Source organism: Thermobia domestica, chromosome 5 (assembly GCF_964235325.1).
Source record: "Thermobia domestica chromosome 5, izTheDome1.hap1.1, whole genome shotgun sequence".
Lineage (NCBI taxonomy): Eukaryota > Metazoa > Arthropoda > Insecta > Zygentoma > Lepismatidae > Thermobia > Thermobia domestica.
Genome location: NC_137458.1, coordinates 304,418,578 through 304,490,666, shown reverse-complemented (window position 1 = coordinate 304,490,666; position 72,089 = coordinate 304,418,578). Strand labels below are relative to the sequence as shown.

Below are 72,089 nucleotides of genomic sequence, written 5' to 3'. Positions count from 1 at the left end.
AGGTGGCGATTGGAGCAGCAACAGCTGGAGCAGCAACAACTGGGGCAGCGACAGCTGGAGCAGCGGCGTAGGTGGCAACAGCTGGGGCGCCAAGGTAGCCAGCAGAAGCGGCGGCGATCAAGACGGCGAAAACGATCTAAAATAGAACCAGTATATATATGTGAGACCATTGCTGAATAAGATTATATTATTGAATTTTACAAAATAATAAATGTAAAATAAACCAAATCTTATTTTAATGTCGCATTGTTATGGCTTGTAGGTTGGAGGAAACCAATGAGTAATCATAGCAAATAGTTGTGGATGAATTCATGGTATAAGCAAATCAGAGGAAATGTGGTAAAGTGCTCCCCTCTGGCGCGATATGTCATTGGTTTGACCCTACGCCTTGTGAGATTGTGATGGATATGATCGTCTCCATGAGTTTTCTCGATGTTTTCCCGTCTCCTTCCACATCCTGATTACTTTATAATACTCTCTTTTATTAATCATCCGTCTCTTTAAACATACGGGAGGGTATTAACGTGGAACATGGAATCATAGATTCGGATTTTTTCTTGTTTTGCTTTGTTGCTTCTATTGATAATTTATTTGGCCAAAAATAAGTGAACAATGTACAGGACCCAATAATTCACAAAAACTTTATCTTGTAATTTATTTAGCCAAAAATAAATTTAAAAAGTATAGGACCCAATGATTCATAAAAACTTTATCTTGTATCTATTAAACCCGAAAGAGCTCAAGTTACGCTGGTCCTTATTCAACCAAAGCGTGTCTGTGAAGCAACCTATGCATTGAATCTTTGAACACTAATTAATTATATTTGATTAGAAAAAATAATTAAATGTATAAAATAGAACCATTATTCTCCCACTTACAGAGAAAATAAGACATTAGCGCGAATCAGATTGCATGAAAAGCATCACTTACAATAAATCCTCTTTTTGGTACCACCAATATGTAAAAAAAAAAAATAAATAAATAAATAAATAAATAAAATAAAATAAATAAAAAATAGAAATCCATTACAAATTTTAACACATGCAAATACAGAATTTCTTTAAAATAAACATAATTATTTTAAAGATAAAAGAATACTGTTTCCAAAGAGAGCAATGATGAGAAGTCAATGAGATCGGGCCTCTGGAATTGCTCGATTTAGTAGGATATGTTCGTTTCTTTCTTGTTAGAACAGAAAATTACGCTCTTCAGAAATTACGAAAATTATATAAGGAAACATAAGCAGAAAAACTATGGACATAGTAAATAATATGACGTTACAATATAAGGTGGTGTCTTATAAGACCCTTGGATTTTACAAGGATTGAGTTAGGAAACCTAAGGAGAGCAGTGCTTACTCCCAGTGTTTCTTTCAGGGGAAAAAAAAAATGTTGTATAGTCTTCGGAAGGACACATATTTTCAGACGGTACTATTCTATTTATTATTATATTATAGATGTATTATTTTGGTTTCTCCGGGAGAAGGTGGCACTCTCCAAGGGCGCCGATTTCTTTCTAAATTTAAGGGGGGGCATTGAGATGCAGGATATATATATATATCAGGATTTTAAGATAAATTGCACTCAAATTATGCCAAATATTGTATATTCATAAATAAATAGGGAGCCCAATGACTCCCCAGGATCGGCGCCCTTGGCACTCTCAGAGGTCCGGAGGGGCAGTGCGTCCAAAAAACATGTCCGGAAAAAAGACTGCTCACTGCGAGTGGAGATTTAAACCAAATTTGTCACAAGACATAATACAAAATTATATCAAATACAACTATAATTTTTAAAATGGCTGCAAAACTCATAGTGCATGAGTAGAAATTGTTTCAGATAGTTGAGGGACTACGTTTTGATTGTCGACCTACATATGAAATACAGTTTTTATTTCCTTCTATAGTTTTAACTAATGCGTGAATGTGAACATTGTACGATTATCGTAGGAGCCTTTAGCACAATGAAACCTGCTTTAAAATAGGCAACCTTCAGTTCTGAATAAAATATAGCAATCAATTTAGAGAGCCATGAAACTATAATTGCGTTGTGCGTATCTTCTTATTTCCACATGGTCATGGCCAACATAAATTTGGCGTCAAGTCGCCAATTCTGATTTGTCATACTGTATATAGATTAAGACTTGTATATTCCCCCATGAGAGGCTTTCGAGAATTTGAATTTAAATTCAGCCATGAAGTCTTTATAGATAATGCTGGAATAATCAAAGAGGTCTCTCACAGCATTAAACAACGACTACTAACCTGAGCTTTATAACTTGATATGTTATAACAACACACCAAAAACCACTGATTAGACTAATTTCTTTTAGTTTATTGAGTTATTATCATATGAATTAACTGACCATAAAAGTGTCTGTTGAATCTCGATGAAAAATTTCTCGTAAGTAATACCTGAAAGAATTATGTTATTACAATGCTTTGATTTTATTCCTTACTTTAATAATAGTTTAAAATTTACTTTTTTCTTATGTATATAAATATGATCATGTAAACATAAGCTAGAAATGGTGTACTCAGTCATGCTAACCAGTTGGAAAAATTCCATCTTGTGGAATGTTTTTACATTATTGTTTGCAAAAGATGTAAAGGAAATTTTCGTCCCATGTATGTTGCCAATTTCGACAAAAATTTCCTTTACATCTTTTGGAAAAAAATAATGTAAAAATATTCCATAAGATGGAAATTTATAGGCTATATAATCCAAGGCAATAAAATTCTATAGGGGCGGAAAATAGATATAGTGAGTGGTCAGAGAATGTGAAATTATTGTTAATTCTCAAAATTTAATCTAGATCATGCTATTGAAGAGGTGTTTTGTGGAGTGTCATAGTCAAAAATTAACCGAGAAGGAACGAAATTTATGCCCTGCTAAAATAAACCAATGAACAAATAGCTAAATGAGAAACATAAACATCAAACGGGAAACAAAGAAAGAAATTAAGGTATGAAATGAGAAACTATCAACTTGAAAAAATTTCCATACAAATTGTGTGGAAAAAGAAGTTTCTCTACTATCGTTAGACTCAACATAAGGTGATGGCCCAAAGGTGTGACGGACACACTGCATTTCTGACAACAAACAATACTTGTTTTCGATTAAAGAACACGTGTTCACAAGCTATATTGTATTCGTGACAGATTGAATAGTTCCATTTTACATTTATTATTATTATTATTATTATTATTATTATTATTATTATTATTATTATTATTATTATTATTATTATTATTATTATTATTATGCTTGATTTTTGTCACATACAAGAACTCAATTCTCGAACAGTAGCGAACACTTGTTTCATTTACCTTGTAGCTAGTTATTACAGTTTTGTTATGAAAATTAGTCTTGTCTTTGTCACAAATAAATTCCTTAACATCGAAGGCGGAAACAAGTTTTGTTTAAATTCTTTAACAGATGTAGAAGAAGAATCAAGAAATAAAGATAAAAGAGCTAGTTAGTTGCACTGGAATTGCAAACCGATATATTGAAGTTCGATATTGAATTTTATGGAAAGGATTACCATCTTTTCTCTGCAGGTGTGTTTGCTTTATCTTTCACTAACATAATAGATTATCATTTAAAGAAGAAACAGACACAACGAGAATATATTTGTAATATTTAGGCCTTTCTGAGTGCGAGTGCTGTTTCCCTTTCCTTCTTTGTTTATCATGGAGTAGCATACTTAGAATCGTGGTTTTAAGCTTTGTTCTTTCTGGAGAAAAGGATTAGCGGCAAATGATGTCATTGCACGGAGCGGAAAATTGTCTATGGTTGGTCCTGCACCCATCCATTTGTATCCAGAGAATTAGTCAGATAAAGCTACTTATGAGGTAGAATTGTAACTACGAATTAAAATAATTTGACCCTATTTGCGGATATAATCTATCCGTATACTTACAAGCTTGTACATGTTGAATGAAAGAGCTGTTGTTACTTCTGGACGAAATACAACTGATAAATTGTACTGGTTCGTAGTTGGCTTATATATACTAGCTGTTGTAAATACTGGAGTGGACTTCGTGAAATAAGGTTTTTGATAGCGGTCAAGGTATGACCTTCGTCTGTCGTTTGATTGGGCGTTGCAGTGCGTTTAGAGAGGAAAAAAAGCTATCAAGTAACAGAACAGAATCCTTTAGAAATATACACAGTTCAACTTCAACCGAACAAGGATCATTCGAGGTTGTAATGTGGAGAAAAGTTAATTATTTTTCAACTATACATTCACCAATCTTTCTACATTAAAGATGCTTGTAGATTCTAGATTTCTGCTGGTGCTGTACAAGGGAGATCACAATCAGTTGGGAAGAAAAGTATACACTTGATTATAAGTTACGTCAATTTACGTATCTCAGCAAACAACACATGTTATCCTTGATTAAATCACATGTACTTGAATAGAAATTAACGTAAATGTAAGAAAACGTAAATGCATCAACCTAGTGTTTCTTACAAGAAGCTAAATGACAGCTTAGGAACTATTATTATGAAATGGTTTTAGGGCTTCGAGTTTGAATCCAGTGGTCAGCAAGGGGGCCCATAAGGGTGGCAAGATGGGGCCCTCGCCCCCCAGAGGAAATTGTACTTCAGAATATCGAAAATCCAATAGAATTTTTACATTAGTTACAGCAAAATTTGAAACTATTTTTGAAACGTCGCTTATACTTGCCTCCCCTTGGAAACCACAACATGGTCTGGTCAGCAATCCTGACTGAGACCTCTCCAGGAATTTTTGTTTTACCAGGGCGAATGAGGGAACGGTGGCTCAGTGCTGGAGGTACCTGGTTCGATCCCCTGCTACGTAAGCTTGTGGTGGACAACATCTTGAACATAGGTTTTCTCGGGGGTCGTTTCTCCCACTTTCTCATTCTATCAATTTTTCCATTATCTTTCTCTTTCTTTACTCATCTTTTCTTTTCGTCTAAACGAAATACTACTGGAACGTTAAACTCAAAGATTACCAGCACGAACGATATTTTTAAGTATGGCCTTAGTCAACTTTCTTTTCTTTTCTTTCTTTCTTTTTTCTTATTTTGTGTGAATGTGTTTTCTTAAATGTTAATGGATTCAAATGCAACTTAGCCCCGCATGCTTTATCTAAAAACGGCTAAATAAATAGAAAAAGCATTTATAAGGAAATCAAAAGAAACTATTTCTTTAGTATTTTAGTACAATTTTTAGCACATTTAATTAAACTGCAATGACTAACTGTATGGCTTATGGAACCTGGAGGTTCAATGCCGCGTTCCAGGGGCGTCATTTAGGAGGGCAGGGACGGGCATTTGCCTGAGTTTGGCCTAAGGCCTGAGTTTGAGATGTAGGCCTATATAGATTTTATCAATATAATAGTAGTAAGTCCATGAAAAACGCGAAATTTTACTTATACCAAGGGGTCTTGCCGCCCCCAAACCAAATCTGAAATGATGCTACTGCCGCGTTCACAAAACTTACCCATTGACTTCTGTCCTTAGCCAACTGGATCCAGTTTCTACTTTGTATTCTTATTTCTACGAGATCCATCTTTAATATTATCCTCCCATCTGCGCCTAGGTCTTCCTAATAGTCGTTTTCCGAATGGATTTCCGGTTAAAACTGTGAAAGTGTTTCTACCTAGGTACTTTCTTCCATTCTTGCTACATGGTCTCCCCACTTGAGTATCCTATAGGCTTAATGATTTTAACAATGTTTGGTAAACAGTATAAATCATGCAGTTCCTCTTATGAAGTTTCCGTCATTCCCCATTCTCGTTCCTTTTGGGTTCGAATATTCGTCTCAGAATCTTGTTCTCGAATACTTTCAGTCTACGTTCTTCAGAGAAAGCGATCATGTTTCGCAACCATACAGAACAACAGGTATGATTATCGTTTTATATATTTTAAGCTTCAAATTCCTCGACAGAATTCGCGAGAACAAAAGATTTTTAACTTAATAAAAACACAATTCCCTGCTTTCATTGCAATAATAATAATAATAATAATAATAATAATAATAATAATAATAATAATAATAATAATAATAATAATAATAATAATAATAATAATAATAATTCAATGTAAATCACCAAAGAACATTCACGATTGTAAACAACGAGAAACTTTTTTAACGAAGCCAGTGCTCCGAGGATAGGTTATATTCTTTACTCTTCACTTTTACTGAAACCGGAAATTTTATCAATTCATTAACATTTCCGATTTCAATATGATTTCCATAGAACGAAAAACTGTGTGGGAGAGAGTGAAATAATTTTTGCGAGTTCAGCATCTCAGGAATATTTTACATCTATAGACATCTATTGGTCTATTGAAGCCGGAAGTGGCAAGAATCTACGATATCCGGTTTCAACCATGATCACTATATAATAAAACAATCAGCACTATCATGTGTTCACCACGTGAAGGATGATTGGTTGGATTTTGGAGTTTAGAGTCTCATTCGACAGCGAGGCCATATGAGATATGGACCTATAGCTTAACGTAGGATGTGAGCACCAAAAATATGTATGCTAACCATATAGCCATAAAGGATTTGAGTTTGTATGTCGTCATATTTTCTCAGTTAACATTGAATCCGTAAGTGGTATTAGATTTATACCACTTCTGGTTTTGATAAGGATATTAATGTGAAAATGGAAACATATTCCTTAGACGCAAAATTGATATACAGTTTCATAAAAATGGAGTAAGTGCAGGCAGGGCCGTGCTGTGGAAAATCAGCACCCGGGGCGAGAGTATACGACGGCGCCCCCATACGTATGTTTTTCCTATGTTTTTTTCTTTTTTCTCCCGAATTTTTCGCCTTCTTACTTCGGCGCCCGGGGCCGTTGCCCCGCTCGCCCCCCTACCCCACGGCACGGCCCTGAGTGCAGGTCTATCTCTGATAGTTAATTGCTAGTTTTCAAGTTTACCAACATTTTATCGACGTAAATAAAGAAGTTTTGATCTTCACTTTCGTAAGATTTAGAACAATATTTTCAATCGTTGCAAACTATTTTCACCGGAAGTAAAGATGTAAATAGCCTGAGCGACTCCGTAGTCACTCTTTCCACCATCCATTCTAACGTCATGTAAATTCATACACACGTTACCCTTCACTTTCAACAAAGCTTACTGTTGAGATATGCTGCAACGTAAATATATAATCTTCAGTACACCACGTGATGGAGTTTGGTTAGAATACTGAAATAAACTGAAAGTAAGCAACCAGTCATACTTTTAAATACACGTGGGTTGCATACTACCAAGGAGGCATCCATATATAATAACCTCTTATACACAGGGACGATCAAATCTTCGAATCAACTGAATAGATCGTTCCCATCAACGAATTTGATCCCTTAGTTTTGAGCCTGTATATCCTGGCCAAAATTGATGGAGATCCATCAAGTAGTTCTTGAGACCTTTTTCTCCTGGACAGACATACAGGTTAAATGTATAAAGGAACTGTGGTTTTCCACTTCATATATATTTGTCTGTCACTTCTGGTTTTAATAGAATCATTATAGTGAAGAGGAAACATATTCCGAGACGATAAAGGTAACCAAGAAAGTTCTGTCGCTTTTTCACCCACCACCTTCGAACATCGATATATCACCTAAGACGTACTTAGAAGATCAAAAATAGTTTTCTCGCTACCTGTTACCGTTTTCAGTCTATGAGGAATAACGTTAAAACGGAAGTGGTTGATTTCAGACACTTTCTGTTCTAGTAGAGAGAAAAAAATGAAATCAGTAAGTTTTACATCTCACGGTTATGCCGGTTAGGCTAAAGGGGATGGTGATAATGAGAGATGAGAGAAAATTGTGGAATGAAGAAAGTGGGAGAACCCGAAGAAAACCCACGAGCACGGCGTTTGTCCACCACAAAGTCCGCACGGCGCGAGCTCGGATCGAACCAGGGACCCGAAGCACCGAAGGTGAACGCTCTACCAGTGAGCCACCGCGCTCCCTCTAGTAGAGAGATTAGATTGGAGATTAAATAATTCTTGAGACGCTTAACTGACTACAGAAAATGGTTTTTCGCTATCTATAAAGGCTTTTGTTTTAGGCCATCAAGATTAAAATCGGGTGAAGATTGATTTTGGCCACTTTTGGTTTGAATATTGGGTATGGTATTTCTTAGAATGCAAAATTGATTTCAAGAAACCTCTTCTCCCTATCTTTTATTGTTTTTACTGTATGTAGATCAAAATTGAAACCGGATGCTGTAGTGAATTTCTATCACTTCCGGTTTCAGTAGAGAATGAGAATGGAAATGAAATGTATTCTTGAGACGCTAAATTAATTGCGGAAATCGATTTTCACTATGTATTATTGTCTTTGTTCTATGCCGGAAGTACGTTAAAACCGGAAGTAATTGTTTTGTACGAAGGCAAGTCAAGAAAGACTTGGACTGATTTTTTTCCCGGCAGTTCTGTTAACGCTGGAGCTTCATAGTTTGGCATACAAGTAGGGTGGGTCTTGCTGTGCATATATATAAAATGTTGTTAAGGAATCATTGCATGTTTGGTAACCACGACTTTTTATTGCAGGTGATGTTCTGCGCCGCCTCTAGAAGTCGCCTGTAGAAGAAATGGAGTCATTACGAGATGAACAATTTGCAGCTATACGGTTCTGCTATCGCCTGGGGAAAAGTGCAACAGAAACTCTTGGAATGTTGAGAGCAGCCTACAAAGATGACGCTCTGCCACGAAGTACCGTGTTCTTGTGGTTCAAAGAGTTTAAAGAGGGCCGAATGATAATCACGAAAGCTGGTGGACCAGGTGTATCAGCGTCAGCTGTTAATGAGGTGAACATTAACACGGCAGCAGTCATTGTTAGAGAAGATCGCCGCATCAGTATCGACGATCTGGCAGCCGCACTACGCATATCTCATGGCAGTGTGTGCCGAGTGTGTGCGCGATGGATTCCGCGACTCCTGACACCAGAGCAGAAGGCCGTTCGAGTGGAGACTTGCAGGGAGCTGTTGCAAAGGTTTGAGGATGGTGGAGACGCCTACCGCACCGTGCGACTTTTTTCTATTCCTTGCTCTAAAATCCAGACTGCGTGGACGCCGCTTCTCCGATAATTCCGAGGTTCTGAAGGCATCGGAGGCGGTTTTGAAGGACCTCTCAAAGAATGGCCTGCGACACGTGTTTGAGGACTGGAAGACTCGAATGAAAAAGTGCATTCAAATGGGCGGGGACCACTTTGAAAAGGATCATGTGCCTGTTGCTGAGTAATAATAAATTGCCTAGAAAAAAAATCAGTCCAAGTCTTTCTTGACTAGCCCTCGTACTACTTCCGGTGGATATATTACATGCATCAACGAACTCAAGTCCTGACTGTTAACCCTCTACATTTTTGTCTCGCGGACAGTTGGACACACGGACAAACAGAGAATGTAAAACTGTTATAGGGTCAGCCAGAACCCATTCTATGAGTTTAAGCAAATCATTTTATATTCCCTTCATGTTCATTTCCCAACATAACTGTTCTTTGAGGAGTTGAATAATGCCACCAAGTAAAGCTGCTTTACTGTATGAATATATCTCGTAGTCAGAGCGATTCAGGTTTGGCGGGGCCCTAAGCTATTGAAGGTAATGGGGCTTTTCAAGTATCCAGATGAACGTATGCACCTGTGTACAGAAATTCAGAAACTAGGACATTTTATGAAGCAGGCTAGCATAAGGGACCCCAATTACTTACATTATAAGAGCCTAACACCATATGCGTGGGTTTTCTCGGGGTTCTCCCGTTTCCTCCCACTTTCTTCATTCCACCATTTTATTCATCACTCATCATCACCGTCTCCTTAGGCTAACCGGCATAATCGTGGGACGTAAAACTCAAAGATTTCATTTTCATTTTCATAGTAGCCTACACAACACGAAGCATTGTTGCTATATTTAGATTTTATTTTATTTATTGTTTTTTCTTACATTTTGAAAACATATATCCAGCCTTTTCATTTAATTTTTGGGGGCCTTTTTTCTTACATTTTGGTAACATATCCAGCTTTTTCCTTTAATTTTTGGGACCCCCAAGAGAGTGGGGTCCTAAGCTATAGCTTGTTTAGCTTATACGTAAATCCAGCACTATTTCTTAAAAAAGATTTTTCTGGGTTTTAGAATCAGACCTTCAATTCAAAAGCTTTATTTTCGTATTGTGAAAAATTTGGCAGGGAACACGCAGAGAAGTGACAATTTCGTGAATATGGGGAACATGGATATTAATTTTATATGAATACTCTTTTTTTTTTCGATTACGAAAAACGTATATTATTCATCACAGCTGCGAAAGAAATAACAACAAATTGTAATAGTTAATTTTTGCTTCTCATGTAAAATAATAGAAAACACACATCTTTATCGTTTTCTGTGTTCATTTTCTTATATTTTACTACCAGCACACAACATTGTTAGGGTCATCAAGTCTAGGAGGCTTAGTTGGGCCGGCCATGTAGCTAGGATGGAAGAAAGTAGAAACGCTTTCAAAGTTTTGACTGGAAGACCAATCGAGGAACGACCATTAGGAAGACCTAGGCGCAGATGGGAGGACAATATTAAGATAGATCTCACAGAAATAGGAATACAAAGTACAAACTGGATCTAGTTAGCTACGTCCGGGATCCATATGCCATAGAGTTAGTTAGTTACTACTAGCACACAGCGACACAACACATAATTGTGATCCATTCAAGAACTAATTCGTTGATTACCTGTGTTTGTAAATTAATTTACAATTTCTCATGGGTCCTGTAGAATTTTCCAACTTAAATCTCTCTCGCTGGATATTATGGCTACGTTGGACGTCTACATTGTGGACTTCAAAGGCTGAAATCAATTTTTCACAAGAAAGAGGAAAGAAGTAAATCACTGATTAATATTTAAAAAAAAAAGAGGCATGCCAAACTCAGTAAAGAAGGAACACCAGGAAATCCAGGCACTAGATAGATACTTATTGTTTCTTTGCCAACCCTGACATCTTTTGCTAAAACCAGCTTTCGGATGTCTGAAGACATGTTCTTCACAGTAGCAATTTTCAGAACAGAGGTCAGGTGAATGTAGGCTAATCTGCATCGTACATAAGACTTTTGTCTCTTTTCAGAAGTGAGAAAGTTTGTGCTCGAAAACTCACGAATATGCTAGAGGATATGCCGCCTTTTGAGCATTAAAAAAAATCATTATAATTTTTTAAAATAAGTAAACTTTATACTTTTTTTTTTTTTCAGGTTTAACTCAGTGTTCATAGTTTGAGGAAAACTTCCCAAATTCAGGGAAATTTCGTAGGTAAATTTAGCAAAAAAGGTAAAAGGGATGTTTTTTTCGATAAAATGTGGAAAGCCAGGGAAATTCTCACGCTGACTGATTGACTAATATAAACGCTTATGTTTTTCTTTGTTCTTCAGGATTCAGGAATGAACCAATACAACAGCAATTGTGTGTGTGTGTGTGTGTCCAATGTAGCATAATTTGCATCTATTGTGCAGGTAAAAAGTAAAGGTAAAAACTAAAAGAAAATAGAAGCAAAGAAATGTTGTTAATACTTCCTTTAACATAGTCAATTAATCTTATAACTTCTGTTGTATGAATTGGACACTCACATTCAATTAGTGAAAAGTTGGTAAGGAAAGGGAAAATTTTGCGTCAGTTGAGGGAAATTTGATAGGAAGAGGGAAAAATTTTGTATCAATTGAGGGAAATTTGATAAGAAAAGGGAATATTTTGCGTCAGTTGAGGGAAATTTGATAGGAAGAGGGGAAATTTTGCGTCAGCTGAGGGAAATTTGATAAGAAAAGGGAAAATTTCGCGTCAGTTCAGGGAAATTTGATAAGAAAAGGGAAAATTTTGTGTCAGTTGAGGGAAATTTTTTAACGAAACCTATGAACACTGGTTAAGAGCCACAGAAAAGTGATACAGGCCCCGCATGGAGCCTACGAGTTTGATATCCCTGATTTGAACGTTAATTAGAGGAAAATAGATTAGTCTAACACTAACATGTGAAATGTTAAGTGAGGAGTATTTATAAAAGTAGTGCTAAAACCAATTAAACGATTTTTCATCGGTCGAAAAGTCATTATTACCTGCTTCATTCAACAGCATTTTGGACACATTATCCAATGTAACCAGGGCGTCATTTCAAATTTCGGGGGGCACGGTGGCTCAGTGGTAGAGCGTTCACCTCTGGTGCTTGGGGTTCGATCCCAGCCCCAGCCAAGTGAACTTTGTGGTGGACAAACACCGTGCTCGTGGGTTTTCTCGGGGTACTCCCGTTTCCTCCCACTTTCTTCATTCCGCCATTTCACTCATTTCTCATTATCACCGTCTCCTTTAGCCTAACCGGCATAACCGTGGGACGTAAAACTTAAAGATTTCATTTCATTTCATTTCATTTCAAATTTACCCAGAGGAAGAGGGAGAGCAAGATTGTCCGTTGATATAAGAAAATGAACTGAAATATTTTAGTTTAACGTCTCTCGATTCTGCCCTTTAGACTAAGGGTGAGATGATTAAAGCAAATGAATGATGATGGAAGAATTGGTGGAATAAGAAAGTGGGAGGAAACGGGAGTACCCCGAGAAAATCCACGGACACGATGTTGTCCACCACAAACTTACTTGGTCTGGGAGTTTAAAAAGCATTTGTTTCTCATACTTAGGGTAGGGCAATTGCCCCTTTTTCTCTCCTCAAATGATGCCCCTTGGCACAATACTTTAATGGTTTACGTATTTTTTTATTATTGTTTTTAAGTTATTTAATAAATTAAAATGAAGAGAAAATGTGCAGAGCGTAGAGAGAACCTTTAAAACTCAAGAGTTGAGTTACCAGAAGAAAGTCACTAAGAGGCCCCATCACAGCGAAATTAAATACAGCTAATTTTACAGTAATTATGTAATATCATCAAATAGGTAAAAGATAATTGGAAAGTGGAACAAGAACTCCTTAGACAATATTATTTTACATGAGATACCGTTATCACGACTCACTTATCTGCTCTCGACTTATCAGCAATTTAAAAAATCGGCATTTATTTTCGCGTTTCTAAATGGTTGCAAACGGAAAGCTACTAGGTGACTCATGACAACGTTACTTCATGCAAAATAGTATTGTCTAGGGAGATCTTGTTCCACTTCTTGATTATCTTTTTATCTATTTGAAGATATCACATAATTACTGTAAAATTAGCTGTATTTTAATTTCACCGTGATATGGCCTCTTAAAAGTGCTTCTCTAGATCAAAGACCATGACCTTCTTAAATGATTTTATGTTTCATAGGGATTTAATTCTCCCTCTCTCAAAAAAATAAAAAAAAAAGTTGGGCGGGCCTTGGAAGATTTCTCCTTTCTCTAACTGCTGATTTAAATACACAATGGTATGAGATTTAACATGGTCATATGATGGACAAACTGGACTCAACCTCCGCTAAGGTTCTTTACAGCAAATAATGATTAAAAGCATTTATATTTCCCTTCTTGAATATTGTCATTGAGCAGACAATGAACTTGACTACTACCGGTTAACCATCAGAATTACAGAGGCTAAAAAAACAACACTCACTTTTTCAGTTGTTATTAATTTCCTTCACAGTTTGAGTTAACACTCGACATACATGTTTCTATTAAGTGCTAATTGTAATGAAAGTTGTAGGAACCAACCGAGGACTGACATTTGACTTCTGTCTTCGGAAGGCAATATTCTTCTCCCAATTAAAAATCTTTCAATTAAATCAGGACAAGGAAATACTATGAACAACAGATTTTAGGGTTAATACAAACAGTATGCTTTCTTTCATGTAAAAAAGGATTTGATCCGTGCGTTGTGCTTGGTTTCAAGGCAAAGGTCGATTCCTTCTCTTGTTATAGTTGAAAATCGATATTCAGGTTCTCAGATCAAGGATAGTTACATACTGTAAATACACTTGTTTACAGCTTTTCACAGTGTTATTACCTATTTAATAGCACAGCCAGTGAATTCATTCTCTGGACCTTAAATCAGTGGTTCCCAACCTTTTTTGTTTGACGACACACTACTGAACGTTCAGGACCATTGTGATACACTTGTTGGATATTATTATTATTATTATTATTATTATTATTATTATTATTATTATTATTATTATTATTATTATTAATAATAATAATAATAATAATAATAATAATAACACCGCTTTGCATGCATTCTGAGGTTCGAATAACATTTTGTGTACTGGATTTTTGTACTGATTTCAAATATGTAACCAGTTTTTTCTATCACGTCGGTTTTTTGAGAATTCGACATCAAAGTTAGTGGAAAAACTACTTATGTCTATGGGAGAAACTATTAGAAAACATGAATATATCTAGCAATTAATAGAAGATTGACATTAATTTTATTATGGACAAGTCCTAACGTGTCTTGTTGTCTTTATAGTCAGATAAGATTAAGGGAAAATTAAACTATTCGCAGCAGTAATGTATTATTTTGTGTAAAGTGAGTTACTGCAGTAGCAACTGTCCCATGTTCCTCTTTAATAGGACATCGCCTGATAAATCATTTGACACTGAAGAAAAGCCGGATGATTCACATTCAGAAAGTCATGATTTTTATACCAAGTTACAATGATAAACCACAACTATTTAACCAGCAAGAACTAAACGATTTGACCTGTGATTTGTATATATCGCAAAAAAAAGTGCTGAACTCTCAAGTTTTTGGAGTGGGAGACCCGGGTTCGATTCCCGGCGGGAGCTCATGTGGTTCGGATTCCACGTTATTCAGTAGGTACACGTCTCATATAGCTTCGCTGCTGAACGGGACGCTAAACTAAAATCAACTCAACTCAACTCAACAACTTTCTAGCTCAACACTCAATGCGAGAAACTTACTTTTACCCGGAATTACTTTATCCTGGCATAGGCAAAGAGAACATGAGATCATGCATCAATGGTTTACTGCTGTGACATACCAGAAATTATAGAATGGTTTGGTGTGACTTACAATGCTTCTGATTGGAGACTTTTTATTGATTCATCAAAATCAAGTTTAAAAGGCACCTTACTTCACAATGGCAATATCCTTCAGTCTATTTCTGTTTCACATTCTATTCATATGAAAAAGACATGAAGATGCTAAGTGTTTGCTAGATTGTGTGAACTACAAAGCACACCAATGACTTCTGTGCGTCGATTTTAAAGTCATAGGCCTCCTGCTGGGACTTGAAGCAGGCTACACCAAACTTCCTTATTATATCTGCGAATGGGACAGTCGTGCAAAGAGTAAACATTGGGTTAGGAGAGAATGGCCACCCCTAAAATCTCTGTCACCTGCCGTGATGAATGTTTAACATAAACCACTCGTATAATGTTCAAAAATTGTGCTCCCTCTCCTCATGTAAAGTTAGGCATCATGACACAGTTAGCCCGTGCTGTAAATAAGGACGGTAAATGTTTTAAGTACATATTCAAGGTATTTAGTACTATGAGCATCGAAAAACTCAAGTTGGTATATTTACTGGTCCCCAGATAAGAAAACTTCTCAACGACCCACTTTTTGAGAATACTATAACCCAAATGAAGAAGAAGGCCAAGAATGTTTTGAAGAACTTCCTGGGTAATACAAGAAGATCTTATTACGAACATATTATAGAAGAGCTCTTGCAAAATCTTAGAAATCGTGGGTGTAATATGAGTGTCCAACTCCACTTTTTAGATGCACATTTAGAAAATTTCCCACATAATCTTGGTGTCTGCAGTGAAGAACATGGTGAACGCTTTCACCAGGACTTAAAGGATATTGAGAAGAGGTATCAAGGTGGTTGGATCATTAATATGATGGCCGACTAATGCTGGTTGCTAAAAAGGGAGAATACAGGAGATGTAGCTCCTGGAAAATGGCAAAACGAAGGAAATTGTTTCATAAGTAGTAGGCTTTTGTATGATTAATTGTACAGTCAAAAACAATATTAAATATAGCTTAGAGCCATAATTTCTTATACCTCCAACCTATACATAATATTGTTTCTGACTGTACATATTTAAGTACACTTTGTATTTGTGTGTATTTAGTTACTTTTGTCATTTTGAAACCGCTGTATGTACATGAAAATATATATTATGTATTCTATATTATAATATAGATTTTACGTATTGATATAAACATACCTAGTCATTTCCAGGAAAACTTGGCGTGATGGGGGGAAATTGTTGTTATATTCGTAATCAACGCCCCAGAATTATAAGAAAACGCCACTCAAACCAAAATCATCGGAACTTTTTTTTAAAAAAAATGCAAAGCATTGTAATTAATGGAGTCAATGCCTTAGTACTTTAACGAGTAACGGTGTCTTACGTTCGTCCGTTACTCTAAACGATAATTCTTCAACAAAAGATAATTTTTGAACACTTTTTTCAATGATAACTAGAACCATTATCTCGACTAGTTAATGGAGTCAATCTTAACAAGTCAATCTTAATATCTTAACCAGTAAGATATTAAGGATTATTTCGTCTAGTTAATGTAATCAATCCTTTAATATCTTAACGAGTAACGGTGTCTTACGTTCATCCGTTACTCTAAACGATAACTCTTCAGCAAAATAAAATTTTTGAACACTCTTTTTCCAATAGATAACTAGAACCATTATCTCGGTTAGTTAATGGACTCAATCCTTTACTATCTTAACCAGTAACGTTTATTTCGTCTAGTTAATGGAATCAATTCTTTAATATCTTAACGAGTAACGGTGTCTTACGTTCTCCCGTTACTCTAAATGACAACTAGTACAAGAAAGAGAATTTTAGAACACTCTTTTTCCAATAGATATCTAGAACGATTTTCTCGACTAGTTAATAGAATCATTCCTTTAATATATTAACCAGTAACCATTATTTCTTCTAGTTAATAGAATTATTCCTTTAATATCTTAACGAGTAACGGTGTCTTACGTTCATCCGTTACTTCAAACGATAACTCTTGAACAAAAGAGAATTTTCAAACACTCTTTCTTCAATAGGTAACTAGAACTATTATCTCGGCTAGTTAATGAAGTCAATCCTTTAATATCCTAACCAGTAACGATTATATCGTCTAGTTAATGGAATCAATCCTTTAATATCTTAACGAGTAACGGTGTCTTACGTTCGTCCGTTACTCAAAACGATAACTGGTAAACAAACAGAATTTTTGAACACTCTTTTTCAAATAAGTAACTAGATATATTATCTCGACTAGTGAATGGGGTCAATCCGTTAAAATATTAACGGTAACGGTGACTTACGTTCGTTATAATGTTGATGGGTAACGGCGACTTTAATGAAGGTATTCTATACCATTTTCTATTATTGAAACAAAGGTAGCAGAAGTTACACTTTTCGCCGTTAGATAGCAGAAATCATCCTTTCTGCGGTGACATCTGCTGAATGAAATTGAAACTTCTAATCCGGAATTTTGCTGCTGTCTACCATTGTTTATTTTTATTTTTATTTATTTATTTATTTATTTATTTATTTATTTATTTTTGATTTGTTGAATACTGTACCTATTTGTGGCTCTCTAGTCTGCATATAATGTTAGTTTTTGAGAGTAATCTACGTAATAACCTTAAGTATAAACAGGCCCGCAACCAGCCACAGAGGTTTGGGGAGGCCATAAATATGTTAGGGAGGCCACGTCATTAAAAATTCTCTTATAAATAGCAAAATTGTGTTTTTTGTATTAATAATAGCATTTTGTGTTAAGGTCTGAAGGGGCCACGAAAGGTTTCGGGGGGCCAAGCCCCTTCTGGTTGTGGGCCTGAGTATAAATAATTCTAAACAAACTACTGATCTCAGCAATTGTCATATAAAAAAAAAAAGAGTATAAGTAAAATCTCTCTTCGCCATATGTTCATGATCTTTTTCCAATCTGTTGTATCGCCTTCATTGCTCTCATTAATTGACCAATGTATAGCTATAAATGAGCCCATATAATTTATTATTGGTTTAGCGTACTAATTGGATTATATGTATTTATGAACAACAGATGGTAGGAATTTCTATTCTTTTTGCGTTTAATGAAATGGCAGTAATGAATATCTCTAAAACACGCATTGTGTAAAATATCTTTTAGTTTGCTTACAGATAGTGTAATAAACAGGAAAAATAAATTTGTTCACAGATTTCCACGACATATGGTAGTGAAAAGTCACTGGGCACCCAAGATACAAAACTGGTCATACTGTTATTTAAATCACAATAAAACTTGGAGATGCATACACATCTATATTCTGCTCTCAGTTATTCTTTAACAAAATAAACTGATAGTTTCAACATTGATATGTTTTCTATGAAATTTATATAATCCTTTATTCTAACTAGTATTAGGATTTATTTTCGTAAATGTGGTTCTTCATAGGTAATGGCCTGAACGTCTGGACAGTGATGCCAACTCGTGGAAAAAAAACTATTTTGTGGGATTTTTAGGCATTCATTTCTCGGGGAGGGATAAAGGGAATTTTCGTTACAATTGTCAACAAATCTGGGATATTTATTTCATCGACAGTAATAAAATTGGAGTATGTTTAGTACAAGGGGTCCAGAAGCACGTAAAACACACAAAATTTACAGGAGAAATGAATGATGCAAGTACTTCGACGTAACATAACGTAACCAAATCTAACCTAACCTACCATAAACTAACTTAAGCTAACCTTAACTAACCTAAACTTACCTAATATTAGTAGAAATAAGCTAAATTCTATCGTTTTTTGGAAAATTATGCGGGACCCCTACACTAATTTAACATAAACTAACTTAACCTAAACTAACGTAAGCTACCCTAAACTAACCTAACGTACTATAAACTAACCGAATGTGAACAGAAATGACCAAAATTGTAACATTTTTTAGAGAAAAGAGCTGGACCCCTTCTGCTAAACATAGGCCATAAAATTCTCTATAAGCGCAAAGTAGACAATGTCTTGTCAATAATATTGAAATCGGTGTTAATTGTCAAATTTTGTTACCGGAAAGTGCATGCTAGTGCAGAAGTAACTTAAGATTCTCTAAATGCAAACCTCCATGAAGTGTAAAGTGTGCTCCGGCATTTTCAAAAATACAAATAATGTAATTAACGGTGGAAAAAGTAAAATGCAAAATGAGAAACGACCAACTTCGAAACCGTTCTCTACAGAACAGAGTTGGCGTGGGTCAATGAAAACTTGACCCACGACCCACTACCCACCACCCACCGTGACCCACGACCCACTATGACCCACTGTGACCCACTCTGAAACCACCCACCGTGACCCACTCTGACCCACCACCCACCATGAACCACTCTCATCCACTGTGACCTATTCTGACTCACCAAAAGCCATCATCATCAACTCTGAACACGATCCACGGAATCTTCTGAACTGACTAAAAAGTTTACACTTGTAATAAAACAAGACTGTGAAATTGTCACTAATCGGAGTTTGAATTTCTAGTCAATCGCTCAAGCACCGCTCTGTCAGAATAACGGTGGATCTGATCTTTATGATATAAAATGATAAAGTATTTGTAGGTGAGGAAATTGAAACAGTTCGAGGTGAGGGGAAATTAGTGTGTGCGTAAAATATACTTGCACTAAGAGAGTATTCTTGCAAGTGTTAATTTCTCAAGGCATTCCAAAAGAAACTTCTATTCGCAGGATAATAACCCTGTACAATATGGAAAAAGTTATGGTTTCTCAGTTCACAGTATTTTTCTCACAAAAGACTTGAAAAATCAGTTTTTCATAGGGTATAAAGGTGCTCGGGTACCCTATGTGAGAGCATCTCCATAAAGTATGCTCATAATTGTAATTTGTGTAATCACTAAACACCACGTTAAATTTAAGTTACAAATATGCATAATTGCTATTATTATGAATATTTATTTAAAGTAGTTTACCTAAAGCAAAGAAGAGACTTACTAAAAAATAGGTACAAAGGTGAATAGCACAAATGAGCCATTAGTAATACAAGTAGGCCTATACATTTTCTATAGCTCATAATTTTCCACTTTAAAACAAACCTGAAATCGGGTTTATTTCCTGTTGGTAACTTTTTCGTAGTAAATCATCCGCAGTGGAATGATGTCCATCCTTCAGCCAAGAAATAAATAACTCGTCTATTTCGAGCTTGTCTAGCGGTGGGCCATTAACATTGATGAACAACAAGCTAGACAATGTTTGAGCACTTAGTCTATTTCTAATATCAGTCATCTGTAAATTCATAAGGGAAAGTCCCCGTTCGCACTCTGTCGTGGAAATTGATAATACTTCTACCCGATTTCTGCAACTCCTCATCGACAATCTGCTTGTTAGACTTAAGTCTGATAACGATTTTTCTTGGTCAGTTTTGAAATACTCAGCAAGAAGTATCATCTCTCTATCACCATACAACATCTTTTCCATATCGACCATGTAAGTTGGCAATGTCGACTTATGGATAACAGAAACTTCATCTACTACGCCTTCGATAGGGAATCTTGTAAATAAATTATCAATTAAAGACTGATAAACTGATAATTTGTTATTTGTTTATAAATTTAATTTTTGTAATTACACATGAAGGTTTGATGCCATTACGAAGTTTCCTCCCCCGTCTAGGAAGCGAAAGAGAACGTGGTTCCTGGAAAGTGTTCAGAGGTGAATGGGAATTTCTCTCCTTCTTCCCCTTCAATTACCACACTGTTGTTTGCCATGTGCCAAATTACGATGAATTTCAATTAAATTATCATAGTATAATTATTTCCTTGTTGAATTATCAATACTTTTCAGTGGAAAAAAGGATAAAATTTGAAAGTTCAAAATCAAGGTAAGTAGACCAACGCAAAGGGAAAAAAGTGAAAAATTTTCCATATAATTATGCGTACAATCCAAACTTAAAATTTCCATGTAATTAAGCTTACAGTACAAATTTTATGCCTATTTTAGTCACAAGTTTTTGGGTTGATTGCCCTGTGCTGTAAGCGCTCCATATAATAAACATAAGCTTCAGCAATTATTATAGTAGAAAGCAATGGATATATGAAGCCAAGCACTGTAATTTTTTGTTTCTGATTTTTTCCGTAAATAACATCGATCGTTTTCGATCATTTTTACAAACCAACTCACTACCAATTTTCCATATATAGAAAGTGCCCCCGTCCATAAAGGAGAATTTAAAAATATGCTAAGACACATTCTGTTTATTTTCAATAAAAGTTAATACACTGAATTTCAGCTCAGTAAGTATAACGGCTTGCGAGATACTATTTTTTTTTTCGCGAAAATCCGGATCCTCACCCTCCTTAGGATATGTAACTATTATAATGAAAGCACTATAACATCCCAGTTTGGATTAAGGCCTAACTATATATCAAAAGTAACTTCATTTGACTTTGGAATTCGGCCGTGATGATCAGGCACACATAGTTACATTCAATTTTTTATATAATAATTTATATATTACAGTGATTCAAAAATGTATTTTTTCCAGTAGTTGGCTCTAAAAACTCACAGATCTCGAAAGCCAAGTAGTAGTATAAATCTTATTGTTATTGCTACAATTAAAAATAACAATATCCAAAAGTGCCTGAAGTTCTTTTTCTCTTGGTTAGATATACTCACCTCAGGTAAGTAGACAGAAACAAGTGGAAAAGGAAGGGAAATGAAGGTCTTGGAAGTAAAACGAAGATAAATTTACCAGTCCTCAGAATATACTGTCTACAATGCAGTGAGCAGAGAGGGTCGGTAGATCATGCTGAGTCGGTGGGTCGCAGTGGGTCACGGTGGGTCATGGTGGGTGGTGGGTCGCAGTGGGTCACATGCCGTTGACCCACGGCCCACTGACCCACTCAGAAAACTTCACCCACTTGACCCACTGACCCACTCCATCTCTGCTATAGAACGACAGGAGAATAAAATTCTTCTAGTATCCTTACGTTCATTTAAATAGCATAACACACACACAAAAAAAAATATATATATATAAATGCTAAATCCTGAGGACTAAATCTACTTGTTCTTATAACTTTTTTCAACTGTTTCTTTCATTTAAGAAAAATAGTAGACAGAAACGTACGTAGGCATAGGCACGTAGACAGAAATTTATTTCAGCAGGGTTCTAAATTCAATATGAGGATAAATTATATGAAGATTTATGAAAATCACCCCTAAAATTATGCTAAATTTAAAGAAAAGTCGAGATTTCGAGGGAGGTCCGGATCCCCCAGGACTCATCCCTTGGCTATGTCTCTGACTATTTGATAAACGTAGAATATCGTAATTTACGGGTAGCTAACTCATATATGGAAGAAAATGTGTGATATGCAATAGTCTCATTTTTCACGTTTTATTTTAAGTTTTAATTTTGTAATAAGTATAGGGAAATTCAAGAGCAAAATGGGAATTTCTGCCTCTCGAAATGGGATTTTATAATGTTTAGGGTTGGCATCACTGCGTGTAGAGCTCTAGTGCAAGTGATCTTCAAAACTATAGATTACCCTGTCCTCGACCATCAAAAACAATAGCGTCATAGGAATATGAGATGCATGTGCTTGTTACACTGCCTCGTTGAAGATAATATTTTCAAATTATGTGCAGTTAATCGTCCGTGGCGGATGTAGCCGGGGGCCTAGGCCCCCAGTTTTTTGAGTATCAAAAATAATTTAAGCTATTATTTATATATTTTTGAAAGTTTACAGTTAAGAGGCCTCATCCTCGCAAAATTAAAATACCGCTAATTTTACAGTAATTATGTGATATCTTCAAATAGATAAAAGATAATCGAAATGTGGAACTAGAGCACTCTAGACAACATCATTTTACATGAGATACCGTTATCACGACTCACTTATCTGCTTTCGATCTCGAGCCATTTTGGATTTCGGCATTTATTTTCGCGTTTTTAAATGGCTGAAAACGGAAAGCCAGTAGGTGACTTGTGATAACGGTACCTCACGCAAAATAATATTGTCTAGGGCGCTCTTGTCTAGGGCACTCTACACACAAAGCCGTTACGGGTAAGAACTTCGAAATTCTCCCCAGGAGCCGCACCTATCGTTATAAAAGAAAATAAATCGCTATTATTTAAAAACACTACAAATGTTGCTAAAACGCAACTATGGGCATATATGGGTTAACCGTTTTCTAGGAATAGCGCACCACCCATCAACCCTCTGATCATTTATAAATGTCTCGTGTAATGTGGCGCCTACGAATTAATCGACGCCTGTACTAGGTATTATAACTGTAAATCTACTACGATAATTTGAACCAGAGCTTGCCTGAGAAAAATAATGCATCAAGATTATTTATTCCATTAGTAGTAATAATCATATTGATCCTCAAAATAATCCGCAGTTTTATCCAAATTTCAACTGTGAAAAGTTTATGTTCGACCTAAATTCGTGACCGTACGAAACTGGTCTTTTACGACATTTCGTTACAACATGACCCTGCATTGCTCAGATATTTTATGTTTAGTTTAAGCTTTCGAAAGGTAGGTGTGAAGAAGAATGGAGAGTATTAACTGGGTAGGGCGGGAAACGAATGAGAGGGTGTTAGAAATGGTGATGAAAGAAAGATCAATTTTTGATATTATTAAGAAGAGGAAGAGAAACTGGTTGGGACATTAACTTTAAAAAAAAAAAAACTCTGCGTCATGAGGGACGTGCTAGAGAGTACGGTGGCAGGAAAGAGAGGGAGAGGGCAAAGGAGGCTAGAATTGATAAACGATATCAAAACAGAGAAGACGAAGAGGTTAGCGGAAGACCGTGGAGCATGGAAGCTTCTCGATTGCAGCAAGTGACCTCCAAGTAATGGCAGAATATGTATGATGATGATGATGACTATAATATGTCGTTGATGATCACACATATTTAGATCTAATTGAATTACTAAAACTAATAAGAGGAGATGTAGTCTATGTCGAGCACCAAATATAGGGGGGCGGGATATAAAGAATATTAGATTTCTAATGTTCCAACCTAGTACTCAGATTCCTTAGTATTCTAAATAGTACATGGCTAAACTAACAGACATATTATTTAATGTGAATAGAACAGTCGAAATTATTAGTTGGACTTATACAATTCTAATGCTTTGTTATTAGCTAAGGGGACTAACCACAGTCTCTATTGGCGATGATAACGGTGTTTCTAGTTCCACTTGCTCCAATTTCTTAAAGTGTGGCCCCGTGTAGCGTAGTCGCTAACACTCTCGCCTTTAGTGCGAGCGATCCCGGGTTCAATTTCCGGTGGGATTACTCGGTCGAAAAAGTATATCACGTTTTTTCAGGCCAGCCACCTTGATTGAGGTTTTCCTGGGTTTTCCTCATTCACACCAGGAAAATGCCGGGGTGGTACCTAACTTATAGGTCCCAGGCCGCGTCCTTCCTTCCCTTTCCCCGGATTTTGTGCTCGCCGAGGGACGTCATCCCTCCAATCATAAAGGGCTAAATGGCCTTAAATGCCGAAAGCCCAGAAATTTAAATCCTAAATCCCTAATCGAATTTCTTAAAAGCTAAAAAAAAGTTATGCTGCAGTTATTATTGAAACTTTTGTTTGAGAAATACGAACAAAATCATCAGGCGTTTCGAAAAACTTTGTCCAAAGAGGACCCGACCCCTTGTGGACCGTTTCATGACAAATTACTTACGAGTGTCTCATATATACTGAAATTATTAATTAATTATTTATTAATGAGATATAAACAAAATCGCTGGAGTAGTTTTTTTTTTTTTTTTTAAGAAAATTGTTATAAAAGAGTAATGGCCCCCCTTCGTAACTATGAATATTAACCACTATAAGGTTTAATGTTGAAACTTACGAACGGACGATCAGTAAAATCAAACCGATGTTTCTCCTTTTAAAACGAGGGACAGTTGTATTTTTCTGTATGGTAGATAACGTTAGATAATATAAAGTACATACAATAATTTTATCTCATCAATGAAGTAAGTATCGTATGGGTCTGCTTATACAGGTATAGGTAGGAGCATAGGTAAAGCTAAACTTTACGCGGGAACGTTTCTCCACTACCAAATTTTATTATAAAATCTTATTATTATAAATAGTGTAATACAAAATCGTAGTAGTATCCCAAGGCTCAAGCAGAGCTTTGAGTAAGCTAGGTGGAATGGATTTAGGATCCCTGACACTTCACGCAAGCAAAAGGCAATTAAAGGAGCTCCATACGAGATGAGTGACTGAGGTTAGGAGTCCCGCAAAACTCCGAGCAAGCTAAATGGGTAAGAAAGAAGGAACTTTGTGCCACCAAAACGGAACTTTGTGCACTCATTTCTTTACCCCTATAGTATATTTAGAGACACATTTGGATTGTGTATTTTCACCCGGGGCCACTACAAACGGAGCCAAAGTTGTTGGGAGGGACTTTTAGAGGGAATTTTCCCGATATTCTTCCAATTTTCCCTGTTCAAGTACGTTATTGGCTCTAATACATAGCACCTCTACAAAGCTTGTTTCACGCTGAAGAGAATAAACTCTAAACCATGACTTTCCAATGAACATGTTGATGCAATAGCCATTTGACTGCGAGTCTACGATTTTCTTTTACTAACAGGATCAATGGGCCCCAGGGACTTACTCGTTGTCCATGGCACCTCATTTTTTGTCCATGAACATATTTTTTGTGTTTATCGAATGGACTAGGTTTGATTCGGATGTCCGGATGAACCCTCATGTCCATTCCTTGTGAGAAAATAGAGATTAATTTGTCGTGAGTCAAGGGAATGTTCGCTAGGTGATAGGGGCAACAATTTAAAATTGAAGCATGAAAATCTACAATTCGCATTTGTTGCGTAAGATAAAAGTATCTTCCCGTTTTCTTACTAAAATACTTTTGACTAAGGAAAAATGCTCAGTTTTATCCTGTATCTTTCGTATAGACAGTGTTCTTCCTCCATTATAGAACTCTCCTAGATTAATTCTCACTTTCCGAAATAATAAGCACTAAACATTGGATGATAACAGTAGGGCCCAATATGTTTACAATCTGTAACATCTTGTCCTTAAATCAGATGCTAGTAAGATTAAATGTCCTTACTCATGTTAAATCATATCTTGATTAAGCAGTATGATTTATTCTTAGGTCAACTATTTCCAACTTAATGACGTATACACAATAGATATTCTGTTAGATATTCTATATCAGGGGCGGATCCAGGGGGAGATTCCCCCAGAAGAGGGAACTTTCTTATTTTATATATAAATAAAACCCATCCCAAAGTTTGGAGCTCTACAACCCACCGCCTCACCAGAAGTCCGTTCTGGATCCTCCCCTGTTCTGTATTATATAGATCAATTGTATATATATATATATATATATATAAGGTTATTCAAAAACCCGTTTTTGGATCGTCTGGCAAATTTTTGTTTCTAGGTTGCCGACATTGTTTGGTATTGTTCTACCCAGAAATAACCCGATTGTCGCCTTAGTCTGAATTGAAACGGGATCAACAGTGAACATTAAAAGTCCTGGGTGTCGTCAATAGTGGTCGTTCTGAGCAAAACATTGCGGTGGTTTGTGACGATGTGGCTGTTAGTCTAATGAAAATCAGTTCTCCGCCGTTCCCAAGAATTTGGCAGGGGATGTTATTCAGTACAGAGATTTCTCCAATATGATCTGTATTAGGGATGCGCACGATACAAGATTTGTGGCCGTCTCGTCTCGAAAATGTGCTGTAAAAGTGATGTCTCGACTCGAAAAATGTATATTTTTCTATCGGAAGAGCAGTGTCTCGACTCGAATTTCGTCAGGAAAATCCTGTTTCGGCTCGTCTCGTGCGCATCCCTAATCTCTAACTTTGGGGTACTCTTAAAACATTGGTGTAAGTCAATAAACCCCGTTTGACTTGTTAATTAAATGAGGGAATTCGACGAGTTATAGACGAAATCCATTTGGAAACTTGTCAGGCAGTCAAACTGAATTTCATGAACAATTATTGCATGTGAGCACAGTAGAGGAGGTCATATATCCGACGTCATTCACCATACCATGAAATTGGAATGTGTGATAAACATGTTTATGAATTTTGTTAGTGTGTTTTGAAAAATAATAAAGTTCATAATTTGATATAACAAAACCGACGCGCTTCTTGAATAACCCTATATATATTCCGACCGTAACTCCACAGGTTAATTCTTGAACTAAAAGCGGATTTTTGAATGCTGTTGTTTCTCTCTCTCTCTCTCTCTTTTCTTTTTTCTTTTCTTTTTCTTTTTTTCTTTTTTCTTTTCTTTTTTTCTTGCATTAGACAGCTGGTATCTCGGCTTAGTTCGTTAACGGAGTCAACTCATTAAAATGTTCGCGGGTAACGGTGGCTTTAATGGTGACCAGCCATATTCTATTTTCTAATATTGAAAAAAATAGACGTATAGTTGTAGAATGCTAGAAGTACATGTCGCATAGTCAGATGGCAGCAAATGCCCTTTAAAGGTTGACATCTACTGGTCGAAATTGTAACTTCTAGCGGCGAAGCCTTTTACTGTTCTTACCAGTTTTTTTTTTTTTTTTTTTTTTTTGTTTTTTTTCACTTCTGGTATTAAGAATGTGGACTCAAACAATGTGATTGTTAGATAAAGTAAGCATAGGCGTCACATAGTTTCATTTATTCACCCATATATGTTTCCTTGCATAATTATTCTAGTCCAGCCTTTTCTAACTGATGTTACAGTTTGCCACGCCCTGCTCCCCTAATCCACACGGAAAAAGGAAAGAGCTTGCAGATAATCTAAAACCCAACCCGACTTCTTGGTGTTACAGCTCTTTGTAGGCTTGAGCCGCTCCAACGCCATCTTTCAAAGACTAGTTGAACTACGTCCAACCAGTGTTTCTTTCAGAAACAAGGTTTAGGGGGGGCACACTTGGTATTCCGGGGGGCACTGCTGTTACTATTCTATTTATTATTATATTATACAATATGTAGACGTATTATTTTGGTCTCCTCCGGGAGGGCACTCTCAGAGCTCCGGAGGGTAGTGCCTCTCCCCCCCCCCCCAGAAACAGGCCTGGAAGAAATACTGCGTCCAACCTACTGACTAACACGTGGTCAGGACGCTGCGCGGCCCCATCTCTTTAACAGGCAGGAGGTTTCTGGACCTAGTAGCTGTCATGTCTTTTATTTATATGACTCCCCAGTTTGCCTCACGACACTTGTTGGATGCCGGAAAATTTGGTCGGCAATCGAACCCGGGACCACGCGGACGTGAATCCAACTCTAACCACTAGACTACTGTGTAATTCGTCAACAATTTGACGAAGGGTCGTATCTCAAAATCTCACTTTTTCAGACCTAAAGAAAGAAAGAAAGAAAGAATAATTACGTGGACAGCTAAGCATTTGAATATGTAATAACTCATCACCTATTACAGATAATTATAATTATGTGGAATTATTGATCAATTATTGCATATTTAACTTTTTCCCTCCTGTATGGAATTATATTTCTTTCTTTATGTCTGAAAAAGTGAGATTTTCAGATACGAACCTTCGTCAAATTGTTGATGGATGACCTGTAGAAACAAGTAATGCTACTAATAATAACTATAAATATGATAATCTTATTTAGTATTCTTCAGTTTCGATCGGCGTTGGGGCCACGGTGGATCAGTGGTAAAGCGCTTACCTCTGCTGCGTGGGGTCCCTGATTCGATCCCTGGCTAAGTAAGTTTGTAGTGGGCAATGTGGGTATTCTGGTGGTACTCCAGTTTCCTCCTACATTTCATTCCACCAATTGTTCCATTATCATTCACTTCCCTTTAATCATCCGTCTTCCTTAGCCTGTGAAGCATAATCGGGGCGCGGTGGTTCAGTGGTAGAGCGTTCACCTCCGGTGTTTGGGGTCCTGGGTTCAATCACAGCTCGCGCCGTGTGGACTTTGTGATGGACAAACACCGTGCTCGTGAGTTTTCTCGGGGTTCTCCCGTTTCCTCCCACATTCATCATTCCACCATTTCACTCATCTCTCATCATCACCGTCTCCTTTAGCCTAACCAGCATACTCGTGGGACGTAAAACTTACAGATTTTGTAAAGCGTAAACGTGGGACGTTAAACCGAAAGATCTAATTTCAGTTTGTTGCTACTATAGTAGCTTACTGAGTGGATTGCAATAGCTAACAAAATAAAAAAATGAAATGAAATTTTTGAGTTTTACGTCCCACGGCTATGCCGGTTAGGCTAAAGGAGACGGTGACGATGAGAGATAAATGAAATGGTGGAATGAAGAAAGTGGGAGGAAACGGGAATACCCCGTGAGAACCCACGCACACGGTGTTTGTCCACCACAAAGTTCACTTGGCGGGAGCAGGGTTTGAACCCGGGACCCCTAACACTAGAGGTGAACGCTCTACCACTGAGCCACCGCGGCCCCAGCTAGCAAAATAGTTTCTAGTAAACTTAGAAGCATGCGAATGAGATTTTAAAAAAAAAACAGTCCATTATACGAAAAAAAATCTGAACTAGAGTTGGACAATAAAGTTATTGTTTTAGTTATAAAGTGTTATACCATTGCAGGCATGCGTCGCTTGCCCAGGGCTTAGTAGAAAATACGTTTTGCATTTTACAATCCTGTTCACCTACACAGGAATACTACAGGACAAATTGAAGGGAAACGTAACGTAATATGTAGGTGCAGATTTTTTTTTCTTTTTTTATGATGCTTGTTATGGTGTCCTGCAGAATGGGTACTTATAGAACAGTAATCGGTTTGATTATTCTGGGCTTTTGAAAAAAAAACTTCAAAATTTTATTGAATGATGCACAACCTGTTGTCCATAGATATTTTGAGAAACTAAAAATAGTACGCTGAAGTACGAGTCCCTTCTATGTGCAGGACCACTGGCAGTTGTCCGCCTCGTTCTATGTAAAGGGCGCCACTGATTTGTTGTTTAAAAATTTAGTAAACCATGTGACTTTCAAGGAGCTTATGTTTGCTTAAAAAATGAGCACAGCTACAATTAGTGTGTATATGTGCGTCTTAACATACGATATTGATAAAAAGCGAGAACTATAAACTTCGTGTTGGAATATCAAAATTTATTCAAACTAAAAAATGTGCATCTAGAGGGCCCTAAATTTTCTATAAGGTCCGAAAATTAATGCCTCCTCCACAAGAAAAATTAAAAGTTCCCAACCTACAGTGTTGTTCTTGGTATACTGATTTGATTGCAGAAAAGAGTTTCTTGCTATTTACTACCGTTTAAATTCTATAATGATCAACACTAAAACCGGAAGTGGTTGATTTCTTCCACTTCCGGTTAGAATAGAAGGTTAAGAGAGAAGGCAGTACCGATTCGTAAAACGCTAAATCCATTTTTTTAAAAAAAATCGCATCTCACTATCTCTTATCGTTTCTGCTGTATGAAGATCAATATTAAAAGCGGAAGTTGTGGATTTTTATCACTTCCGGTTTTAGTAGAGAAAGATATTCTTGGAACATTTAATCGATTGCAGGAAATAGCTTATCGTTATCTATTACCGTTTTGGCTCTGTAGTGATCAACGTTAAAAACGGAAATGCTTAATTTCTACCATTTCCATTTTCAATATCCCCTCGATTAACAAACAAGAGTCCTAACTTTTGATTCTCTATATCCTGGCCAAAATTAATGGTGATACATCAAGTACTACTTCAGTTTATTTATTTATTTATTTATTTATTTATTTATTTATTTATTTATTTATTTATTCTTTATTTATTTATTTATTTATTTATTTATTCTTTATTTATTTATTTATTTATTTATTTATTTATTTATTTATTTATTTATTTATTTATTGTCTGCTAGATGGACGGACACACGGGCAGGCAGAGTAAATACAGGATAATGTTTGAGTTTTAAGACTTTGCAGTATTTATTACATTTAATGTATAACTATAAATAACACATCAAATGAAACAGGAACTCAAACAGTTTTTGCTACAAGTGTTCATCACACGGCACACATTGAGTCGAAAAGCGAATCCTTAATCAGTGTCTTTGGAGTAATTGTTGCAACAACTGCTTCAATTCTCTTTCTTAAATTCCTTCATCTCCTTAAAATTCTTCACACAGACGTCACTGGAATTGCTAAATCACGACCAGCATTCTGAATTGATTTCTTGGGTCTACGCACGAAAGACTCTGTCACTCGTTCAGCACGTTCTTCAGTCACTCTTGGTCGTTCCGTACTTATCTATTTGCACAGACAGCCGGTGTTTTCAAATTGACAATACCATCTACGGATGTTATTATCACTTGGTGAATTGCAATTGAATTTAATACGGAAAGGCACGTCGAACTGTAAATACAGATTCAGTCTTTGCGGATGTTATTATCACTTGATGAATTGTAATTGAACTTAATACGGAAAGGTACGTCGAACTGTAAATACAGATTCAGTCTTAACGGATGTTATTATCACTTGGTGAATTGCAATTGAACTTAATACGGAAAGGTACGTCGAACTGTAAATACAGATTCAGTCTTTGCGGATGTTATTATGACTTGGTGAATTCCAATTGAACTTAATACGGAAAGGTACGTCGAACTGTAAATACAGATTCAGTCTTAACGGATGTTATTATCACTTGGTGAATTGCAATTGAACTTAATACGGAAAGGCACGTCGAACTGTAAATACAGATTCAGTCTTTGCGGATGTTATTATCACTTGATGAATTGTAATTGAACTTAATACGGAAAGGTACGTCGAACTGTAAATACAGATTCAGTCTTTGCGGATGTTATTATCACTTGGTGAATTCCAATTGAACTTAATACGGAAAGGTACGTCGAACTGTAAATACAGATTCAATCTTTGCGGATGTTATTATCACTTGGTGAATTGTAATTGAACTTAATACGGAAAGGTACGTCGAACTGTAAATACAGATTCAGTCTTTGCGGATGTTATTATCACTTGGTGAATTCCAATTGAGCTTAATACGGAAAGGTACGTCGAACTGTAAATACAGATTCAGTCTTTGCGGATGTTATTATGACTTGGTGAATTCCAATTGAACTTAATACGGAAAGGTACGTCGAACTGTAAATACAGATTCAGTCTTAACGGATGTTATTATCACTTGGTGAATTGCAATTGAACTTAATACGGAAAGGTACGTCGAACTGTAAATACAGATTCAGTCTTAGCGGATGTTATTATCACTTGGTGAATTCCAATTGAACTTAATACGGAAAGGCACGTCGAACTGTAAATACGGATTAAATCTCTGCAAAATGTAAAATACAGAAAGCTTTCTGTCGACTAGTCGCCATCTTTGCTACTAAAGCTTTCTAACAGCAGGCAGAAGTAACACTGCATACGGATGCGTGCGTACAAAACTGTTTGAATTGCTCTTTCATTTGATTTTTTTTATTTATAACTGTACGTTAAATGTAATAAATGCTACAAAGCCTTAAAGTCCCGATGATTATTTTGAAACACCCTGTGTATAAAAGAGTTTTAGAACACCAAACTCCTTGACAATTGTCAATATCACTGCTGCTCTTAATCTTCAAGCAAGGGAAACTTCACATCATCGCTTACCCCTTTTATTTTAGGATATTCTCCTTCCTAATTGAACCGCAAGAGATCGTAACTTTTAAACCAAAGTCAAATGGAGCATTATAACGTGTCAGTTCTTGTTATTAAGTGATTGTTACCAGCTAAAATTACGATGTTCCTTAAAAGATGATAGCTGTCATTACTAACGTGAAGATTGCCCGGAGAGTAATACAATAACGATCTTGTCATACCTGTATTGCGTAACAAATCCAGTTCATTTAAAAAAAAAAAAAACTTCCATTATGCTCCATCCTAGGCATGCTCATGAATTATAAACTCAATTAGATACGTTGATAAATGATTCAATTTTGTTTTTAGTCGGATTGAAGAGAGAGATTATACAGTTTAAAAAGATATTAACTTTCTAGTTTTTCAGCGCTCCTATTAATATAATTACGTTCTACGCGTACATGAAGGAATCCAGGGAGAGCGGTAGCTCAGTGGTAGAGCGTTCAGCTCCGGTGCTTGGGGTCCCTGTTTCGATCCCAGCTCGCGCCGTGTGGACTTTGTGGTGGACAAAGACCGTGCTCGTGGGTTTTCTCGGCGTTCTCCCCTTTCCTCCCACTTTCTTCATTCCACCATTTCACTCATTTCTCATAATCAACGTCTCGTTTAGCCTAACCGGCATCATCGTGGGACGTAAAACTCAAAGATTTCATTGCATTTTCATGAAGGAATACATGCACTATAAAACTGGATAAAACTGTGGATAATGATTCTCTAAATGAAAACATGGAAAATATTATACACCAAAATGCAGGTACAAACATATTTTGGAGGTATAGCCCAATGAAACTTTGGCGAAAATGTTATGCACAAATACGTAATTTTGAACCTATAGCACATACTGAAAGTTTGGCGAAAATGTTATATACCAAAATGCATACACAAACACGTCGTTTTTGAGCTATAGCCTACAGGAAGATTGGCGAAAATGTTATATACCAAAATGCATGCACAATCATGTAATTTAGAACCTATAGTCCACTGAAAGGTTACGAAACAACAAAAGGGAAGTCATAACTCTAGACCGAAACATCGGATCACGTTTGGCTAAAAATAATATAGGCTATAATAATTATTTTGATCAAAATCAATATAATAATTATTATAATCAAAATCCGAGAAATAGCTGAGACTGTAGGTATTTCCTATGAGCAAGCACAAAACATTATCGTAAACGAATTACGGTTCCGCGAGATGAGTACCCAAGATGCTTTCAGTTGAATAGAAACGCAATCGATTCACCCTTTCACGTGAGTATTAATACCAATTTGTGACTATGGACGAGACATGGTACACCATCATACACCGTAATCAAAACAACAATCAAAGCAATGAAAATGACTTGGATCTCCAGTCCTAAAGAAAGTCAAACAATTTTTGTCGGCAAACAAGGTTATAGTATCGATTTTTTTTAAGATGCTCAGGGCCGATTTCTTAGAAAAGAGAAAGACTGTCAATTCCGAATAGTACTGCACCCTTATGCGACGTTAGAGTAAGGAAATCAGAATTGAAAGGACAGGAAATGCTACGAAAAAAGATATGGTTTCACAAGGACAATGCGCACGTTCACATATCCCTTCCATTCACGACAGAAATTCATTCCTGTGGGTTCGAACTGTTGCCGCACCCGCCCTATTCGCCTCACCTGGCCTCCTCGGATTTTCACTTGTTTAGAAACCTTAAAAACTTTTGGGAAGGTCAGTGATTTTCTTCGGATGCAGAAGTAAAAAGTACTATTCTGGGATATTTTGCAGGGCTCTAGGAGTCATTTTTTTAAAAGTGATATGGAGGTAGCGTAATTGTATCTCGGTCGAGGGGAATAAACGTGGAAAAAATAATACATAACTTATCCAATATTTTCTAATTCTGTTTTTAGGTCAGACCATGAACTTTCCAATTCACCCTCGTATTTTGGTGTGATTCAACAGCCCAAGACTGGGCACCATCTCCACCTTTAGTCTCAGTTGAAACAGACCTATTACTTCCAGCTTAAATATGAGCCCTTATAATATGAAACGTCTTTACAATTTCGCCATGTGAAATGATTTTTGTTTTTTCTTTCTTCTCCTTAATAGTATTGGATTTACTGCAATTATAGCCCAACCGTTATGACTTAATCCCTGGTAGTTAATAATAACTTCAATACAAACGATAAGCGTCCATCGTTACCGAGTCTTAATTTAGAACCTGGATAAATACGAGGAAGAAAAATGTTTCCATCACATCCAATGCTTTCATCTATACTGTTAAACACGAGTTTACCTTCTGCTGTTATGTAAGACCGCACAACCTTGAGGTAGTGCGGGTTGCATACACGCACTGCATTGGCAAAAACCATTCATACGTTTTTGAATACATTTTTAACACCTCCGACTCGAAATTCGAAAAAAGGACGTCGTAGACGATTAGATTTCGTGAAGATCAATTCATGTACAGTCAGCGACAAAAATTCTTTCCGTTTGATGAAATTAGTTTCGTAAATAAATTGAGAATGGAAGGATAATTTGACTATAGTTTTCAGTAAATTAAAAAGAATGCAATTTGCTGTACGTTTCAGCCATACCACCGTTATTCACAAAATAAATTTTTACCAAACGTAAAAAACTTCTGTCGCTGACTGCACCAAATTTGGTTGCTCTAGATCAGCGTTTCTTAACCGCTATGTCGCGACACATTGGCGTATCGCGAATACATTCCTGGTGTGTCACAAGATTTTATTATCTTCTGAGATATTCCGCAAAGAAATTATCTTTAGAATAAAGTAAAAATTTATCGTCAATCGATTTGATTTTACTTTTGTCTTCCAAGTTTAAGAGTCTTCATTCCGGCGATATTAAAATACCGGTACCGCTAATTTTACAGTAATTATGTGATATCTTCAAATAGATAAAAGATAATTGAAATATGGAACAAGAGCGCCCTAGATAATATTATTTTGCATGAGGTGCCGTTACCACAAGTCACCTAGTAGCTTTCCGTTTTCAGCCGTTTAGAAACGCGAAAACAAATGCCGATTTTCAAAATGGCTCGAAATCGAAAGCAGATAAGTGAGTCGTGATAACGGTTTCTCATGTAAAATAATATTGTCTAGGGCGCTCTTGTTCCACATTTCTATTATCTTTTATCTATTTGAAGATATCACATAATTACTGTAAAATTAGCGGTATTTTAATTTCGCCGGGATGAAGACTCTTAAGGCTGGAAAGTTTGCTTTTAACGCTGTTCATTTGTCTTTATGAAGAAATACTAGACATGTGAGTGTGTGTGTCAGGAGTTTGTCCACACATAGATATGCTTTGCAAAATCGCCAAGGACAGATATCTTACTAGTTTTACGTTTGATGTCTTCTTATATTTCTGATAATATTTCTTTCTCATATTCCTGATTAAGTAGTATGTTTCTCTTATTCAAGAGTCTTACGTAATTTGCTTATGAGATTTCTATCTCACAGTCGTTCCATAATTTTAAAAAATGTATTTATGTGTTTCGTGTTTTGGATGCAGGAAAAAAATCACATGCAGGGCTGTGGCGAAAGTTTGAAACTCACTTTGGTTTGCCGCATTAAAAAAAAAAAAAAAAAGTTTAGTAATGCTGTTCTAGATCACTGCTTTCGAAGGGCGCCGATCCTGGCGGGGGCGGGAGGGCTCGGGTCCCCTAATGCTCATGTGAGGCTATTATGTTACAGCAGAAAGTTTATTCTTACTTGAACATAATAATCTTTAGTAAACTTCTTTTAACGTCATACAAACAGTTAATTCTGTAATTGCAGGGCCTGCCTTGCGCACGAGACATGATTTGTGGCTGTCTCGTCTCGAAAATGTGTTGTAAAACTGATGTCTCGGCTCGAAAAATGTATATTTCTGTATTGGAAGAGTCGTGTCTCGACTCAAATTTTGTCAGGAAAATCCTGTCTCGACTCGTCTCGTGCGCATCCCTAGTATACTGTTATATGTATTTAAAAAAAAAATTAAAATAGGATATCTGGCATAACTTGAATTCAATTTGTCTTAAAATTCTCATATCTATACGCCTTCTTAGAACCTTGTCTGGAACCAAACATACATCTAAATGTACCCCCCCCCCCCCAAGTTACAGAGAAATTGACGCCCTTGCTCCTTTCTATGCTCCTTTCTATGATGACAGACAGACACACACAGTCAGAAAGACACACATTATTTTACGACTATTAAAGATTATTTAACACGCCATTGAAATAGATTTGGAAGATAGTAGCTGAAGATGTTTATTGGTATGTCTATATGGTTTCAGGGGAAAACCAAGTGTCTTGAATATCATCGCCGTGAAACTAAATGAAGCATGAATCCGAAGCACATGAGCTTCCACAGGAGTAATGGATCTTGAATACATTAAACATACAACCAGGAGGGAAATGTATTTAAGCTATTAAAACTATTAAATCTATGTGAAAATGGTTTTAAAATCAGTACTGGAAAAAATGTTCAGCCATGTTTTTTGTTCTAAAAACAAATGAAATAAATATTTTAGTTTAACGTTCCACGATTATGCCTGTTAGGCTAAGGGAGAGGAATGACAAAGGCAAATGAGTGATGATAGAAGAATTGGTGGAATGAGAATGAGGGAGGACACGGGAGTACTGCGAGAAAATCCATGGATACGATGTTCTCCTCCACAAATTTACTTGGTCGGATATCGAGCCAAGAACCCCTCGAATCAGAGGTAAGAGATATACCAATTCTTTTTTTAAAAAAGTTAACTGATTCACCGAACTATCTCAGTAACTTGTCTCTATTTTCTACTCGATTATGTTTGTTTTCCAGTTATTTCCAGTTCCCTTGAACGACAGGGACAGAAACACAGACACATCGAGGACATTTAAAATTCCAAAGGCTCTCCCAACGGGAATCGAACCTGGGGCCCCGTATATCAAAGGCGCACGTGCTAGCCACTAGACCAGAGGAGAGGGCAACCACTGAACCACCGTACCCCCTTTTTTGGTTTTGTTTTTATTTTTTAAAAAGAAGCAAAAGGTAAATATATCATACACTGAAGAGTAATACAGGCGTGAGAAATAAATCATATGTAGGTACGCAAGTGTTCATTGTAAGTAACCCATAATTAATTAGTCAGTATACTACTCAAAATTAGGACATCTACTTCTTTTTAAAAATTCGTTTTATTTCTTTCCGAACAAGTAGCTTTCTTTACGAGTAGCTACTTGTACAAATAAGAGTAGATCCTGACCAAGGCCACAGAACTACTTCAAGTATTGTTTATTTTTTTTTTTTCAGTAATAAATGTGTGGGTCTCTGTGTATATAAACCGATGGGCGAAGAGAAATAAACCGTCAGTTGTTAAGCTTAATTCAAGCACACAACATCCATCCAGCATCATGTACAAGCTCGTAAGTATCTTCTTATTTTCTAAAAGAAATATTTTACTAGAAAGAAACTCACGGGAGCCACATTGCGCTATCTCCACATTTATTTGAAAGGAGAAATCAACGAGTATTAGTTAGTCTCCAAACAGCTTATTTGAACTTCTTTCCTATACTATCATGTATGAAACTCAAACTGGTAGGGAAATTCCTTCCTGGTTGTATGGTTAGCACATGTACCTTTTGGCACGGGAGTTCCGGGTTTAATTCCCGGTAGGAACTCATGCGACTAGGATCATACATTAAGCTGCAGGTCTACATCCCAAATTGCCTCGGTGTTGAAAGGGACAAACTCCAATCCTTGATATGAGCGGTCTCCTGTTCGGTTTCCCGTGGGAACACGGCTAAAAAGGATACTTGAAGCTTTTGGTTTAATTCCAGCTCGCGCCAAAGTGAACTTTCTGGTGGACAAACACCGTGTACGTGGGTTTTCTAGGGCTTTTCCAGTTTCCTCCCACTTTTTTATTCCACCGTTTCATTTATTTCTCATCGTCACCGTCTCCTTTAGAATAGCCGGCATAACCGTGGGACGTAAAACTTAAAGGTTTCATTTTCATTTCATTTTGAAGCTTTTCCAAACCAGCCATCCTGAATGAGGTTTCTTTCTGGTCTTTGCCTCATTCACATTAGGCAAATGCCGGGATGGTGCCTAATATAATAATTTCAGGGTCCTTCCTTCCTACAAATTCCCCAAGTAGTGGGATCCCTCATACATAATAGGCTTAGATAGAAAATAGATACCAATAATACGCAGAAATGCAGTATGATCAGAAATCTCTTAACAACCCTTACCAGCCCTGTTTCACATATCACATGATCCCTTTCCCATTTAAACTTTTCGAGTGAGATTCAAAATGGCGGACAACAAGATGCCGGTCGTTCACTTGACACGCACCATAAATTCCCCCCCCCCCCCTACCCCTTGGCCTAACGTGTTCATACAATTGCCAATTCTGGCTATCTACATCCGCTTTCATTTTATAATGAATGATAAGAGACTTTTAACTCACACAGTATAATTCCTAACATAACTTAACAAACGTTAATTCAATTAAATGTAAATGAATCTAAGATTTATACATTTAAGATCTCGTTCAAATATATTGGCCACCAGTACGTTTGTATTCGTATATTAAGATGATATTAAATCAAGTAAATGTTGAATTTCTTTGCCTCATTAAAATTTATGTTTCATGCTGAATCGCTGAATTTGCCAACCTTTTCAAAACGGCTAATCATGATTTTTCGACAAGATTGTATGACCAACTCAAGAACAAATGAACCAATAAAGGAAATCTCCAAAAATATCTTCAACGAAATCTCAAGATGGTTATATATACACCTGGGGCCCGGGTTCAATTTGCCTATAGAGGCGAGATATTTTTCCCTTTCTACCCTATAGTTTCAATGCGGATCAGATGTTCTGGAATCTGGGGTAATCTAGGCAAGTATAGGAGGCTGGAGTGTATCTGACTTCATCACCTCCATGACTGCCAAAATCAAGTACCTCTAACCGCATATTGACAGGAGGTTAGGACAGCCAACTCAAGGCGCAGTACAGGCAAGAAAATGTGAACAATGGAACACAGCCTCGTACCGTAGTAGGCATAGGTCTGTACAACGTTGATGATTGTGATTGAAACACGCAGTCAATCACTGAGGTGTCTCTCTCTCTCTCTCTCTCCTCTCCTCTCCTGGCCCCCACTAATCATATAAAAAGGTGGAACGTATTCCAAAAATCAAATGAACACATTGCCAACTTTGTTCGTTGTTGAATTTCTACTTCATTTCTTTACCTACATTCAAGACTTCGACAGTGAGAGATCATTTTTGAGTAATTTTTGAAGAAACTCAGTTAGAGGAACGGTTAGTGATTTGCATGAAAACGGGCAAATCTATCGTGTTTATATACGAAAAACTCATTTGGATAACTCGGAAAAAATAATTTGGTGCAGAGGGAGTAAGGATTTTCATGAATGACACATACGTATCTATCGTTGTCGCACGTAGTAAAATTAATAAAGATAGAGGTACTTTGAGAGAGGTCAATCAAGTCATGTTATACATAAAAGAGGACTTTACAAATAACTTTGTGCTTGCCTTATAATATGGATCCCCGTAAGAGCCCATGACATGTTTAATTAACATTTAAAAGACAGAAACTATAATATTTACAGCTTATGAGCTGATCAAACATCACACAGTTGAAAACGTACTGTTTTATATCTGCCCCATGATATATTCCTAAGTAATTTTATCATATTTTGTGTTGCATGAAAATAAATAACATCTTAGTATACTAAATAAATCATTAACGATCCCTTTTCCGTTATAGGTTATCTTCGCTCTTTTGGTAGCCGCTGCTTCTGCTGGCTACATTGGCGCTCCAGCCGTAGCTACTTATGCCGCTGCTCCAGCTGTAGCTGCTCCAGTCGTCGCTCCTGCTGCTGTAGCCGCTCCAGTAGTAGCTGCCCCAGCTGCTGTCTCTTACGCTAACACCTACAGAGCTCGAGTTGCCCCTGTTGTTGCTGCTCCAGCTGTTGCCGCTGCCCCAGTTGTCGCTCCAGCTGCTGTTGCCGCTGCTCCAGTTGTTGCTCCAGCTTACTACGGTTAAACACTTTTAAGCATGTACTTGTCTTAGTTACCAATAAATTATTATTAAAATAACTCCTTAATAATGGATGTTTGTTTGAAACATTAATTTCTATGATGTTGATATACGCCCAATACAATACCTAATCCTGATTTTTGGTTAGAAATTTTGAATAACAAAAGTAATTTGACTATATTGATGTAGACAGTAATACTGAATCACTCCCTTTGAGGTAGTAGAACTTGAGAACGCAGCAAAATATTTAATACAAGCATTAGCTAAAAAGAATAGTTTGAAAGATTTTTTTTAACAATTTATTATTTCAAATAAAAATTCGGATTTTTTAAAAATTAAACAAAATCAAAATGTGAATTTTCAACACAATACTTTTCTTAATGAAAACTTAATGGATTGAGGAATTTCAACAAATTCCCACACCTGCAATGAGTACTTTCGGATAAAAGAATTAGTATGGATTGTTTGATTAATCAACAAGTAATATCTATAGAGAAAAAAATACTCTCACAGAACAGGAATTAATTTTAAAAGCATTTAAAAGTAGTTCCATTAAGAGACAGCATAAAGTAGAGTTATTACCAAAACCTACTGGATATGAAACATAATATTTTACTGAAACCCTATAATAATACTACGACAACTGGCAATATACCAACAAATTGGAAGAAATCTTCGTAGTATCCATTTTGAAACCTGATGACCAGAATAGAGATGCCAAAAGCTATAGACCTAATTCTTTATAACCTTGTCCCTCTTAAAATGTGTGACTACATAATATTCCTAGGCTATAATAGTTCGTTGAATATCACCAATTATTACCTGACAATATAACAGGTTTTAGGAAAAATTGTTCAACTTCAGACGTAGTAGGACCTTTAATATTGTATAGTTGGTATACCTATCAACAAAGAAAAGTATCGACAGAAGAGAGGCTTGATTTCCAAGAAGCGTACAAGTCGGTAAACCTAGTTACACCGATCAAAGAACAACATACACTCAAACGTTATATGTAGCATCCTAATATGTTAGCCAACACAAAAGTTTATGTGTAAAAATACATTAAAAAGTAAAACTAACGTCTTTATTTATGAAGGTAAAATTTAATATACAACGAAATTATAGATAATTTACAACAAAGGAAATATTAAAATAGAACGAATACTGAAAATTTTACGTAATTGAAGTCAAGTAAATGATCTAGATATTAACTGGAAAAAATCATCATATACCAAGTTTACTACGAAAATTTTGAAACAATGTCCCAAAAGTTGAAACAAGTGGGAAAATTTTATCATTCACAAAACCATTAATCATTAAAATTTTATCACTCACAAAACCATAGGCCTACAATATTTCGGCAAGGAAGTTTTCAAATATCAAAACATCTTATCCAATTTAAGTTCCCAAAAATGGGAAGTTAAATCCAACTTACAGTATTACTGCAAATCTTTAAACAAACATTTCTGGCAAGAACCATATAGCTTATAGATGTATGCTCTATAAAAATCCAACCAAACACTTCTAGTGTATAAAAGAATTCAATCTTTACGATATAGAGCCCTAAGAGCAATTCCTTTGCAATTTTCATTTTGTCAAACAATAATTAATCTAATTATGGAAGAAATCATCACAACTCCAAATGAATATACTGTAAATAAGGCATCAACTAACTTTCACAAAACCTCTTCCAATAGTACAACTTACAAATACTAAGAACAAACTTCTTTCCCAAGAAATCATTCTTGGATATTTAAGGTATATCAAGGTATAAAAGATACTCCGAGATAAAATATCTAAATCACCATCTATTCCCGTTTTCCTCTTTCAAACGAAACTAACATAAGCAAAATTAATACAGTAATTTCGAATTAGCGTATTCAGCTTCATACAATGAGAAATTGACACACACACACACACACACATATATATATATATATATATATATATATATATATATATATATATATATATATATATATATATATATACTGGTTGTTCAGAAAGTAACTATGCAGTGCCATGTTGTGGTGTGCTAAGTGATGACTGATATCATTGTCAATTAGTAATACAAAATTTTCCATTGTTTAATAAAATATATTTAAACCATATTTGAACCCTGTTTTACCAGGTGTTTATATTTGTTCACAGATCCGGTTTGATTGAAGACCAACGTCTTGTGTGTGACATCATTGTGATCCAGTTCATCATGCTGACGATTGAACATGGCGATGAGCTTTTTACAGAACATCTTCGGTGACCGCATCCTCTCTCGAGGACTCTGGCCTCCGCGTTCACCCGACTTAAGTCCACCGGATTACTTTATATGGGGGACGTTGAAGGAAAATGCCTCTGAAGGCAATCCGCACATCATTCAAGAGCTTCAAGCTACATTGACACATCACATTCGGAATATTACTCCCGATGTTCTGCCAAACGTCTTCAAGAACATGCAGAAACGTGTGCAACTGTGTCTTCAAGTGCAAGGGATCACTTCCAGCATCTCTTATAACTTCCGTGACAAAGTTTAGCTTCGTGTCAATGTTAGTTGTTTAAAGTGGTTTATGGAAAGTAAAATACGGCAAGTTATGAACTGCATAGTTACTTTCTGAACACTCTATATATATTTGTCAATATACTATTGACAAATTACTGAAAACTTTGCAAACTTGTCTTCACCGATTATCAAAACAAGCAGGAAGAGTAGTAATACTATAGCAGAGATATCAATTCAAAATTACTTAAATCAACTTCGATCTTTGATAGAGAAACGTTCGCCATTCGCCAAAAACCCAAAGAGATGTGAGGGATTATAGATCTATTACTTTCACATCGTATGGAGGAAAAAATATGCTTAGAATATTGAACAGAAGGTTGCGTGGAAGAACAAACGAAGTTGAGAAGGAACAGTTCGGATTTAGGAGAGACAAGGGCACAAGAGATGCAATTGGATTATGAAGAGTTTTGAGTGAAAGGTTTATAGAAAAAGGGAATTAAGTGTATGTGGAATTTATTGATCTAGAAAAAGCTTTTGATCGCGTGAACTGGAAATTGTTGTTGGGAGTTCTACATAAGATTGGGTTGGAATGGAAAGATTGAAACTCTTAAGAAACTTATATATGAACCTACACGTAAGTGTTAGAATGGGGAGGAATGACAGGAGAAACTCCAATTAGAAGGAAAGTTCGACAGGGATGTTGTCTCTCGCGGACATTATTTAATATCTATTTAGAATAGATACTGAAGAAGAATCTACTTAATGAAGACGGTATTCCGGCAGAAGGTAGGATGGATAGGAGTATACATTTTTGCAGATGATATGGTGCTTGTTGCAGAATCTGTAAAAAAAATCAATAAGATGTTAGGAAAGTTGAGGAAGAGCTGTGAAAAATATAGGATGAAAATACATGTTAGAAAGACAAAAGCCATGGTAATTTGAAAGAAACAGTCGGTGTCAAATGTAGTAGTAGGAGAGGAGAAAATACAAGATGTGACTTGTTTACGATACCTGGGGAGTATTATTAGTGATGATATGAAGTGTGAACGTGAAATAAAAGCAAGGATGGGAATGGGGAAAGAAGCCCGTAGGAGGAAGAAAAGTCTATTTTGTAGGACCTTTAATAAAGAATTGAGAAAAAAAATCATAAAATGTTTCGTGTAGAGTATTGTACTATATGGGGCAGAAACATCGACATTATGGAAACTAGGGATGGCTACAAAGATCCGGTTCCGGCGGTACCGGTTCTTGGAGATCCGGTTTCCAGAACCGGTTCTGGAACCAGTTCCGGACCTGGATCCAAAAATCCGGTTCCAGAGCTGGATCTTGGGAACCGGTTCCAGAACTGGATCCGAAGAACCGGTTCCGGAATTGGATCCGAAGAACCGGTTCCAGTCCTGGATCTGAAAAATCGGTTCCAGACCTGGATCCGAAAAAAACGGTTCCGGAACCGGATCTTCTAGAACCGGATCCGTTCAGACCCAAAAACCGGTTCCACCAGGAACCGGTTCTGGCCATCCCTAATGGAAACGCGATGGAAAGAGGCTAGAAGCCTTCGAAATGTGTGGTTTAAGAAGAATAGAGGTAATTAGCTAGGTCGAACGGACCCATGAAAATGTGTTAGAAATAGTAGGGAAGAAAAGGACAATTAAAGATGTAATAGAAAAGGGAAGAGCAACTAGTTGGGACATTGAACTGGTTGGGACAAGGAGCGAAACATACTAGAGATTGCAGGAAAGAGAGAGAAGGGGCGAAGGAGGCTACAGTTATGGATGAAATCAAAACAAAAAAATAATGCAAGAAGACAAAGAAGTCAGCAGAAGACTGCAGTGCATAGAAGCTTCCCACTACTTGCGACAAGCAACCTGTGAAGAACGGGTAGAATAGCAATAATGGAATTATATTAAGTTTATTGTTTATAAATAAATATAGTCAAAAATATTTATGCAATATAAAAACATCCAATGTACGTAATTAGCACCATTTTGTCACCACGGTATGGCGCGTCCTCAGGTTACGGATCAAGGAGAAGGCCTTTAGATATAGAGGTTGGCTCCGAATATATTAAGTAAGCAATTACAGACAGACAACAAGGGGTGGTCCTCCAGCTTCGGGGTTTAGCTTGAGACCTACAACCTCAATCTGCAAAAAAAAAAAAAAGAAAAAAGAAAAAAGAAAAAAGAAGAAAAGGAAAAGAAAAGAAAAGAAAGAGAAAAAGCACTTAAGCACTTGTTCAGAAACATTTGCAGAAGCCTCGGACCAGGATTGATAACTTTCTATGACCTCAGCATAGCAAAAAGGACATAAGATTCGAAACATAGGATGCAAAAAATTTTTATAAGGTGAGTGGTTAAAATCCGTAACGATTAAGTAAGGGAAATATAAAATGGACTAAGTAGGAGGTCAGGAAGGAAAGAATGTCCTACAGACCGTAAATCTGACGTTTTCTTCATAGGAAATGAAGTAAAAATGACCAATTAGGAATAGGGATATTACTCAGAAACGAATAATACCAACAATGAAACGTGTTAAATTTCTTAATGATAGACCTTATTTATTACTCTTCATGGTCTCTGATGGAATATTATTCTTCTAAATGTGCGTGCTCCAACAGAAGATAAGGACGACGATATAAAGAACAGTGTTTACGAAGAAGTAGAATGTGTATTTGGCCAACTCTCACCATACCATATGAAAATTCTACAGTATAGAGGATTTCAATGTGAAGATAGTTTCAAACCGATTTTACGAAACGATAGGTCGCATTAAAAAAGTAATGACAACGGCGTTATACTAGGAACTTGGGAAAATTAAAAAGCCTTATCGTGAAGAGTACATAATTCTGACATCACGACATTCGTAAATACATTTGGATCTTACCAGATGATAAAACACAATTAAATTAATCAGGTTTTAGTAAATACCAGAAGATAGTCCTACCAGATGATAAAACACAATTAAATTAATCAGGTTTTAGTAAATACAAGAAGATAGTCTTACCAGATGATAAAACACAATTAAATTAATCAGGTTTTAGTAAATACAAGAAGATAGTCTGGCATAATTGATATTCACTTGTTTAAAGGAGCTAATTGTGACATTGACCATCACTTGTAGCAACAATTATAAGATAGAGATTAACATTGAAAAAGGGAAATTCTTGTATTCAGCATCTGAAAACGGAGAGGTATAATTTAAAGGAATTAGAAGAGAGTCAGGCGAGAGGAGAATACCAGATTAAAGTGTCGAATAGCTTCTTGGCTTTATAAGGTTCGGAAAGCACTAGTGTTAAGGACACTTGGATTAAAATTAAGGAGCATTACAATTTCAGTAAAAGAAGAATTAGGATGGGCCGAATATGTAGAAACAAACCACGGTTCAACTAGAAATGCACGAAAGTAGCAGAGAAGTAAGAACAGACAAGACTGCGTTGGCTACAAAATCCGAACAAGGGGACCGTATGAACTTTCGTTGAGACCTGACGAGAAACTTTAAAAACTTTTAGAACAAAGAAACGTGATTTTTGAAATCTAAGTTATTGAACTTCAAGATAATAGAAAAAACAAAAGTATTTGGCATATGTATAAGGGTATCAACGAATTTAAGAAAGATTATCAACCTAGTGGGGTCAATCCATGCAAAGTAATCGAGAAAAAAGAAGAATTGCCGCTCGACCATCTCCAAAAAATCTAATTTTTTCATGAATGTTTATCCTATATCAGGGTACTCAGTGGTAGAGCATTCACCTCTGGTGCTTGGGGTCCCAGGTGCGATCCCAGCCTTCGCCAAGTGAGCTTTTTGGTGGACAAACACCTTCTGCGTGGGTTTTCTCGGGGTTCTCCCGTTTCCTCCCACTTTCTTTATTCCACCATTTCATTCGTTACTCATCATCACCGTCTCCTTTAGCCTAACCGGCATAAGCGTGGGACGTAAAACTCAAAGATTTCATTTCATTTCAAAGTTATCTGAAGGCTCTGGATTAAGTGTAATGGTGGATTGTATATAGGGTGGCCAGAAGGCAATGATTAAAAGGCCGGACGCATTGACTTAAAAAGCCGGACGTTATGAATTTGTAAACCTTTTCCCCACGTATGACAACTCGATTCATTGCTTTTAGGCATCTTTGGTTCAAGCAAGCTGGGAAAACTACACTTAGAAATAGCTGCATTCACATGTTAAAATTCAATGCCAATATAATGGTTTTCCTACCAAATTTTGGAACTCTAAACTTTTCTTATTTTACAACTTAAAAAAATGTAATTATTGAAATAATTTGCAAATTCTGAAATGCCTTTGGAAAGTTAAACATTTATAACGAGACAGCTGAAAAGCAGGACAAATGGGCGTCCGGCTCGACTACTAAGCCGGACACTGGACAGGACCTCCAAACGCCGGACTGCCCGGTCAAAAGCAGGAGATCTGGCCACCCTAATTGTATAATAGTCTAGGGCCGTAACTTTGATGGGGAAATGGAAGTTAGAATTACAGCATGAAGTGTGTGAGAGATGTTTTCTTTTTCTTTTTTAATTTCTTTTGAAATGTCTGTAATATGTTGCTTGTTCCGTCCCGTCCACTGTATCGCTATCTGCCCTCGCTGCTTCCCTTAGGCGTGACTCTGCGTGCCTCGGTGGCTAGTCGGTGCAAAAGCACAAGTCACGAGTATAATATGCATGATTCACGTGTAATGCAGTGTTGTAATAATTTCGTTTTGTCGTTAACCAATATAGTGCTTTTGCTGTCTTGAATATGAATAAAACTGATTGTGGGAAAAAAAATAACTGAATACAAATCTGCTAATAGTCTATTTTTATAGCTTAATATTGTGGTATCAATATGGTTCCTCATCCGAAAACTTGTGATTGTTTTCACAGAACATTTTTGGGGAGAGGGGGAGTTGTGTAAATTACAATGTTTTGGCATTGGGGATATTAGTGGTATGTTATTCGGAACTTGGAACCGTAGGTGATAATGCTTGCAATTATCTCTTTGATGTTTTACAGCTGTTTGTATTATACATTCTTCTTATGTATTTATTTGTCATCTCGTTAATTTGAAGATAAGCATCCCACTCTCAGTTCCGGGAGCATCTCTCTCTCTAATCATTTACACTATTTACTTTATTTCATGGTTCTTCCATATTTACTTTCAAATGATCGGCGACAGTTGCCATCTAATAAAGTTGATGCGTTTGTTGCTTCTAGTACACAATCGCTTAGAAAAAGAAGCAACAAACGCATCAAATGTGAGAGATGAATTTAGAACACCTAAATGGCGCATGCCTAGCCCAGCACATCTTGTGCTGTTAGAGTATCTGAAACAGTATCTACTTAAAGAACGTACCTAGAATACGACACATACGTAAGGGAAAGTGGGGTACAGTGAGACACAAAATTTTTAGATTGTTGTAACCTGCTTAATATTTACGCAAACATTTTCAAAAAAAGTGTTGAACTTTATTGGTATTTCTAGTATACATCAAGACTACAATTGGTTCGATACATGTATATGTAAGTGAGTGAGTGTCACAAAAGCCTGGCAAAGTGTTTTGTCTCACTGTACCCCAACCATGGGAAACAATGAGACACCTCACATATAATGAATATCACCAATGACACTTAAATCTATCTTACATCTAACAAACTGAAATCCACATTAAAGTTTAAGTAGGACTGTTGTCTTTTTGTTTGCCCATGCATGCTGGGCTCAGGAAGTACCATTTTGATATCTTCTTCAATTACACTCGCTAAATCAGGGACACTTGGAAAAACAAACTTACCAGCTACCTTTTCACTTTTTCTTAAGAAAGAGACCTCGTAAGTCTTTCCTTCGGTACTTTCGAGAACTTTTCCAACATAGTAAACTTTCTTTTTTCCACTAAATTCGACAAGTACGAAACTATTAACACTAATATGATGAATATCTGGAAAACAGTCTGGATCAATAATTGGAATATCTTCGTCAGAAGAAAGTAAATCCACATCATCATCTGTTTCTTCAGTTGGCTCATCAAATAGACGCTTGTTGGGTTTATTAGGATTTATTTTGTTTCTACTTTTGCTTCTCCTGAGCTCCAGGATTTGCTTCTCTGGTGTGTCAGTTGCTATGATGCTTCTGCCTTTTTTTCTGTAGCTACCCACTGTTTTCGATTTTGATTGCCGTTTCGGATACCCTAGAAATTCTTGAGGGCTTACAATTTTGGGGGAATTACTCGATTTTCCAGAGAGTAACTTAGACACCGTTTGTGCAGTGTCTTCTCCTGAGTTTCTGGGTGGATCTTCTTCTGTTAGCAATATTATATTTGCTCTTTCAGTAGAAGCTGAAGGTGATGAATCCATTACTGAACTAGGAAGAAAATCTTCGTTGCTGAAAACATGCCTGTCGAACGGATAAATCCCAGTTTTACGAAATGCAGAGGTAATGTTTGAGATAGACATAGCTTTCTCGAAAGCAGTTCCAACACATTATGCGACTTCATAGATTTTCAGAGTATTGCCTGGATGACGCATCATCCAGCTCTCGACAGCAGCAGTATAATAGGAATGAAAAGATTTGAAAACACCCACGTCTAAAGGCTGGAGACGGTAAGAAGTGTGAGGAGGAATTGTGAGAATAGTAACCCCAGATTGTTTTGCTATATCTAGGGCTTCAACTGATAAATGACTTTCATGATTGTCATAAATTAGGAGGGAAGGGTTTTCAGGAGAACTACCGGAATGTTTAACAAAGTGTTCAATCACCTGCACAAACAGTTCAGTGTTCATCCAACCACCTTTCGCTGCCAAACCAAGAGTTCCTGTCGGAGCACCATGAATCATATGTTCTTGAAAATGAACTCTTGGAAATACCATAACCGGAGGCAGAGAGTTTCCACTCGCACTTATAATACAGCAAGTTGTAACCAGTGTCCCTTTCTCTGAACTTTGCACTTGGTTAACCTGTTTGATGCCTTTCTCGGTTATTACTTTTTGGTGTCTCGGAACAGTACTTGTTGCTGTTTCATCGAGGTTGAATATCCTAGTGCCGTCGGAGAAATTAGGATGTCTTTTATAGATCTCTTCTAAGTTATCAAAAAATTTGTCAACGTTTTCTCGATTAAAAGATGACGCTCGCGACAAACTACAGCCTTCAGGAGATCGCAGACTTAAATTCTTGTGCAGCTTGAGAAATCCCTGTAACCAATCTAGTCCTGCCTTCTTTCGTTCAGTCCAGTTGGAAGGTACTTTTACATTATTTCTAACAGTCATTTGAAATGCCAACGACCTACATTGAATCGTTGAAAGTCCATAGCACATTTTCGAGCACATAACAATGTAATCAACTAGAACACGTTCTTCTTCATCCGTGAACACCCTCCTAACGTCGTAGTGAGGTCGCATTAGAATCTCTGATGTTGGATGTTGACGCTTCTTTCGGACATACCTGTAAATATACGAAAAATACGTTTCCATTAGAATAAGCTTTCTGATATACAGGTATTTCAAAACAACACCGACAACGTTTGGGAGGTAATTCCTGACACAAAGATAAGACAAAAGGTATAGACCGATCTGAGTTCACAATTGCTTCCTTTCGGAGCTACGGGCATATAATTTGAAGCACTCACCAACTACATCTATAAAAATTGTTGCGAAAATACCACAGGATTCTGGAACATGGATATTTGGATAGGAGTCTTACTAGTTCTTAAGTGAAGTCTTGACTGACTACAGTACATTCCATAGTTTTGGAGCCATGACCTCTAAAATTCATTTTTTCATGTTTTCGACAGCCTATAAGATCGAAAGGAAGCATTCGTGCACTTAGGTTGGTCTATACCTTTTGTCTTATCTTGGTGTCAGGAATCATCTTCCAAACGTTGTTGTTGTTGTTTTGAAATACCCTTTATATGAAATTACGTTTCATAATTTAAAATTCATTTATTGAGTTGAGTTTAATGTCCCTTTCAGCAACAAGGCTATATGAGACGAGGATCTACTGATTAACGTGGAATCCGAACCGAATAAGCTCCCGCCGGGAATCGAACCCGCGTCTCGCACGCTAAAGGCGCGTACGCTAACCGCTTAACCACGAAGGAGCTCAATTTCAATTATTATAATAATAATCTGCTGTTCTGTCTCCCTGAAAATCATGACTTCCTTGATTACGAATCGGAATGAAAGTTCGCCCAAAAGTGGCTATTTGCAATACAATATGTTGCTTGAGTGTGAAAATCAGAATGATCCGTCAATAAATTTCAAAAATAAATAATTTGCGCAATTATGAACCAATCGGAACCAAACTTAGTACAAACTTGTTATTTACAATAGCTTAGTTGAGTGTGAATATGAACACGATTCAACGAAAGCCTATAAAATGATGTCTGTTTGAAATTTTAAAAATCTACCTGTCCTTTGTGGCTCTAACAGACTAGTGAAAAACAATATCATAGAAATATTCTTAACTTATCGCAATCGACTTGCATTAATCCCAGAATACAAATAAATAAAGAAACATATGTATAAATGTAAGTTACCTGAACAATGTTTGGAAAGCTACTCCCTTGATCTTAGCTGCTTGGCGAATGCTGATATTATCATTCAATACAAAATTAACAGCTTCAGACATTTGTTCTTCCGTAAAGGTACCAATATTAGTTTTCCTTGGCTGATGTCGAGGCATTCTGAAATGCAATGCGAAAGAAATCATTAGAATGTAATGATTTTATGCGGTTAATACATATTTTTTTCTAAAACATTAATTTTATTGTAAGTGTACGTAACATTTTACTTCCTCTAAAGATAAAATTAGGCTTTGTTTGGATCGACTTCTTTTTTGGATTACCTATATTTTCGGTGACCCTGCGACAAATACTGCATCCAGGAAGTATAATAAAGAAATAGAAGTGAAATATTTGGGGACGTATTTTCTTATCGAACTAAACGACGTGGAACCTAAATTACGCAACAGCAATTTAATTACAAATTAGATATGTAAGTTTTATTTACTTTTAGAGTAAATATAGCATCCAAAACAGAAGTAAGCTTTTCGTTATTAGAAAGAAAAAGGCCAATTAACAAAGAAAGAATAAACTGTATTAATTGGGGTACAGTGAGACACGTCTCACTGTACCCTTTTTCAGTTTGTCTCATTGTACCCCTATAGCTACCTGCAGTTATTTTTCTTATTCCAGTGCTTACAGAAAGGAAGATTTTCGAAGTAACTTGGACAATAACATACTTTACCCTCCAATGCAAAATAATCTTATGGTTTAAAGTCTGATTCGTCAAAAGATTACGTTTTCTATGCTGTGTAAGAGAACACAAATAATTTACTTTTCTTACCTGAAAACTGATGAAACGCAGCTGCTCACAAACCACCTTCAGCAATTATGACGCAACTAGCATAACAAAGTACGATCGCTGTGCGCATTATTTGAGGCTCATTGTTGCAACCTTCTTCCTATAAATTATTCACAAAATCCGTATGTCTCACTGTACCCCAGTGTCTCACTGTACCCCCTTTTCCCTTATATGTCCCAAGTGACGACATAAAAACAAATGACTGTTAGAGTGCGAAACTGAGCCAGGTATATAAATGCTATATTTGTGGTTCATAGTTGCAAATAGCAATTAGGTGTAACAAGTACCTAAAACTGTAGGTAACTGAAATACATACTTAGCACATGAATATCATATGTGCCAAGTGTCCGGTACCTAAAAAGTAGCTGGGACACCTAAATGGCACATGCCTAGCACATCTTGTGCTGTTAGGGTATATATACAGAGAGAGAGAGCAGGAGACTGCTTTTAGTCTCAGAGCGTGATGATCGGCAAACGGGCATAGAAATTTTACGGCATGTCTGACATGATGGTCTCTGCAATAGGCACATTTCTGAAGAAATTTGCCTGTCGTAGAGACTAACATGTGCGAAATTCGCTAAAATTTCCAGTTTTTTCCGATCACAGCCCTCTGATACATATCCCTGATTAAATATACCTGCCTCTTCATTTTCATTGTTTCACTTCTCTAATAAATTTCACCGGAATTTTTAACTCGTTTTCACTTAACATATTAAACGGGTAGTAATACGCTCTTTTTTACCACCTCTCATGTGCTGTATGCATTATTTTAAAAAATAATAAAGAATATACTCCTTCGAATAGATTCGAACTGACGTCCCTTGAATTTGTAATCTAGCGCCTTAACCACTACACCAAGATCGTTACTTCTTAAGCGCTTATTTATTGATATATTTGTTCGCATTTGTATTTTACGTCCCAACTTCGACAATTTCTACTCTTTTTTCCCATTTAGCAGCTGTTTCTGGATTTCTCTTTCGGTGTCGTCCTTTATTTACACTATGCACTACGTATTCGTATTCATAGCTTGTGCCCCTCTTCAGTGTTTATTGAGATTAGTCTTTTTTAATTGCCCCTCACTACATATTTGATTGATTTATTTCTCATATTCTCCATGGGTGAAGCGCAGGAATGCCAGATTCATAAACCAGATGTACATTTACTTTTCTGACAAACAGTACAATGTTCTTTGTTTAAAAATATCGATGTGTAACGGTTTAGCCAACTATCTACACCTTCGGCTTCTCCAAACACTTTATCAAATACTTCGAGTTATCGTGGAGATAAAAATGTCTGTTGAAGCCGAAGGTTTTGTTAGTTAGCGAAACTGTTACAAATCGATATTTTTTAAACAAAGAACAGGAACACTGTGCTTTGCTCAGAGACTGTGTTATTTCTGTTTCTAGAAAAGTCGAAATAGAAATAACACAGTTTATATGCAATGTATAATGTTCTTTGTTTTAAAATATTGATGTGTAACAGTTTCGCCAACTAACTGAAACTTCGACTTTTTCAAATACTTTATCACAGACATTGGGTTATCATGGAGATTGAGGGCCTTATGCAGTGTCCTTTTGACGTCTGATTAACGCCATACTACGGGATTGACTAATGAATGGGTATCAAAATTGTATTCAGAGACTCTGATTAGGACGTAGTATTAGACGAAGTTAATCATATGTGACTAATTAATCTAGAGTAGAGGCTAATCATTTACCCACGGTTTAGCGTGAGACACAACAGTTCGAATTTCGTATTTCATGTATTTTCATTTTTACGCATGCGCTCATGTAATTTTCCGTAGTTGTCACATTTATTTTTCTCAACCGATACATTTGGTATATATTAGTTAATCATACCCAAATAAACGTTTTAGTTGTACTCAAATTAGACTCTGAATACCAAAACGTGCACTTCACTTAGTACGGAGCTAGTATGACACTAACTAGAATGGAACTAAACACCGATTAACGAATTCTCTCTGAATACCGTCCTGAATGTCTAATGAAGTTAAAGGTTTAGTTACTTGGCGAAACTGTTACAAATCGATATTTTTTTAAAAAAACCAACAAAGAACGCGGTGCTTTGCTCATAGACTGTGTTATTTCTATTTTGAATTAGTAAAGAAAAGCTAACATGAACACAGAGAATTATTACAAAGAAAACTCGGTCCCAATGATGAATTTTACTACCTAAAGTATTATACTTCATTAGAAAAGAAGTGTAACCCTACAATGTTAATAATAATAATAATAATAATAATAATAATAATAATAATAATAATAATAATAATAATAATAATAAGAAGAAGAAGAAGAAGAAGAAGAAGAAGAAGAAATAAGTACGTTATAACAGATCCTTACTTCATATTGAAATCAGGAACAAGAGTCATATTTTATCTTTCGATGATTCACTTTTCCTTAACCTCATAATAGGTAATAAAAATTAGAACATTTACTCATAATTGCCTGCAGAGCAAGTATCTATGATTTGTTATCCGTTTTGTATCAAGAAACAGTTGACCCAGCCCAAGGATTCTTTGTTTCTCCTTTCAATGCATGTTGTAGGACATCGGTTCCATTCACATTCTCTCTCCCTGCACTCTGACTGAAGTATAAAAGACCAGCAAACTCTGTTCACAAACATCAGTTGTTTCCAGTTTACACGGAAAGAACAATCCAAACCACAAAATGTACAAGCTTGTGAGTATAGCTTTGATTTATTTTGAAAAGACACCAACATGTAGTTCGTTTATTATGTTTGCGTTGTTCGATTATTATTTTTTTTTTTTACTATAACTAGTAGTATTGCAGACGAGAAGAGACATTTCTCGTCTCATCTTGAAAACGAAAAGTGAGCCGAGACCAGAAGAACTATATTTTCTTTTAAATTTCGGGAATGATAAATTTTACAAGTCTCGTGGCAACACTGGTTTATCCAAGTCTTAGATCTTATGTATATATAAACTACGAGGTGTAATCAAAAAATACGGTGAATAATTTTATTAAAAACGAAGTAATAAGCTTACATGGAATTTGTTTTAATTTCCTTCAAAGTACTGTCCTTGGCTAACAATGCACTTATCCCAACGTTGAATCCATGACTAGAAGCATTTCTGGAAGGCTTCTTTAGGAAGAACGTTCAGCTGCTCTGTTGTAGCCCTCTCAACGTCAGGAATAGTGTCAAATTTTTTTTTCTTTAAGAGTCTTCATCCCGGCGAAATTAAAATACCGCTAATTTTACAGTAATTAAGTTATATCTTCAAATAGATAAAAGATAATTGAAATATGGAACAAGAGCGCCCTAGACAAGATTATTTTGCGTGAGGTACCGTTATCACAAGTCACCTAGCGGCTTTCCGTTTTGAGCTGTTTAGAAACGCGAAAATAAATGCCGATTTTCAAAATGGCTCGAAATCAAAAGCAGATAAGTGACTCGTGATAACGGTTTCTCATGTAAAATGATATTGTCTAGGGCGCTCTTGTTCCACATTTCGATTATCTCTTATCTATTTGAAGATATCACATAATTACTGTAAAATTAGCGGTATTTTAATTTCGCCGGGATGAAGACTCTTAAGCACGGTTTTAATTTTGGGTAGGAGACAGAAGTCGAATGGTGCTATATCTGGAGAGCACACCGAATGTGGACAGACAGGAACGCTTTTTTTTCGGGCAAAAACTCGTGAATCAAAAGGAAAGTGTGGTACGGCACGTTTTTGTGGCGAAGAAGGAAGCCATTTGCCCACATAACTGGCGGGTAAAGTGCTTTTGACGGACCTATACTAGATGTTTAGTTCTTCGGAAAGCTCTCGAAGTCTTCGGCTGTTTGAACAAATCATTTGTGCCACTTTTTGCTCGTGTTTACCTGTTTACGACGTCGAAGGACGTCTCGATCGTTGCTCGTTCTTAGCCGACTCCTTCCCACCTTTGAATCGCTCATACCACTTGTAAACAGTCTTTAGTGCCACTACTTCATCGCAATACACAGATTTTGACATTTCGTGAGATTCTTGGACCCTTTTTTGCAGCTGAGAACAAAGCTTAATATTAGCGTGCGACAGACACTCTTAATACGTCCTCACTCTTCTGGCTCTGGAAGCCAACTAACATGTCTCAACTCGTTCAAACTCGACATTGACTGCAACAAAGGCTTAGGCTACCGGGTTTATTAGTTGAAATGGATACAACATTGTTAGATGGCACTATGCAATTACATTCACCGTACATTTTGATCACACCTTGTATAAATTAAGAAAGTTATTGTACGAACACCATAAAGAGTATTTGTCAACGTTTAAATAGACGCAAGTTATTACACAATATCCTCTAATAATAAATGTGATTTAAATGTTGTTGTACACATCCTTCGTTATCCTTTCATGATATGGCGGGTCCAGATAAAATTAAGAGAAAAATCAATGTATAAACGTTGAACATACGAAAGGGAGGAAACTTTATTTCTCGTTTCATCTCTTCTCATGCGAAACACTAATAAACTAGTAGTAATAAATTGAAAATAAAATTTATTTCGTTTAACACTAGAAATATCGTAGAATTAAAAAGAAGTCATGTATTTCTCTGTCTTCTGTCTTTATCTGCTAGGAGTTGGACATTGATGCGGTTTCCTTATTGCCTTAGTTTGAATTGAGTCATTAATATATGTAAAATAAAGTTTTTTTTTTTTTTAATATTTCAGGTTATTTTCTCCCTGTTGGTAGCTGCTGCTTCCGCTGGCTACATTGCCGCTCCAGCCGTAGCAACTTACGCTGCTGCTCCAGCTGTAGCTGCCCCTGTCGTTGCTCCAGCTGTAGCTGCTCCAGTTGTTGCTCCTGCCGCTTACGCTGCACGAGTTGTTGCTCCAGCTGCTGTCGCCGCTGCTCCTGTCGCTGTTGCCCATGGTGCTTATTACGGTTAAATTATTCCACAGTACATGTGTGCATTGTGAATAATTAATCTTCACTGTAATACATTATTTAATAATTATATAAAAATTATTTAATATTATAGCAATTTTGTTTCATTTGTCATTCCTGGCCCAAATGCAGTTTTTTTTTTTTTTTTTTTTTTGCTAGCTGTGCAGATTTCCCCAGTTTGAATTCGTAACGAAAAATAATACGTCCTCCGTGGTGATTTTTTTTTTATATATACGAACTTGCTCAACGATGCACTGCTTCCTGATTCTCTGGTTGGCCCATCCTATCTGCTAGACCTGTTCAGAGTTTGTGAGGTTGGATGCAAGAGTCGTGTCCATGTGTCGAGTTGCTGAGATGAGTTTCTAATCGTGCGGTGAGGTGAGATGAGTTAAACTGAGTATACGTTTCGTTTGCACGAATCTAATACAAATCGTGCACGATATATATATATATATATGGGTAAAAGTGGATCTAGAAAGGTACGGAGATGTATGATTCACGCCATCATCCGTTCCTATCTTTGCCCATTGTATTTTTTAGGAAATGGGGGGACACCATAGATATTTTTGGAAGTGGGGGAACATCTCCAAACCTTCCCCCTCACTTTACCCCATATATATGTGTTAGAAGGTCCTGCATTGAAAATTCCATAATCCACAGATAGATATGCATTGGCTAAGATTGGAGAGCAGATAATTAAGGGTCTTCACTACAGCGAAATTAAACTACCGCTAATTTTAGAGTTTTCCTGTAATATCTTCGAAACAAATAAAAACATTCGAAAAGCAGAAACGTAGTGAACTAGACAATATGATTTTGCATGTGATACCGTTATCACAACTCATCTATCTGCTTTCGATTTGGAACTGTAGATAGATTTAGCATTTTTTGCGGGTTTTGTAAATAGCGGCATACCAAAAGCAGATAGATGAATTGTGGTAAAGGTATCACATGACAAATCAGATTGTCTAGTTCACTACATTTCTGCTTTTCGAATATTTTTATTTCTTTTGAAGATATTTCAGAAAAACTCTAAACTTAGCGATAGTTTAATTTCGCTGTAGTGAAGACCCTGAATAAGATCGGGTATGCAGATGATTGACAAAATAGTTAACACTGGAGAATTATATGAAATAGAAATCAGCACCAAAGAAATTAGGTCAAGAATTGCAATAGCCAAGAAAGTATTTAACAAGAAAACATCACTCTTAACTAGAAGCCTTTGGACTAAGGAAGAAATTGGTCAGGTGTTATATATGGAACATTGGAATTTTTTTGGTTCAGAGACCTGGACATTACGGAAGTTAGAGAAGAAATATTTAGAGAGCCTCGAAATGTGGTGTTGGAGAAAGACGGAGAAGATGAAATGGGCAGAGAGAGAGTAACAAACAAAGATGTTTTGAAACGGGTAAGAGAGAAGAGGACGCTTTTACCCAGTGTCCTTCGTAGGAAGGCCAATTGGATAGGACACATCTTACAAAGAAATTGTCTCCTTCACACCGCCATAGAAGGAAAAATGGAAGGAAAACGAGGAATAGGAAGAAAAAGAACACAAGTCCCTAGTAGCAAAATCGATTGGCCCAACGTTGGGAAAATGGTGGTAATGCGACATACAAACGGTGGCCCAACGTCATGTTTGGCCGCTTTGGCAACCAATTCCCACCCAAACCATTTCCCACTTATTCCCCAACCAAAAGAAGGGTGGGCCTTCGTTTACCCAACCAATTCCCAACCATCTCCCAACGTTGGGCCAACTAAACCCCAACAACCTTGAGAATGTTGGGCCTTCATTCACCCAACCAAATCCCACCAGTTTCCCTACGTTACCCCAACCAAACCTCGACGTTGAATGGTGGTTCACCATCCAAACGCTGACGTTTACCCAACCAAATCTAGCATTATTCCCTGACGTTCCCCGACGTGTCCTTGCGACGGATGGGGTGGGGTGGTGATGCATTTGGTTTGGCACCTTTGACTTTTTATATGGTATTCCTGAGATATTCGGATATTATTTATTTACACAGTTATTATTCATATATAATGACGCAGATATTATCGAGTGTATTTGCGTTATTACTATATAAATAATAACTCATGCCTAAATAAATAACAGATCTGAGTATCAGGAATACCATGTAAAAAGTAAAATGTGTCGAACCGAATGCATCTCCACCCTACCTCATCCGCAGCGAAGACACGTTAGGGAACGTCAGGGAATTATGCTACATTTGGTTGCGCACACGACAGCATTGGATGATGAACTATCATTCAACGTAGAGGTTTGGCTGAGCTAACTTCGGAAGACTGAAAATATGGATTATTGAATGTGTGAAGCAGTCTGCGATTCGACTCGCTCAGCATTTGTGTTGTGTGTTGGTCTCACGATAACTTTCGAACATCTGAACCGACTCAAATGAAACTTTCAATGATTATTTATTCGTTCAAAGTATATATCAAGTTCATTGGAGAGGAAAATTGGGCAAGAGGGAGAGGGTAAAGCCCCCTAAATGTGCAAAAATGTAGGAAAACACTAAAGAGGAATACTTACATGTTGGGTCAGGATGCGACGTCTTCCGATTGTACATTTTACTAGTACTAAACAATAAACTCCATGGTTCTGGATAATCAATAACCATTAAAACGCTCTGGAAAACCATTAACCATTAAATAACCATCAGTTGATAAGATCTGCTGTCAACAGTCTTTTCTCAATGTTTGCGTCTGATAAAGAGGACGTTAGGTCCTTGAAACTGTAACGTATAGTTATTAATATAATTCATTTTGTTCTGTTCAGAACTGCGTTTTAATGGAAACTAGTACTAACCAAGCATATTATTGAAAAATAAAAATCAATAGACAAACAGCCAAATAACAAACACGCATTATACCCATTAGAGATTGAGGAACTTTTCCTTGCTATCTTATACACCAATCCACAATACTACTGCAATAACAAAGTAATTGAAAAGAGATCAGTATTAATTAATGAAATAAATTAAACACTGTTCTTAAGTTTCCACTACATAATTTTTATTATAATTGCAAGTTGCAAAATCATTTGTTTTACAACATTACAATCTTCTTAAATGTAAAAAAAAAAAAAATACAATAACAAAGAAAAATAGTAAATATTTTTGAAGTTGCAAACAAAATAGTGGTAACTGTTCATTGTAAACAACAATGAGATATCCATATTAAATCTGGACCCATGTTGAAATACCAGCATTATTTCACATATGTGTACGAGCATATGAAAGGGGACCAGCCGGTGGTTAATGATAGAAGTAAATCTGTACATGAAAATGGCATATTTTGAAGCACTATACAGTAAACAGTTTTACATAATGAAAATTCTTATTTTGTTAATGTTACAATTATACTCAGATAGCGTAGATCAGTTATTACTTCTACTACATATGAAGAAATTTTACAGCACCATCGCCTCATATACGTATAAAATTACAAGAAAAACGTTGAGATGTGTAACCGGCAAGTAAACCTATATATTTCATAATTTCTTAACATACACAACTTAATATTCTGATCAGATAAAACAAGTAAATGCCTTTTTATCTTATAAATCCAAGAAAGCAAATAAATAAAAAAACGCTACATCATAGGAAAAGACAAGTAGACCTAACAGTGCGAATGAAAATTCAAAGAGTCATTAAACGTACGATTCGATTTTATAAGGCACAGGATGATGATTTGGATAAAACATACCTACTGTTTCCCTTCTCCCCGCCCTGTGTACGTACAGCTTAAAGTTCAATAAACGTTGCTTTCTTTCTAAAATTAAGAGACCCCGTCACGGCGAAATCAAAATATCGCTGATTTTACAGTAATTATGATATCTTCAAACAGATAAAAGTAATCGAAAAGTGGAACAAGAGCTCGCTAGACAATATTATTTTACATGAGATACCGTTATCACGACTCACTTATCTGCTTTAGATTTCTAGTCATTTAAAGAATCGGCACTTATTTTTGCGTTTACAAATGGCTGCAAACGCAAAGCTACTAGGTGATTCGTGATAACGGTATCTCATGCAAAATAATATTGTCTAGGGCGCTCTTGTTCCACATTTCGATTCTTTTATCTATTTGAAGATATCACATAATTACTGTAAAATTAGCGGTATTTTAATTTCGCTGTGATAAGCCCTCTTAAAAGTATACTTCATCACAGTGGCGTAGGGAAGGGGGGGCCGGAGGGGCCGCCCCCCCCCAAAGAGGTCCGACAATGTACTTTGGTACTTTGATGTTTGTAATTTTTTTATATATTTTTATGTTTATATATTTTCTTGTTTGTAATTTTTCTATATGCACCTATAACAGCACTTGGGCCCCTCCCAAACACACATCCTGGCTACGCTACTGCTTCATCACAAAGTCAACACTCGAAAAGTAGAGACTATAGAAAATCAAAATATCTCAATAAAGAAATTAGGGCGACTTCCGATTTTTACACCAAGCCTCCGCAAGTGCAGACATTATAATTTTGAAGTAGAAAATGTGTGATTGGACCAATAATCGAACCTGAGACCTTAGGCTCATCATGCTTATGTGCTAACTCACTGCGTCACCCAGTCGATCTAACTCCCAACCACACAATTTCAACTATTGAGGACGGTGTTGTCTTTCTTTCAGACCACATGGAGTGTACTACAACTTCGTTGAGTTTGGACTGCCCCAGTGTCTGCTGGGAAGTCCAATCACAACAGAAAGTTGTGGTATCCTGACTCTCCATATAGTCTGAAAAAAAAATAACACCGTACTCAAAAGTATAAATTGTGTGACTGGAAAATGGATCGACTGGGTGGCGAAGTTGGTTAGCACACAGGCGCGATAAACCTAAGGACCTGGGTTTGATCTCGAGTCCTGTCACACACTTTTCACTTTTTAAAATTAATAATAATGTCCACTTGAAAAACTGGTGTTTTATCACTGCCTGATCCACAATTCCCATTAAAGGCCAAAAACATTTGGTTGAATTCGAATATAAAGGTAAACCATCCACATTAATTGTAATAGTTACCAAACATGTTCTCTCATTTTCTACCAACTACTTGGAATTTACAAATGGATAAACACATGGAATCAAACCTGATGACTTTTTCTTCACAATATTATGTTCTACGCCAAAGTATTTAAATAGACCCCCTGTACGTGTATCTACATTGGAGCAAGACGGTGTATGTAATAGAGTTCGTGCGTCTAAAATAAGTTGAGGGAAATATTGGTTTAAAATATGTAACAGATTGGTAGTGGCTGTATTAGTTATGTTATATTCCTTTGCCCACTGCACCAACTTCACTTCCAAAGAATCAGGAACTTCACCATCACTATCATTCCACACTCCAAAATCACTAGAATTATCATATTCACTGGATACCTCTGAAATGTCGAGGTCACTGACACGTGGAACTTGATCATCATTTCTGCACGAAGTTTCATTCGCATTGTTATCTGAATCTAGTTTATTAGTTTTCTTTATTTCTTGTCCTATTACTTCTGCAGAGAGAAATTTGTATTCATTAACAATTTCTTCATACTCCTTTTGAATCTTGCGGCGCTTAGATCTCGCAGAATCTCCAAAGTTTTCTTTTTCCACTGTTTCCTCCATTTTTCAACTATTTAGCTGTCCTTTTAAAATCGAAGAATTGGATGTAGGTTCAGTAGCTGGCCTCTCATCTCAACCAGAACTGCAAATAAAAGTTAAGTAGCTTATTAGCACAAACAATCCCCTCCAATGCAACGTAATATATATTTCATATGTACAAAGTGAAACCAGCCGAACTTAATTTATAAAATATAATTTAAATACATTTGCAGTTCGCGATTTTCTAAAGTAAACAAATAAAGGTCCATTCTACCACTGGTTTAACATTTGCAAATTCTGTGCTTCGCGAATGTCAATACTGGGTAGAAATTTTCATGTACACCTCAGATGAATACTGGAATAAAACTTTCAAAACAGACCCTACCAGAGCCCTTTGTCCTTCCGACTTGTGCCATATACACTTAACACCTTAAAACCTATCGAAATAAATAATGAAGTGGAAAAAATATTTTTAAAACTTCATTTGGCAGTTCTTTTATTTCAATCTTTTTTAAATAACATTTTTCTCTTGTAATAAGTGTTGCGAACCAGGGTTGGCAAAAAGCGTTTTCTTACAAAAAATAAAAAGTCTACCTGTTTCTGTGATTGATTAACAAAAAAATACGTATGGACAGAAATAAATTAACTTGGCCTTCACGTATTTCCAGCAATGAGGTTATAAAGGACAAGATCTACAACTCCTATACGAAGTATATTCGGGAATCGAAATAGTACTTTGCGTATAGAGTTGTGCGGTTCTATTAGTGTATTTTTTAGACCAGGAAATTCCCGTCATAATCATGCCTGCGTTATTATTTATCAACAATATTGACAAGTATGTAACGTCATTTTAGTGACATCGTATTATAATCAATACGCTAGAAATGACGTTTATAAAAGTAATGAATGGTTGAATTTTAAAATAAGAATTTAACCCAACACAGGGTTCTTACAAAATTACTTTTATCATTTTCCCTGATTTCCAGGTGCAAGATCACCTATTTTCCCTGACCCGCGACATTTAATAACATAATAGTGTACTGATGATGAATGCCTGTAAAAGCTAAATAAAGACTTGGGGCAGTGATTCTCAACCTGTGTGCTGCCAAAGATCAGCAACTTTCCGTTTGTAACACTATACAGTAGACACAGAGCCATACAAAAGGCTAATAATAGTAGACCAGTGTAAGTTATCCAAGGAATTGCCACTTGAGCTAGTGAAGAAACTTTATAAGACATCTTCAAATAATATTATACACTAACGTTAAATTTCTTTATATAAAACACTAAAAGATTAGCCATCCTTCTGCACGTAACTTAAGACTTCTTAAAAAAAAATGGCAACAAATTGATTCTATAAATTTCGAAAAAAAATAAGCGCTCCTAAAAGTTTAGTAAACAAACAAAAAAAAAAAAACGATACTTTAATGGAATTTCTCAATATTTCTTTGAATTCAATAAAATGAAAAATAAAACAATGAGAAACTTTTCAAAATAATATGTAAATGTATATGCAACTGTGAGAATGCAAATTGTGAATTTTCCACCCTCAAACGCAAAAATATTTGAAAGTTTAACATAATGAAAGTTATGACGAGCGAACATTACAGCTGCCCATACCAATTCCTACCGATTTTTTTTTTTTCAGTTATTGCAATAGATCCTACTTGGTATCACAACAAAACAAATTTATTGTTGTACATATTATACAACATATTAAAAGATAACGAGAATTTTAGGAATGACTCCCCCCCCAAAAAAAAAATTGCATCAAAAGATTGCGATCTTGGCCGATAATTAGTTTTCGGATCAGGAGCTACAAAATTTTTGAACGGCACCTAAATGACTTTTTTTTTTTTTTTTTTTTTTTTTTTACGGAATAAGCTCATACAGAGTTAAGTGATAACTTTCTCTTTCTTTTCCCGTTTCTTCCAAACCCGAATTGTCTTGTTCTCGCACATTTTACAGAAGTTCAGAGTTCTGAAGTTCCGCGTGCGTAGGCCAATCGGTCCATACGCTTGCAATCGCTCGGATATTTCCTATACCAACTAGCCTGTATTGATTGTACCATCTCGACGTTTGCTCCATGGTTGTGGAGAATATTACTGAAGTAAGATTTTTCCAGTCCCTACAAACAACAATCAACACTACAGTCACTGACATAAACACATTCTCTCTTGCTATTTAGGGATGGAAGATTTTATCCATGAATAACGTAAGACATAATGTTTTTGTCTGTTTGGTGGGAGTTTCGCGTCCCTTTTCAGCAGCGAGGCTATATCGAGACAGAACCTAAATTTTAAGGTGGGATCTGAACCACTACTCGAGTTGCTATCCGAGGCATTAGGTTCCCAGGTGAATTTGAACCTGCGACCACGCGCACTGAAGGCGGGCGCTGTAACCGTAACGACGGCTACGGGGGAACCCGAGAGAGAGAGAGAGAGAGAGAGTTTTATATCACTGAGTGTAGTGTTAGTTGGTTTTTAGGACTGCTAAAAAAATTTTACTTCAATAAATTCCTCCTCAATATTTTAATTTTGTATGGTTCTCTTCAATCAATAAACAAATAAATGTGATTTAGTGGTTAGTCTGCAGTTTCATTCGAATCAAAAAAAAAAAAAAAAAGTAAAAAATTCTTCATCCATGCATAACAAAATGATACAGTGTTCTATGTCAGTGAGTGCAATATTAGTTGTTTACAGAGCTTGGAAAAGATCTTACTTCAATAATATTCTTCCCAACCATGGACTAAATGTCGAGATGATACCGTGAACACAAGTTAACTGTCGCTATACGGAATATCCGAGTAATTTAAAATTAATGGACCAAAATTGGATCTGAGAAACTGTAATTTATTTTCGAGAGAAAATTGGCTATTCCCTGTAACGTATAGCGAATTAAATGAAAATGAGATCTTTCAGTTTTACGTCCCACGGTTATGACGGTTAGGCAAAAGGAGACGATGATGATGAGAAATGAATAAAATGGTGGAATGAAAAAAGTGGGAGGAAACGGGAGAATCCCGAAAAAACCCACGAGTACGATGTTACCACAAAGTTCACACAGCGCGAGCTACGATCGAACCAGTATAGCGAATTAAAATGCTGTGTGGTCGAATGATGGGGACTAATGTTAAACTTCGCTCTATGCTTAAAAGTTCCCTTTGAAGCATTTTGGCTGAAAAAAATTGATATAGAAGTGTAATAAATGTCATGGGCTTTCACACTAACGTGCGTTATTCAGGATTCTTTTTCTGACATGCAACGAATAACTTGAATACAGAACATTTATCTTTAGAACAGACTTGAAAAGAAAGAAAGTGAAGAGAGAGGACATAGTCGAAGTAGTAATGCAACTTACTGTCAATAATCTATTGCAGCATGGAGAACAAGGATGATGCCTATAAAGTAATGAGTCTGTTAAACAAATCTACTATACTTACTAAAACACTTACATTTGGTAATCTCACTTCTATTTGGAAGCAACAGTTCACGATATGTGAATTTTGGACATCGTTTAAAACTTATTTCAAATTTTTTGACATTTAAATAAAATAAAATAAATAAATAAATAAAAATAAAAAAAAATATAAAAAGAAAATTCAAAATTCTCTGTATTGGGGGAAAGAAAAATTCTTATAAAGCTAAATAATAATAGTAATAACAGTAAAATTAACTATTTTTTTTTTTTCAAATTGTTAATTGTAAAAATTCTACATGTATGCAGGCCGAGGCAAAAGTCTGGACATGTCATATTTTCAACATTGCTGGAGAAATCGGGCAATACCTTACGATGGGGTAATAATAACATGAGGACCGAACGCCTTATGACGATCATGTTGAAGGTAGTCACCGTACGTTTTGTCTACACTTTTAATAAATGGTTATATAATAAATTAGCTTCGGACCAGTTTGTCCTAATATGGCGTAGAAAACAAATTTTATGTCACCTGCGAGCAAATTTGATTCATTAAGTTTTACTATGAAAGCTAGAAAGTAGCTGTGTAAGATTACGTTATTTTGCATGTAATCCAGCTAGGCACTCTCATTGCATGACCGCACAGAAATTGTCTTGGTAAGTACTAGTAGCAACAACTGAGTGATAAACCAGATAAATGAAAGAGCATTCATTTAGTTCTTGCCCAAGATACCGACAGGTCAAATATTAGAAAATCTAAGCAGTGACAAAAGCCAACGAGGAAACTATAACAAAATTTAGGCCGTCATTTCGAAGTGGGGCATCTGGACTTTTCCCAAGTTTACAGGAGAGCGATTTAAAGTTCTACGGGAAATTTGATTTTTAAATCTTTATATCGCCGGAACTATAATGAAGTGAGATACTGCATTTTAACAGTTGATAGAACCCGTGGAAGTCATAATAGAAAAACTCACTTTTTTTCAAGTTACGCCCCTTTGCGTTTCACCCCTGAATTTGTAAAGCGTACAAGTTGTGTTTCGCGCATATTATCAGAGGAAACGAGCATCAATGAATAGTAAGTAGTAGATCCTATAGGTCTGTTATCCACGAATGGAACCTACACAAGATTCAGTCACAACAATAACGCACGTATGAACCTCAGATCGCGGGAGGAAGGAGGGGAAGGTGGCATTTTGCTCAATGTACTTGATAGGATTGGTGACTGTCCAAAATTTCTCCTCAAACAAAGTGCATATTAGACAGGAGTTTCCAATCAAAGCATACCTTTCAGTATTTGCATTGTTCTCAGGGTTCTTAGTGCTTCTTTACCCTTTCTACCGGTCCAGTTGAATTTCTTTGCTGCGTCGTTACTGAATACTTTTTCTAACATTCGTCTCACTAACTTCTCAACACTTTTACCACCCAAAGTACTCGAAGCTATTTGCTGTAAGCAAATATAATAAAAGCAGTTATAATTATACATATTACCAATACACTAGTTGTTACTAACGAATAGCAGGACACAATGAACTAAAAATATCAATTTTTTTCCTTGCCTAGCATAGAAACGAAGAAAACTAGAAGTAATCGATGAAAGGGTTCCCGCTCGTTTGGCAAAATCAAATTTCCTGACTTTTACAGGTTCTTAAATACCACTACTTAGAGATGTTTAGATAGCATATATTTGTACCAGTGCACAGAGCAATACAATTTGCACACGAAAGAACGGAAACAGAACATTTTTAATATGAAACATCCCGTAACAACTAGCCGGATAAGGCAAACAGTAAAATATGCTATTATTTCCAAACATGAAAATATTGACGAACCGAATTTTAAAAGCATAATGAAGCATAAAGAACATACTGTGCAAATAACGAATAATTTTCGGAAAGTGGAATGCCCCTTTAACTGAAAGTGACATACCGTTTAATAATTCTTGTACCCAAGATTTACAATGAAAAATACTTAAAATGTGTAGCAAATATACAATGAAAAACTTATTTCTCTTTAATCATTTCGCCAACACTGAATAAATAATTGTTTTCTTATGATACAAAAACAAAGGAAGCAGGGATGCTACTTCAGGGATATTTCCATTGCATTGTGTATAACATTTTGTTTATAATCTAGATACAACACACACGTTACATAACAGCTTAAGATGCGGGAAAAATGTTTAAGTCATGACCATTTTCTATATACATAGTCTTAAAATTCTCCTGGTGGGAAAACCCTGAAAGCCCCTGTTAGGATGGCCGAGCCAAACTTGAGCCCAAAATACAACGAACGCAAATCCAAGTCTCTATAAAATAAGATATGCCCTAAAGGCTTCATTAGGTTATGTATACTGGAACGAAGTTATTCATAATTGCTTCCGCGGTTGTGAATATTCATATTACAACAACTGAGACATTCATAGAAACAGATGCCGAATGTTTCTACCACACACGCCCCAACATGACACGTTAAGGTCGTTGACTGCTCTGTAGCGGCTTAATATATGAACAATTTATGTGGCATGTTATATAGATTCATACTAGGAGAGACGCCAATTGCTGGTATGAACAAGTTTATTTCTATCATAGTTGCTGCATTATCAATGTTCGAAACTACAAAGGAAATTATGACCCACTTTGTTTATTCAGTTTCAACTTGCCACGAGTCATTGAACAAATGTAAGATACCTAATGGGAAGTATCACCCCGTATAATATAAAAATACGGAAATTACGGTCTAAAATACTACAGTGAGCTCAAAACCTACCAAACTTGTAGCATTATTTTCATTGTGTGCCCATTCTTCCAGTGATTTAACCGACAATACCGTTTCACAGGGTAGAGTCAGACCGTCGGGTAATACCAATGGTTGCGAAATTCCCGGTGTACGTAAATTTCCGTGGACGTATTCCAGTATGCGTGACTGGGTTTCTTCTATGCGTTCCAGACGTCCCTTAATGTTCGCCAAATGCTTAGCAATAACCGTGAAACCTGCGGGGAAAATGAAGTATAACCTGTATTGCATATATAATAACTTTTAAGAAATAGAAAAAAAAAAAAGAAATATAGAAGGAAAATAACTTTAAACATTTTTTTTTTTTTTTTTTTTTTTGCAACATTACGATTTCGAATGCTCATAATTTCGGCATTTTTTGTTTAAGAATGTTAACTCTTGTGTACTACCAAGAACACTTTTACCCAGGAATTACATGGGGTCTTCTAGAATCCCACCTAAATTATGTTCTTTACGCAGAACCATCAAAGAGACAACTTAAATATTTAGCATGCATCTTTAGCATACACTCGAGATAGTCTGCAAGAAAAGATGAACTGTAATCTCACTTGTTTAACAGCTGTAACATGAGAAACAAATCTGGGGTTCCAAAAGACACCATGGTAGTACACAAGAGTTAAAAATAATACTACTAATAATTTCTGAACTTTGTTTTCAGAATTTTATTCATTTATTAATAAATGTTTGCACCAGCTCAGTTTCATAGAGGGTACAAAACCAACCAACCATTTCTGCTTTCAAGGATATAATAGTTAATGGGTGAAGGAGTTTACTTCTGCCAGCCTCAAATGCATTCATTGCAACATATTTTGAATGTACAATTCTAGGATATACTCATTTATATGCCTGCTTTCAAAACCCGATATTATGATACTGATCTTACAGTTTGGGTATTCTAATTTCTCCTCTCAGCCGTTCAGTCCAGCTTATCTACTGACCGCAAACACGCTCTGCACCACGCGGGAGTCTGGTGCAGGGTGGAAAATACTAACAGTGAGTTTTTTCTTTTAAACAGTGTTATTTTTAATTTAATAATTTCTTTCGCTTTGGATAATACATCTCGAGACCTGAGAAAAACATTGGGAATTAGAGTTAAATGTTAATTAGCTATGAATTTTCATAGCAAATTTCCTAATTGGGATTAAATTTCGAATTGATTCCCAATCTTTAACTGATTGCAATCCCAAACACTTTTTCATATGCATTTAGGAAAAAGTATATCAACATTCAACAAAATGATACATATGTGTGTGTGTGTGTGTAAAATCGGCCGGTTCAGAACTAGTTTACGGCATGAAGTGCATAAATTTCGACTCAAGTTATGTAAAATGCACAGGGTTTTCAACCTTGGGTGCAGATGGGGGGGGGGAGGAACACCCGAAATACGTCCCTGAAGTCTGCATTGTTCTCCTCTTTCTACTTTTAACAAAAATTGTTGTGTTCGGTACCCTATATCTTTGGCGAAGTTTGAACAATGCAGACTCGTTGTTTAACAAAAAAAAAACAATAGTAGGCGTATTTCCGCCATTAAATAAAATAAAGTGTGCCTTTGCGCCAAATATCATAGTTCGTTCCACGTACAGATACAGTGCTACTTAAAAACACAATAAATAGCCAACAACCAGGCCTAGCATATATTTCGCGGTTCCACTCGAGCAGAATGTTTTACCAAAAAGAAAATTTATAGCTAAATACGATGTGAAATATCTTTTGTGAAAGAATGGAAGTGTGAATGTAAGAAATTACTGTCAGTGCACAGCATATTTAAATGAATTTTGAGTGAGTGAAAGTGTGCGTCTCCACTACCCTCGTTTATGCGTACACCCTCCGTCGCTGACGCGCCTGCCCCATACGGACGCACCCCCTCGCTTTCCCTCGCGCCTCCCTGCTCTGACTCAGACAGCATTCGTGTTTCTCAGTGGCCACCTAGTACAAGTTAGTTCGTGTTTTATGCATTGTAGTTTGTGTGGCATACGTCCATACTGTTTTTATACTGAGCCCCAGGGTTGGCAAAAGCCATGTTTTTTATTGAAAAACCAAAAAAACAGGGTTTCTTGGTTTAAACTTTTTTTTTTGTTTAAATAATTTGCTGTATGTATTAATATCACATATGGACAGAAATAAGCTTTTTTCGCCTTGGTGTTAGTATGCAACAACCGGGTTATGCTGGAAGGGGTCACATAAGCTTAAAGTGGAATCCAAACTGCTTCTCGGCTTACATCCAAGAGAAATTGTCCTCTATTTGAACTCGAAACCGGGACTAATTGGCCACAAATGCGATACGTCTGCCGACTCACTCACGAAGGACTTCTGGTAAAAATACGTTGACTAATCTTTACATATTTGTCAATATAATCATCAAGAGTCATTAGGACAGAAGGACAAAAAGATAAACAATTGCACAAATGGAACCATTATACAGAATTACATATGGACAATTTCAAAGTACTACAGAGTACAGAAGAACTAATTTGGTCAAAGTCAGTTCACTACGACTTTTATTAGTCCAAGTTAAAGAATATAACTACTTACTTTGCATATCAGTAAAAAAAGTGAATAAAGATACGAATTGAGTCCACTTAGGCTCTGACCAATTTATACAAAAATAGTTACCAAAGATTCTTGTTATTTCAATAATTGCCTCCAGTGGGGTTTGTATGACCCCACTCCCCGAAAAAGTACGGTACTTCGAGGTATTTTATCAATAGTAAACATTATTAAAACGAAACAATGTTTAGAATTTTCCTTTGGTTGCATAACAATAATAACAAACTATAAAAAAATCACAGAAACATCCATAAAGTAACATAAAAAAAGTTGCTTTTGTAATATAATCTCTTTGAGTAAAGAATGGGGAATTTAGGTCTGAATATAGTACGAATAATATATGGGAGTGAAACGTGATAGCCCACAAATATGTCTTCATCAAAATTTTACGAATAGTTACACTTTTACGAATATTTTTTG

The 72,089-nt window shown here is 36.3% G+C and overlaps 4 protein-coding genes and 1 long non-coding RNA gene across 6 annotated transcripts in view; 2 read left to right on the top strand and 3 right to left on the bottom strand.

The window, feature by feature from the left end:
* The window catches only part of LOC145684935 (uncharacterized), a 4,202-nt gene extending 186 nt beyond the window's left edge, over window positions 1–4,016 (bottom strand). The window contains exons 1-2 of the long non-coding RNA XR_014131431.1: window positions 3,922–4,016; window positions 1–136 (exon numbers count right to left, since the gene is read on the bottom strand). The exon at window positions 1–136 is cut by the window's left edge and continues 186 nt beyond it. This is a non-coding gene — a long non-coding RNA (uncharacterized LOC145684935). The remainder of the gene's footprint in view (window positions 137–3,921) is intronic.
* A 33,851-nt stretch (window positions 4,017–37,867) lies between these two features.
* LOC145684934 (uncharacterized) lies at window positions 37,868–40,616 on the top strand. The gene is made up of 2 exons (XM_081757290.1): window positions 37,868–37,919; window positions 40,288–40,616. The coding sequence occupies exons 1-2, from the start codon at window positions 37,908–37,910 to the stop codon at window positions 40,564–40,566; spliced, it is 291 nt and encodes a 96-aa protein (XP_081613416.1). The 5' UTR covers window positions 37,868–37,907; the 3' UTR covers window positions 40,567–40,616.
* An 8,902-nt stretch (window positions 40,617–49,518) lies between these two features.
* Window positions 49,519–50,301, bottom strand: LOC145685619 (uncharacterized). The gene has a single exon (XM_081758009.1). It carries the CDS (start codon window positions 50,299–50,301, stop codon window positions 49,519–49,521), a length of 783 nt encoding a protein of 260 aa, XP_081614135.1.
* A 3,383-nt stretch (window positions 50,302–53,684) lies between these two features.
* LOC145685618 (uncharacterized) lies at window positions 53,685–57,312 on the top strand. Its single transcript, XM_081758008.1, has 2 exons — window positions 53,685–53,708; window positions 57,094–57,312. Exons 1-2 carry the CDS (start codon window positions 53,685–53,687, stop codon window positions 57,310–57,312), a joined length of 243 nt encoding a protein of 80 aa, XP_081614134.1.
* A 3,019-nt stretch (window positions 57,313–60,331) lies between these two features.
* LOC145684932 (uncharacterized) lies at window positions 60,332–69,149 on the bottom strand. 2 transcript variants are annotated; one of them, XM_081757288.1, is made up of 2 exons: window positions 69,096–69,149; window positions 60,332–63,015 (listed from the first exon to the last, which is right to left on the bottom strand). In XM_081757288.1, exon 2 carries the CDS (start codon window positions 62,934–62,936, stop codon window positions 62,376–62,378), a length of 561 nt encoding a protein of 186 aa, XP_081613414.1. In that variant the 5' UTR covers window positions 62,937–63,015; window positions 69,096–69,149; the 3' UTR covers window positions 60,332–62,375. The 2 variants fall into 2 exon arrangements, with proteins under 2 accessions (XP_081613414.1, XP_081613413.1); XM_081757287.1 differs by lacking the exon at window positions 69,096–69,149 and adding an exon at window positions 67,614–68,512.
* Window positions 69,150–72,089: the final 2,940 nt, after the last annotated feature.

Excerpts from the sequence above, each read along its gene's own strand:
- LOC145685619 (XM_081758009.1), bottom strand. The coding sequence starts at position 50,301 with ATGACTGTTAGAAATAATGTAAAAGTACCTTCCAACTGGACTGAACGA.
- LOC145685618 (XM_081758008.1), top strand. The coding sequence starts at position 53,685 with ATGTCTGTTGAAGCCGAAGGTTTT. Across the intron at positions 53,709-57,093 it reads CTGTTGAAGCCGAAGGTTTT|GTTATTTTCTCCCTGTTGGT; the intron begins GTTAGTTAGCGA and ends TTAATATTTCAG.
- LOC145684932 (XM_081757288.1), bottom strand. The coding sequence starts at position 62,936 with ATGGAGGAAACAGTGGAAAAAGAAAACTTTGGAGATTCTGCGAGATCT.